Raw genomic sequence first — 71,349 nt, forward strand, 5'->3', positions numbered from 1 at the left:
GCCTTAAATGTTAGTTGGTATTTGTATTATGGCATAATAGAAAGGCACTGCATTCAACCATCTCAGTTACTACACGTTTATGCAGGCTGATTCTCACAGCCACGCCTGTCGTACAAGCGCGACGTAAAGCGGGTCTGCTTTATGGCACCCTGCTTCCGCCGTAAAGCGCCGTTGGCAATCCCGCGTGAGTGGGTTGACGAGACGACTTCCAGGTGAAAAACGCGATTCTTGGAGGTTGGCTGACTTGACGTCTTCCCCATGGGCAAACGCGGGAGCCGGAGCCGGAGCCGGAGCCAGAGCCAGCTGCTCAACTCCCTAACTAAAAGGCAGAAGAAGCATCTAAGGGATTTCGGCGAGGAGCATCCCTTCTATGACAGGTATGGAGAGGCGAGGCTGGGACCGGCGCTGCCGGCGTCCTTTCCCGGTGGGAGCCCGCGTGTCCCCGCGTTTGGTCCGCCGGTGCCCCGGGGGTAGTGACAGGGCAGCTCCCGCCGCGTGCCACGCTGCCCCGGCGCCGGCCTAGCTCGCCCGGGGATCCTGGCGGCTTCCCGCCTGAGGTGGGGTTCTTCGCCGGTCTTCCTACCCTTTGTTGAGCCTGTAGTTTTATGCTAGACGGCACGCCTCCTGTGTGGCGACTGGGCAGAGATTTTATAAGCTTGTGTTCGTTTTCTATGTTTTTAAAGAATTGCTTGGGGGCTTCCCTGGTGGTGCAGTGGTTAAGAATCCGCCTGCCAACGGAGGGGACAGGGGTTCGAGCCCTGGTTCGGGGAGATCCCACATGCCGCGGTGCAAGTAAGCCCGTGCGCCACAACTATTGAGCCTGCACTCCAGAGCCCGCGAGCCACAACTACTGAGCCAGGGTGGTGCAACTACTGATGCCCACGAGCCTAGAGCCCCTGCTCCGCAACAAGAGAAGCCACCTGTCGCCGCAACTAGAGAAAGCCCGGGCGCAGCAACGAAGACCCATAGCAGGCAAAAATAAATAAATAAGTTAAAAAAAATAAAAAAAGAATTGCTTGGGACCCTCGACATCGCCTATCTATTCAATGACCATGAGGAAACTAATGTTTGGGTAGTTGTGGGTTCCTCTCTAAGTGTCCAGACTCTCAGTTATGATCTTAGTGCTCATCCCCCCCCTTTGGGCTACTTTATCAACAATTAGAGGGATAGTCTACTTAAGAAATTTGCTAGAAAAGGTGAACCCCGAGGGCTTTTATTTGCCAAAATTTCCCGTCTTTTGGATGAGAGCCTGTTACTGTGTGACTGTAGTATTTGTCATGTGGTCTTGTTAGACTTTTTCATTCGTCTCTTATTATCTATTTGGCATATCCTTCCAAAACCTGTCCAAATGCATATGGAGTTTTTACTTGACAATAGATATAATGTATTTATAACGGTATAGTCTGCCATGTTCATTTAAAGTTGTATCATTAGACTTTTCCTAATTGCTACCTACTGTAGTTAAAGTTTAACATTGCCTGTTTCTTCTCAGGGTTTCCAGAAAGGAAGCAAAACCACAGACTTGTCAACTGGTAATGCTTTATACCTTCTTTATGATAGTAGATTCTGGACTGTTACTTTTAAGATTATATATGGTAGTAAAGTTTGGCTACATTTCCACTCTCTTTGATTTTAGATGTAAGCTATACTTTAGTAATATTGCTTAGTTTTAAGTGCAGATGTCTGTTAAAATGCCATTGTGATAACTAATATAGTATAGAGTATGAAACTGTCCTGAGAGATTAGCCTGTTAGAACCTGTTAAGGAGGCTTACCAGAGGGCTCTTGGTGAATCCTAAGAGGGAATGTCATGTTTGCTTAACATAAAGTAGAGTGCAAAATCATCAAAGGTCTTATTTCATTACCACAGACTCAGAAATAAAGTACACTTTTTTGTTGTAAGTTTTCCTGTTGCTCCTTTAAAGGTGCCAAATGTCTGACACATAGGTTAGATCACCTTATAACCTAAAGCTCCATGTGTTTAGTTTGCTGTCTTCCCATGTGGAACATGAGCAGTTCAAAGAAGAGGAAGCGCTTCTAGAATCATAGCTAGATTAGCTGTTTGAAACAAATTTGGTGCTCGGTCTGGTTGAATAGATAGGACTGCATATTTGCAGAAAAGCTAGTTTTTATCTAGAAAAGTCTGAACTTGGTTCCACTGTGGACCTGATGATAGTCGTGGGGTAGCAACAAGAACAGTATAATTTTTGTTTTTAAAATCCCCATTTTCCTTTTAGTCAGAGAGTTTATAGATACTTCAAGTTCTGAAAGTGAAGCATAGAGTGAACCAGAACAAGTTTCTGGTTACAACAGACTACTTGCCACATTAAAGGATGTCTCCAAGGAAGATGAGGAGGAGGAAGAGGAAGAAGACAGTGTTCTAGATGAGACAGAAATGAATCTTGAAGATGGCGAGAGTGACGTCATTGTGGAGGAAGAGCTGGCAGTGGAGTCCACTGACATGCAGAAGAGTGAGTGTCTCTGATGTGGGTTTATCATCTTTGCAGGGACCACAGACAGATTGCCCCAGGGGCAGGGTGCCTTGTACCACAGAGCTGGGTGAAAGCACATGGATTCAAAGCAGAGATTCTTAACATTGTTGGGCTCTGTGATATCTTCAAGAATCTGATGAAAACACAGGACCCTGTGGCCATAAAAATGCAGAAATGACATTTTTGCTTATGATTTCCAGGATTTCATCAATCCTACTTCAAATTCCCCTGATTGAGAGGAAAGGGAACATAATTCTGTTTTTGTAATGGTCTCAATTTATGAAAGAGATGATTGTTCCTGCCTTAGAGGAACCAAGTTGAATGGAAGATAGACATAAAATATACAAAACTTTTCAAGCATCCAATCTGAATGGAACCGATAAATATAAGGTGTTAAAGAGATGCAAAGTGGTCACATGCTGCCAGGGTAGATGAGGGGAGGCTTCAGAGAAGAGCTGGGACTGAAAGCTTAAAGGAACTCTGTCTCACTCAGACGTCTAGGTGACTATTTTTTAAAAAATTATTATTAATTAATTTATTTTTGGCTGCATTGTGTCTTTGTTGCAGTGCGCCGGCTTCTCACTGTGGTGGCTTCTCTTGTTGTGGAGCATGGGCTCTAGGCACGTGGGCTTCGGTAGTTGTGGCACACGGGCTCAGTAGTTGTGGCTCACGGGCTCTAGAGCACAGGCTCTGTAGTTGTGGCGCACGGGCATAGTTGCTCGGCGGCATGTGGGATCTTCCCAGACTAGGGCTTGAAACCACGTCCCCTGCATTAGCAGGCGAATTCTTAACCACTGTGCCACCAGGGAAGTCCCCATAGGTGACTTTTTAATTTAACTTTAAAATCAACTTTATTGAAGTATGAATTACATTCAACGAGGTGTACCCGTTTTAAGCATGTAATTTGATAAGTCTTGACAAATGTGTATATCTCTATTGTCGTCGCCAAAGTCAAGATACACTTCCAATACCTGCAAAAAGTTCCTTCTTGTCCTTTTGCCGTCAGTTTCCCAGGCCTGGCATCAGGCAACCACTGACATGCTTTCTTTCACTATGTATTAGTGTTTCCTATTCTAGAAATTCATATGAATGGAAGCATACAACAAGTACCCTTTTGCACGTGGCTTCTTTGGCTCCTCATGTTGTTGTGACTCATCCGTGTAGCTCATATTAGTAATTCATTTCTTTTTATTACTGGAATAGTAGTCCATTGTCTGAATATATCTGGGTAACTTTTTATATTCTATTATCTTAATGCCTACTTGCCTTACTGTATTTTTTTCTATACTTTGAGGTGTCACACACCATTCTTAGTATTTTCATTCATCACTTGGACTGGGATAAAAAAATCGTCGCCTCAGACTTAGGGATTGTTTTAATTTTGTTGGTTTTCCAGTTTTCTTTCATGTTTTAGGTTTTTAAAAATGAAAAGTTTGGCTTTTTAAATTATAAAAGTAATATATATTTACTGTAAAAATTTAAGAGGGTAATATAGTTAACGTATATCTCCTCCACCGTGGGATGAACACCTTTAACATTTTATAGAACCTTCCAGACTACTTTTTTATGGATATATGAGTGAATATATGTTTGTGTGTATGTGCATAATGGCCTCATACATTTCTGTAAGTTACTTTTTTCTTTAATAATATAACGTGTGTAACTGTGGGTTACTGCCGCTAGAACCCTGGTGTCCAAACTCCCAGGCCAAATCTCCTTCTACTACATTACACTACCATGGGGAGGTTTAAAAAAGAAAGGGAAAGTATGAAGGGTGATTTTTCCATAAATTAAATCAACTTGAAAAGGCACATTTGGAGAGTCAGAGAGTACTGATATTGTTAGAAAGAAGAAAGGTTTAAAAGCTGGTTAAATCTCATTCAAAAAAAAATCCATATGTACCACATTGTAAAAAAGAGAAGGAAGACGGCATTCATGATTACTGGGCTGGCAGGGTAGGGGACAGTTGCATGCTGGGGGTGGCTCTCGTACTGGCTCTTCCACTCTTCACACTTGTGCTCGGCCAGGGCCAGGGACCGCTGAGGGAGATCAGAGGAGAGGGTGGTGCCTTGGGGATTCCAGGGGGTTGTGCAGCTGGCTCCCTTGCCACCCAGACTGCCCCAGGGTTCCCAGCCCCAAGGATTATGGAGCATCCCCACACCTGTTTGCTCTGCAGTTGCTGTTGTGCACGCATTTTCTCCTCCAGCACTTTCTGCAGTGTCTCCTTGGCCTTCTGCTCATAGCTGTTTTTCTGGTCTTCCATCTGTAATAGCAACTTATTCATTCCCCAAGAAGTGTATATCTGTAAATCTGAGGCAATTCAACAAATACACATTGACCAACTGTGTGCTAAAGCCTGAGCAGGGATACAGAAATGAAAAGAAATTGGTCCTTGCCCACAGGGCAGAGATGTCAGTAATCTGGTGGACCTTCTTCCAGGCTGGAGGCAGGCAGGGAGAGTCCCTCAGGTGATGTGAGAGGTGAGTGGGGATAAAAAACTGCCCTGGGCATGCTGGGCCTTCTCCCCTAGGCCTTCCACAGGCATTTGAACTCCGACATTTCCAAAGGGAAATCATCTTTCTAAACCTGCTCCTATCTCAGTGGCCAGCATCACCCCCCACCCAGTCTCCCAAACCCTAAACCAGGGAATCATCCTTGATTTCTCTCTCACCTTCTTCAAGGAATCAGTTCCTCATCAAGCTCTGTCAAGTCAGCGTCTTTAAGGGCTCCTTCGTTACCTGTATCCTCTATCCCTACCGCCACCTCCTTAGTTCAGACCCTAGTGACACTATTATATGGATTATATAGAGACTATGTGTTATCTTCATGCCTTGCCTCCCTTCAAACCCTTTTCAGTCCTGCAGCTAGAGGGTTCTTTCTAAAACTTAAATCTGATCCCATCACAACCTGCTTAAATCTCTCAGTGGTTCTCAGTGTTCTAAGAATCAGGTCCAAACTCCTTGGCATGGTTCCTACTTACAAGCCCAGACTTTCATCTCATGCTGCCTCCACGCAAGCTGAACTGCTTGTAGGTCCCCTAAGCACTGTGCTTTTCAGCCTCTGCCTTTGCCCATAAAGCTTCTTCTGCTTGGAGTATCGTGACCCACGCTTCTCACCTGGTTAACTTCTACCCATGTTCAAGATTCAGCCCTAGAATCATAAATTCTGATAAACTTGGCCAACCATACCTACCCCCCGACTCTTTATGGATTAGGCAGTTTTACTGGTGTTCACATAGTATCTGTATTTCTGATCTGTGGACTCATCTGTCTCCTTTAAGGGATTGTAAACTCCTTTGGGGCAGGGAGCATTTTTAAAAAAATAAAATTATTTTTGTAGGCTTGGGGATCTGAACAATAGTCAGTAAAGTCAAGTTTTAAAAATGAATACATTTGTATTTTTAGAATTTCTCCTGGCTTCAAGGTCAAAAAGACAAAGACACAAGAGCAGCTTTGCAAATTCCCTGGGGGTCTTGCCTTTCCAGTGCTTTTCATCTTTACGCCCTGTGATTTTTGGGAAAGCAGGAGCCTCTTACTGTCGCTTCTGGGTTACCCAACTGGGTAAGAGATAGTCTAGATAATGCAGATTTAGAGTTCAATATCAAATCATTTCCATTTAGCTTTGGAGTCATCTGAAAATTTGGATTTAAAGGTTGAGTGGGTCTTATGTTCTTGGAATTGTCATTAGAAACCAGACACAGGAGTTACTGGTTGAGATCATACATGGTTATGTCCAGGTTATTGGACTTAACCATGCTGGTCACTGACCAGCTTTATCCCCCATTGAAAATGAGTAGACTGGCATTCTGGATTATATGTCAGTCTCTTATGAGCTTGGTTGGCATTACTGAAAAAATAAAAGTTGTGGATCCGCAAACCCATAGACTGTATAGGCTATGTTCCGCTGCAGAATTCTAACTACACGGCCACCTTATCTTCCTAACATCAAGTGGGAGCAGTCTGGCCGGTCCATCTCGTTCTCTTGATCTTGAGTCCTCTGCAAAAGACATCCCCCTTTTCTGCACCAGCACATACGTCACAGCCCTGAAGAAAGAGTAGACATCTGAGATAGGTTAACAGTGGGGGAGGGCTGATATCCCGTGAACAGACACATAAATGCCTGTTAGACCTGGAAATTGAAAACCAGAGAGGCGGGGCCACACTGGTTTTGGCCCAGGCCACCAGCCACTGGTGTTCCCAGCAAAATGTTCCCAATGTGGGAGTTTGAGGAAGCAGGGAAAGGCAAGTGGTGTGAGTTTATTAGGACTTGAGGCCCTCAGCCTCGCACTGAGGCCAGCTGAACCCCCAGAGCGTGCTTCCTGCCCTCCTATGGGCTGCTACTCCTAAAGGTACTTGGTTTCAACAGTTATTTGTGCATCAGGTTAAAGACTGAAGGGAGAGGGAACTGCAAGCCTAAATTCTTCATATCATACGCCACCTCCCTTTCTCTTCTTATTATATAAGCAATTCATGTGAAAAACAAATAAGGCAAGCAAAACAAAACAAAATTACCTGAAATCTTGCTATCCAAAAGTTGCCATTAGTATTTTGGTGTATACGTGTTCCAGATTTTTCTTTATTTTCAACCCTTCATTAAGGCCATTGTAGTCTTGACAGATGATGCTGGCACAAGCACTTGAGATGAGGCTCCTCTTTTTAAAATACTGTATTTGCATTTGGCTGAATTTGTCTCAGGCCCGGCCTTGCCTGGTCCCCAGCGTGGTGTTTTCTGCTGCAGTCTCTGTAAATTGGAGTTGGGGTGATGGGGCGGTCAGGCAGGGCTGTGTGTATCTGTGTCTGTACGAGGGAGGAGGGGCACACTTTCCAGTGTTTCTGGGCAACAAGCAGGCACTCACTGCAGTTTCCTATCCCTCAGGCCTGGGCTGTGGAGACAGGGGAAGTACCAGGAAGGGGTGGACGACCCCGACCCAGCTAAATGGAAGGCCCAGCTCCACTGTGCGCTCAACAAGAGCAGGGAATTCAACCTGATGTACAACGGCACCAAGGAGGTGCCCATGAACCCAGTGAAGATATATCAAGTGTGTGACATCCCCCAGCCCCAGGGCTCTATCATTAACCCAGGTGAGGCCCCAGCTGCTGGGGAGAAGGTGGACAGTGTGCCAGGTTCCCGGCTGGACCCTTAAAGCGATAGTCGACTTGAAAGTCGCCTCGCTTACAAAGTTGAAGACTGGTAAACAAAGCAAGAAATGCTGTCCCTAGAAAGAACCCAGAGAACAAAAGATACAAACTCAGCACAGTCTTCCTGCCCACCCAGTGGAACAGTAAAGCATTAGAAAGAAGAGGGGGTATTGAGTTCTATAAAAAATAACTTCTCTTGGGACTCAACACTGAGAAGAGAGGCCAGGTAGTTTAGAAGACGGAGGGCTTAAAACTTAGAAGGTCTGAGTTATAAACCTCGGTCTTTCCATTTCACTACTTGCGGGACATTGAATCAAGTCATTCAACGTTTTGAGCCTCAGCTTCTTCCACTATAAAATCTGGGTTCTCATCTTTCCTGCGTATTTCAAAGGCTGTTCTAAGAATCAATTGCCATGACATTATGAAGGCTATTAAGTTCTCTTTATAAATGATGGGTAAGTGATCATTTAATTTGTATGGTATTTTTCCTAGGAGAATACCACCTGATCCCTATATTTACTCAATGTTGAGCCAGTTCCGACTAAGAGCCAGATAATTTAGACTTGACCTCCAGTGAATCTAGTGAGGCTCTGCCATGAGGGAAGGGTCTGTCTTCACAGTAAGCTTACAAAGGAGAGAAGCTGTGCTCCTTGGGTCCTTAGAAGGGATGCGAATGTGTAGAAAGGGGTTTAGAGTAGGAATTAAAAGATTTCTAGGAGAGGGGAGTAGGGTCTGCAGCTCCTGGATAGGGGAGGGGATGAGAGCTTGCACTGGGGCTCCGTAGGAGGAGCTGGGAGTGGGGTGAACACCCTTGGTTCCCACTCTTTGGCATTGAGGGTGCACACTGAACCCAAGGAACCTCTGTGCTGGCAGTGCCTAGCTTGAACAGTGGGTCAGCTGCAGGGGTGACAGTGCAACGTGAGCGCCTCACTTTTGACCTTTGTGTGTGTGTGTGTGTGTGTGTGTTTCTCGGGTAGGATCCACTGGATCTGCTCCTTGGGATGAGAAAGATAATGGTGTGGATGAAGAAGATGAGGAAGGTGAGCTGGACCAGTCACAGCACCACGTTCCCATCCAGGACACCTTCCCCTTCCTGAACATCAGTGGTGAGTGGGTTGGGGGGTGGGACCGAGGCATGGAGAGGATGTACGGGGCTTTGATTTTGCAACCGTTGACACCATATCCACCATTGCACTGGGAGCAGCGACCAGGCCCTGGGGCCAGGCTGCCAGTCGGTTAGCAAGTAGGAGTCATAGGCAAAGGCACTCCGTAGGCATAGTTATCCCAGTGGGGTGGCTTCTAGGCAGAGAGAGCATCTTCTGAATCTTACGTGATAATTCAGAGAAATTAAAAAATGAAATTCATTCTCAATCCCGCATACAAATACACAAGCTGTTACAAATTTTGCTGATTTCCTTCAGGCCAAGTGCAGGGATCCTTTTCGTGAGTTGTAGGCAAACTCTTCTGCTATTTCCCTCGGTACAAATTTTCTGTCACTGCCTTAACAGCCTCTGCTAAGGCCGTATCGTGGGAAACTTGTGGCTCTACAGCTCTTAATACTAGGCTCTGATACAATTTCTCTACTAGAGACTTTTATCTTTTTTAAATTTATTTATTTATTTATTTATTTATTGTGGTACGCGGGCCTCTCACTGTTGTGGCCTCTCCCATTGCGGAGCACAGGCTCCGGACGCGCAGGCTCGGTGGCCATGGCTCACGGGCCCAGCCGCTCCGCGGCACGTGGGATCCTCCCGGACCGGGGCACGAACCCATGTCCCCTGCCTCGGCAGGCGGACTCTCAACCACTGCGCCACCAGGGAAGCCCTATCTTTTTTTTAAATTGACTCTTTGAATTCAGCTTCCCAGGAAAGATGAGTTTAGAGATTGGAGGGTCCCTGTGAGACAGAGCAGGTGCTGCACCTCCCATTGCACGTTCTGAGGACGCTCAACCACAAGGTGAACTGCTCTTCCACAGCATCTTCCCTTGAACTTTTCACTGACGTGCTCCTAGTCATATGACTTGCATTCAGTTGAGTAGCTTTTCACTGCTTTTCTAAGTTCCATCTGGCTGCTAGGGTCAAATGAGATACTTTTGCCACCTAGGAAATTTAGTATATCCAGTTGATTCCTGTAGGATTTTGGAGTGCCCTTCCCTAGGTGATGCCCCTTCTTTTGAGAATCAGGAAATGACTCTTATCTGTCTACTTGCCCTCCTTCACTTACCCTGTCGTTTATAACCTTGCAACCAAGTGATGAGTAAAGACAGCGATCATAGAGCTCTCTCAGGTTAATACTGCCACAGCTACATTCCCACTTGGTGCAATTTTAAGATTTGGACATTTGGAAATGTGAGATCCTTTCCCAAATCTTTGGCTCACTCATTCTGTTATTCTCACCCCTTAAAAGGATGCAACCCATTTCCAGGATCATGATTTCCCTTTTTTTTTTTTTTCATGTTTTTTTAAAGCTAATATTGTGTGTCCTTACGTTATGGGCCACCTTGGATCCTTTCTGGAAACATGTGAACGTATATTAAAAATAAAAAAGTAAAATGTGGCCCTACAGCCACACCGGGATTTCATTGCCCTGAGAGAGGAGTTGGGACGCATCAGTGACTTCCACGAAGCCTATACTTTCAAATAGGCTCCGGGCCAGCCAGTTTCCGGCTTCAGCAAGGAGAATGTTCCAGTGGTAACCAACAAGGAGAACCTAGCGACGCCGGTCTCGACTCCATTCCTGGAGCCGACCCTGGCGAGCGACGGCTCTGCGGTCACTTTCGGGAAAACCCAAGAGGATCCCAAACCATTTTGCGTGGGCAGTGCCCCACCGAGTGTGGACGTCACCCCCACCGACACCAAAGACGGAGCTGACGAGGCAGGATCAACCGATGGCAAAGTTCTGAACCCGAAGCCATCTAAGCTGGCAAAGAGAATCGCCAACTCCGCTGGTTACGTGGGTGACCGGTTCAAGTGTGTCGCTACCGGACTGTACGCAGACTCCAGTCAGCTCGGCCGGGAGCAGCGGGCATTGCAGGTGAGCCCCCCCACACACCCGAATTTCAGGAGCTTGACCAGTTGTCAGGTTTTTTTAATGTGTGAAGAGGAGGGGGCCGGGGGTATGATAGGGCAGGACACCGGGCTGATTTGGTTAATGAAGCTTAGGATAATTTAAATGTTTGAAATGTGTCCAGTAAGGGGACGTAAGTGGATACTTTAAGTTATTCTGTAGATTTTAAGCGAACTCCACTCGAATGCTGATAACGGAAGTTTCAATTATTGCGAAGGATGTCTAAAAGACTGCATGACATTTACCTATCAGTCGCTTTGATTTCTCTGCCGTTACTGTACGTTAACAAATATACCTAAAAGCGCTGCTTAGGATGCCTTACGTGATACTTGGTGAAGGTGTGTAGCGGCCGCATGTCTGTGAGATTCGTGCAATTTTTTTTCCACCCAAAAAACAAACAAACAAACAAAACAAAAACACAAACCTTGCTTAAAGGGATAGAGTATGTATTTAACTTGCTAGTGAATGATAGATGTTGTATAGGAATTTCCTTAAGATATTTTACTTTTAATTAGAAGACAAATAAAGCCAAATTGTTTTGCAATGTTAAGAAAAAAATTGGTTTATGCTTATAAAAATGGATGAAGTTATCTAAATGATCCATTGAGTGCCCATTTTAATTACATAGATGGAAGGATTACAAGAGGACAGTATTTTATGTCTACCCGCTGCTTACTGTGAGGTCAGTTCTTCAAATTTTTATTACTAGAATCTTCCATAAACCTTTTGAGTTAAATTTCATTTCCAAATATACAAAGGGAAGTTTGTGGGCCATGGTCGTCTTTATTCACTGTGCATTTGTTTTCTTTTCTGTTGTGTTTTTGTTTCGCTTTCTTTGTGTCGTGTTTTTGTTTTGTTTTATTTACCTTCGAAAGAGAATGTCTGTCTGTATGCCACAGTGTATGTATGGCTATATATACACACCACATATATGTCTACATACGTATGGCTTTACGAATAAAGAGTGTGTGACTAGTTACACATAGACACTCTTACATTTTTATCGTTCAATTTTAAAATATCTCAGTTGTATCATAAATTGTGGTTGGTTTTGGGCAAACTTTTCTTTGAAGATACTTTCCTTTAAGGTAAGGGCAGTGAAATAGCTTTGGTGGTAAGGAGTGTCTTTTTTCCATCTCCGTTCTCTTTGTAGCGTGCAGTGATGCGCTTCTCAGAGTTGGAGATGAAAGAGCGAGAAGGTGGCCACCCCACGACCAAAGACTCCGAGGTGCGCAAATTCAGCCCCGCTGACTGGGAAAGGCTGAAAGGAAGTCAGGACAAAAAGCCAAAGTCGGTCGCCCCGGAGGAGGCCATTGCCGACCAGAACGACAGTGAGAGATGTAAGTGAACCCAGGCGGCTCGCGTGTGGTACCACGTCAGTGGGAACGGGGCGGTTCCGCTCCCAGTGCCGAGGGAGGTGAGAGGAAACAGTACGCTTCCGACGGCCCAGCGTCTGGGTGCTGGCTGTTCGGAGAACGGGCTGCTCTGGCCACCCTTCCCAGCTGTGGATTGCAAGGCTGGTTGTCCTTTTGAGCGTTGCGGCATCCAGGAGTGAAGCACCTATGAAATGTTGTTTCCTGGCACGCGTCTCCTTTTTCCGGAGCAATGCTAGTCCTGTAGTTAGTAATAGTCTGATACAGTAGAGCAGAGGAATGGCAGTGCAGGACCTCCGGCGTAGCAGGTATGTGTTCTGTTGTGTAGCAGGTACGGACACGGGTTTTTGGTAGCAGTGGAATGGCACTTGCAGCCAGAGCCAGACCCTCCAGAGTGACAGTCTCCTGTGGGAGGGAGTGGAGAGTACTCGGACTCTCCCTCCAGAGGCAGAGGTTTCGTTCAAGTGCGATGAGGGCTGATGAAGGCCCCAGAGAGCTGAGCATCATTGTGTTCTGTGGAGGCTCGTTTGCAGTCATGAGGAGCTGACACCACGCTCACAGGCCGTGGGATCAGCGAGGCCGTTCTTCCCACCAGACGGGTGTGTTCTGGTCTGGAGGCCGAACTGGAGAGAAAGCTCGTGTTGGCCTCGAGTCACACTCTGCGGTCCCATCGGCTGCTCCCCCACTGGGGTTGACTTCGGGCTTGGCCCTCGAGACTTCCTGGGCGAATGAGATGCGTTGGCAGCAAGTGGAGGTCTTTCTCCCGCTTTCTTCAGTGTGCGTGCTTGTGGCCTGTGGCCTGCAGCCTGCTCCGGACCCCAGAAACCTCACCGGTGATGGTGAGTGAGGGCACCTCGGTGAACGCCGAGGACAGGGTGGGCATGAAATCCTCCTGAGACGGGACAGTCGGGGGTGGTGGGCACGTTTGGGAGGCCCAGGCCCTTGGACCCGGTCGTAGGGTCGGCGTTCGCCCGCACGCTTAGGTCGTGGGTGCCTGATGCAGTTCGGGAGAATTGTGGTCAGCAGCAGCGTGTGCTTCTCTCTGCTGCTTGGAGCACTGCCCTCCCCCAGCTCATCTTTGGGGTCAGACAAATGCCTGTGGCCACGGTTCTGGGTAAGCCACACTGGGACCGGTGTGTCCCACGTGGCTCCCGTAGAAGGGGATTTCTGGGGCTAGTCAGTGGTGGCCTTACCCGAGGGATGGGGCTCTTGATGTGCCTGGAGTAGACGATTCCGAGCTCCTCCCCCTCGGGATTGGAATGAAAAACGGAGGGTCCAGGCCACCCTGGAGTGAAGCAGTAAGAAGGCCTCCCTCCTTGCCTGTGCTCACAGCTGACACGCAGCCCTTACCCTCCTGAGTGGCCTCATAACTCAGCTCCTGGGGAAGTTTCTCCGAGAGATGTGATAAAAGTGGGCAAGGCCAAGTTCACGGGGCTGCACTTTTCTGAGGATGGGATCTGCCTCTTCTGGGTGGACGGTGAGGGAAGCTGGAGGAAGGGAGCGGGCAGTTAACCGGCCTCGAGTCTTCTCGCCCTTTTCTCCCGCAACGTGGCCAAACCCAGGGTGGCCGCTGCCCTTCACGTCTCAGTGGCCTCACCCGCCCTTCTTCCCAGAGACGTTTGTGTGCGTCCTTCCCAGTCTTTCCTGCTGAGCGTGGAGACGAGAACTCGGTGTGGCTGATGGGGAGCAGGGCCTGAGCCCCAGATGATTCCGAAAGCCCCCTCCCCCCACCGCCTGCCTTCAATCTCAGACCGACCGACGGGTCTCTTCCTGGAGCACCCGGGACATGGCCCAGTGAGCCATGAATGGCCACCATGGGAGGGCAGGAGAAGGGTTGGGGAAGGTGAGGGGCTCCGTTTGAAAGGTTGGGGCAACGGAGGTGGGTTCCCCACCCACCCTCTGTCTTGTAGAGACGTGGGGTTTGTAAATAGCGGGTCAGGAAAGGTCACCTGAAGGGGCCACTGTTCTTACTGCGGTCTCCACGTCCAAGGCCCAGCAGGTGTTCACTCCATTCAGCTGGATATGAATGGGCCTTCTTGTTCTTGGGCCATCATGTCTTGAGCTGATATGGGCTCAGGTCCTTCTCATGGGTGTAGGTGTGGTCGAGAGCCGAGCTGTGAGCACATGGGAGCTGGGGCGGGGATTTGGGGCGGGCAGGGGTCCCAGAGAGGGTCCAGGATGCCTTCAAGATGCCTTCCCCCTTCTGAGGCAGCCCCTACCCATGGAGGGCCCAGGAGCTTCCAAGGTGGTGGGTGCTGTTTGCGTGGCCCTGGTTGTCCTGGTGCGGGTGCATCTTGTTGCTAGGGGCTTGTTTAAAAAAAGGAATTAACTTGAAAACACAGTGGCCGAGATACTCATTTATTCTTTATGATCACATGGGTGGCTGAGTGAAATTTTTATTTTGGAAGTTCACCAAATGAGTTGGGAGGTTCCTCAGACTTGGAAGTTCATCACTAGGAACCCTCAGTGGCATTTGAAGATGGGGCGGGGCAAGGAGGCACTGGTCCCTTCCTTCTCAAACTTGGAGTAACCATCTCCCTTGCCAACCACTTGGCTGGGACAGGCCTAGGACTTGCTCAGTGGCAGTGCCTGGCCAGGAGCTGGAGGAAGCCTCAGTCGAGGGGCTTCATGAAACTTCTTTGCTCAGGGAACTTCTCTTCCAGCTGAGCACTTGCACGTTTGTAAACTACTTTGGAACAGAGATCCCCTGCACTCCTTGTGTAGCGGGTGTAACTTTGAACAAGGTTAGCCCTGACTGGAGGTGCTATTATAGTTAAGCTACAGAGAAGGGGATTTTAATCCTGGGGAGCCTTCCAGCAGGTCAGAACCCTCTCACCTTGTTTAGGCCTCACTGGGCATGGCTCAACAGTGGTGAGGGTGCTTTGCTGCCACAGTGACTTGTAAATGTTGCTGTGGTGATGCTTCTGTGAGGTGATGCTATGGTACAATCATAATGAATTTGGGATATATGTGCTGTGAGTCATAGGACCATGCTGCAGGGACCACGTTCACATCTTGCTTAGACTGGGTGACCAAGGGCACGTGGCTTCCCACTTTTAGAAGGGCCAAAAGTAGCAATGATGGCAAAGCCTGATGGTTAGGATCCCCGTGTATCTATTTATCTCCCCATCTCCTTTGCCCTCAAGGGTCATCCTCGTGTGGGTCATGGTTAGAACAGTCTTTGAGAAGCTCTAAGTGACACGGAGCCTCTACCCTATGGCTGGTGGCCATGGGCATCTTGGGCAGTCGGGGTGGGTGTCCTTCAGGGTTATTACTGGCCTGGGTAAGGTCACACTAGCGTAAGGTCTTGGGGGGCCTTAGCTGAGGGGAATTGAGATCTTTGCCCTAAAAGGCTCCGGGGTTGGGGGAAGGGTAGATGGACCTAGTTTGGAAAAAGAAACTTTCAAATTGGACATGGGGGTTCTTAAGGTAGCCCTTCCATTCCTCCATGGATCCCCTCCCACGGAGCTTTTAGGGAAGGCTGATTGGACCAGATTGGACCAGAGAAGTCCAATGGTGTAACCAGCAGGGCTCACCTCTTAAAATTTCCTACATTTCAGGCCTGAGATTCAGGCTGGTCTGAAAGTCTTGGCATCTTTTGGTTAAAGGGATTTTTCCAGCCTTTCTCTGTGCTGAGCCCGGCCCGTGATTATGAAGCCCACCCTGGAGGGAGGCTAGCAGTAACATTCCCACTTTACAAGTGAAGGGGGCCGAGTTGTAAAGCGGCGCCATTCCTGCCCGAGTGTTTAAGAGGGTCACAGAGCAGCCCGAGTGAGAGTTGGAGCACGCCGTCTTCACCGGGCCTGCGGTAGCCTGGGCTGCGTCACCCGTAAGCACAGGCCATGAGTTTGGGGTTTCTCCTGCTGCCATGGCAGGAGACCCTCGCGGTTGGGGTGATTCCACCATTCCGGCAAGAGTAGATGGGGATCTCTCCCACCTTGGGATACCCTTGGAGAAAAGCTAAGTGTGTTCCACCCTTGAGAACACAGGTCAGGCTAGCCCAGGCCAGGGTGAGGTTCATCCCCACAACTGGCTGCCATTAAATGCTGGGAATGCCCCCAAGAGAGGCTGATCAGGGGACCAGCCGGCTGGGCAGAAGTGGGAGTGATACTTGAAGTGGTCTAGGGAGAGGAGGAGGAATGCGAGCAGCATGTGAGGGGTGTGTCCATGATTTCATCTAGAAAAACGGGCTGTGGGAGCTTAGCTCAGGTGTTAACAAAATACGAAACTCATACGCCCACCCCCACCCCCGGCCGGTGATGGACACAGGGTCATCTTCGGGGAACTCTTTAACAGCACAGTGATCATTATGGAATTATTTGTGTGTTAGAAACAATGTGACTAGCAAAGCAGTTGAACTGTTTCTTTGGCTAGAGCAAAAGTGAGGAGTGATGTTAGGCTGGGGTGATTGGAGGAAAAGCCCCAAGTGGATGCTAGATTGAGCAGAGGGGGCAGGAGCAACACAGGCGGAGCTGAGGTGTGAGCAGTTCAGCCCTGCCCGCCGCACCCCCCCACCCCACCCCCACGAAGGGGGTTGGAGTCTTGTCTTTGAAATGTCCTTAGATGCTTGTTGCCTGGGAAGGAAGGCGTGGAGACGTGCCAGGTGGGTGACTGGTGTCACTGAAGGCCTTCTTCCTAGACAGGAACTAGGAGCAGCCGCTCGATGGCAGTGAAATGCTTTTCCCCCCACGGGTGTGGAAGGAGGACAGACGGACTTGTAGCAATCTGGTTGAGTTCTTTGAAATTGCCCTTGACCCTTGTGTGTGCACCAGGAAGCCTTTCCTTTCCCTTTGCCAGGCTCCTCTTGCCTTGGTCTCCCCAGCTTCCCAGCCTCCCACCATTCTTTCCGTACCCTTTTTCTTCACCCTCGCCCCTGCTGACCCAAGTGAACATTGGTGCTATGTCTGTGTAGATGGCAGTTGGGGGCTATTTGGTCTCTTGATGACATCAGCCTTTTTTGTTGACTAGCAGCTGTTTCCATAGTCATTTGTAGCTCTGCCCTGATTGGTTGGATCTTACTGTGAGGTCACTCACCCCCCCTTTAAAAGTAAGCCACCTTGGAGAGTTAAGCAGTTAGGGAGTGATCTCACATGCCTATAGAGGGATGGGGTAGATGCCTCACCTTGACCCTTGAAGGATGGATTGTGAGTGGGCTACGCGCCTCATTTTCTGCTTTCTTTGCTGGTTGTGTTCAGCTGTCCTTCCTTTGGGACGTCTTTCTGAGGGTTTTGTGCTTCCGGCGTGTGAGGCCCCTGGTCTCCAAAGGGGGGTGGTCTGTTGGTAGCAGATTGCCTTGGGCATGGGGGTCCTGCCTGCTCCTGGTGACCTTTGTTCCCTCTTTCCGGGTTGTCTCCCCTCCCCTAGGGGAGTGTTATGATGGAAGCAAACCTGACCCCTTCGAAGCCCCAGAAGACAGTGATCTTCCTGAGGACATGGACACGGAGCCCCCCAGAGAGTCCCCCGCCGACCAGGCGGCCCCGGACGCGTCACGCAGCCCCACCCTCCGGCTGAACAGAAAGCGCAAGGTGTCTGGCAATAGGAACCACACTGAGACCACTGTGCTCCCCGAGGACTCTGCTGAAAGCCAAGCGGAAACGGGTCTGCAAAGGTGAGCTCGATGTCGCTTCAGGCCCGCAGGGCACCCTTCGGAAGTCCTGGAGCGGAGCAGTGGAAAGTTCCAGTCCCACCCTGGAGCCCTGGGGGGAGCCACTCACACCTTCCCACCCCCCACCCCCCCAAAGCGAGGTGCCGGGGCTGGAGCCCAAAGGTGGCCAAAGGCAAATAGGCCCCCTCCCGAGACTTGGTGACAAGTTCCAGCCAACACAGTGACCACACCCCTCCCCTCCCCCACCCCTGTTAGTGATGTGTAAGACAGTTTGTTCGCCCCCCCGCCTCGCCCTGGGTGGCTTCTTCTTTAATTTGTAGTTATTTCTCCATTAGCTGACTGGCCTGAGAGGGAAATGACAAACAGTTCCTCTAACCACTTAGAAGAGCCACATTATAGTGAGCTGCCCAACCTGAGGTGTGCATTGAATTAACAGGGCTCCATCCCAGAAAGCAGCGCCGCTTGCTGCACCTTAGAGAACGTCGGGAGCAGAGAGCAAACCTGGCCGGCAGGGCAGGAAGGAAGTGACCCAGGCGGTTCAGCCTGCGGTCACCCCCCAGGGCAATAGCATCTCCGAAGAGAAACCTGGCAGGAAAAGGGCAGAGGCCAAAAGCAACAGCAGCTGGTTGGAGGAGTCCCTTAAATGTAGTGACAATGAACAAGGTACGCACGGGGCGGGGGGCGCTCCTGGAGGTTGGATCACCCGCCCTCTGTGGGAAACGGCCCTGGAGGGGACCTGAGGGCCATCCAAGTTGACAAGAGTAGCGTGTGGCGAGCGGGGAGTTTTCTTCATGAGGTCCTTTCAGCCTGCACACTTCCTTATGGAATGGACAGTGAGGCGGGAGCTCAATTTCCTGGGCTGCTCCTCGTCACCCAGCCCGCGGCTGGGCAGGAAGGGAAGTCTTGGGTGACCCCGGGCGCTTGTCAGTGCCCTCATTCCAGCCTCAGGCTGTCCGCAGTCGCCCTGTCCCGAGCACCCAGGCCCCCCACGGGTGGGGCCGGGAGCGCACGAAGGGCTGGCTTCTGCCCTCTCTTGCGGCCCTTTGAAGCGACTTGCCATTTGGCGTTTCGTGGGTTAGCCTATTTGCCGGTTGAATGTGGGATTATTAAAATATTAGTGCTTTGAAAACATAATTGGTATATCTTTAAAAACTGAAGCTGCTCCAACGATCAGTGCTAACAATGGGCTTTTCTTTCCTCACCGGCTACAACTGTGTAACGCCCGCTTCTTCTCCCCTGACAGATGTGCTGTGCATGGACGAAGAAATGGATCGGCAGCCTTCGCCCCTGCCGCAGCAATACACCGACAACAGCGAGAAACCATCCAGGAAGCGACCGTGCAAAACCAAGCATTTGATCCCTCAGGAGCCCAGGCGGGGCTTGCCGCTGCCAGGGGACTCCTAGGTGGACAATGCGGATGGCAAGGTACCTCTTGCCCCTGGCTCTCCCCCGCCCCCCGGGCCCATGCAGGCACATCCCGCCTGCCTACTTCTCTGCTTCTGGGGACAAAGTTTTCCTTTTCCTGAACCCCTCCCCCCAAAACGTCCCTGCCCCTTCCTAGGGGACGTGTCTCCTGGGTGGTGGTGAAGTTTCCAGCTAGTAAAAATGCAACCCCTTCCTCGCGCCCCGCCTCCCCCAGACTGAGAGGAGGAAAAGTGCTTTCCTCCACTCAGGTTTGTAACTCAGGGAGGAGGCGAACCAGGCGGGTGGAGGAAGGACAGCCTGAAATGTGTGCGCTGCCTGGTTTCGTGATAGGTGACCGTCCGGAGATTTTGAAAGCGGCCTGAGCCCAGTTCCGACTATGATCCTTCGCCGGCCAAGCAGGACCAGAAGCCCTTGGACTGTTGGCAGCAATTGTTACCAGCTTCCCAGGCCTCGCAGCTGACATGGTCAAGCTCCCCTCCAGAGACCACCCAGTCCCGCCCGATGCCACCGGAAGCGCGGAGACTTATTGTCAATAAGAACGCGGGCGAGACCCTCCTACAGCAGGCCTCCCGGCTTGACTATGAGGTGAGCATCCTTGTGGGTGCCCCGGATCAGGATCCGCCGGCTGCTGCTCCTTGGGTGGGGGACACACTGGCTGGGGATGGGGGGCGGGTCTCAGAGCCCAGCCCCCTCCACGTGGCGGGCTGGGCTGGGTGTTCCAGCAGGGTGTTTGCGTTGGCTCCCGCTCACACTGCGGGCTCTTTGGTGGCTTGTTCAGTCGTGGTGTGAAAAGAAAGGCAGGCCTCTCTGATGTTCCGTTCCCGTTCAGGCAGGTAGGCTGCTTCGGCCAGTCTGGCTCACTTATCTCTGATATAAAATCTGACCTAACCCAGGGCTTGGCGACCAGGGGAATTTTAATGAGCCCTTTTGGATTCTGAATAGCAAGAAGGAGAGTAGTTATTAGCTCTACTAACTTGTGCTGTTTGGGGCAGAGTGATGCCCCTGTGGGGTAGCGGGTGGGAAGTGTCTGTGCAGAGTAGGGGTGGGAGTGGGGCAGACCTGAGCAGTCTCTTTCTGAGAGGGCACGGGAGCCGAGGGCTGATGGGCGGGGAGCAGGGGTTGAGCCTTGCACAAAACTCCCTGTCCACACTGCTGTATCCCAACCCAGCACGGCTGATGACAGTGATGGCCTCTATTGCTAGAGCAACATAGAAAGATAGCTGATATCTGCCTAAGCCCGTGTGATCTGTAGTAACTCCTTTCACCCTTTTAACATCTTCACTTGGGAGTAACGCGTACTAGCCCACTCTCGGATGAGGAAACTGAGCCTCAGAGGGGTTAGCTGATACCCGTACAGGTAGCAATCCAGCAGTGCTCCACAGCCCACCACGCTCCTCAGCAAGACTGGCTCACACTGGAATTGCCCTTTTGACAGTTCAAAACCTCTGTGAGACAGATGACTCTCTCTGCCCTGTGCAGTTCCCCCACCATACTTGTCAGTAGCAATTGTGATGTAATAGCCCACAGGGCAAAGGCATTTTTCTGTGCTGGCATCAGCCCTCTGGGAGTTGAATGGTGACAGTAAAACGCGGTGCAGCAGGCTGAGCGTGGAGGTGTGGCTGAGCACTGGGGTGGCAGGACCCAGGCTGGCCCGGAGCCCTGGCGCCCACACCCTCAGCCAGCTCTGTGCCCCTGTCCCCCGTCTCCCGTCGTGTCCCCCCACCCCGGTCCATAGTGCCGTGAGCCCTTGGAAGTGTGCCTGCCTTGGCCCTAAGGCATGCCTGTGGGTGGGTAGTTGGAAGCACTAGGGCTATGCTTAGTTTGGGGTGTTTTTTTGTTGTTGTTGTGGGTTGAATGTGCTGTTGTTTATATCTGCACGTCTCTTGGAGACCTCTCCATTAGCTAGAGAGCACTTTGTGGTAGTTAGCGCAGTTACTTGCAGGTGAAGTCCAAGGACCACCCAGTTGGTTTCCCAAGAGCTGAGAGCGGGCGCCTAGGAGGACAGAGCAGTTGTTGCACATAGTGTGGAGCTAGACCCCCCGTGGTTGAGAAGATAGTCTCCTTGCTTCCAGCAAACGCTGGAGGTGCGGGGGAGACCCCTAACCCCAACTTTTGGGTTAGGGTTGAGAAAGTAGACTCCCGCTTCCAGCAAATGCTGGAGATGGGGGGGCGGGGTGCTGCTGCACCCGCCGTGGAGGGCGGGGCTCCGAGCCCCACCTGTGAGCTTGGCATCATTTCCAGCAGCCTCCCTTTGGGACCAGAGACGTCAAAAGACCCTCGTTGGTCCTCTAAGACAGTTTCCATTTTGGTTTGGTGGCTCTGAGGCCTGGACCAAGGGGCACTTGATCCATCCTTTTTTAGGCTACCTGGCCTTTGATTGCACAGGAAGCCTTGGGAATGTTTACGGTGGGATTTGTTTTTTTCTTCAAATGTAAATTTCAATATGTAGATTCCACACATCACCAGTGTTGATGCTGAACATTGTGACAAGTAGATGAACGCTTTCAACTTTGAATCCAACTTTCTGGGATTTCTCTGGGCAGAATTTTAAATGTTGGGATGATGGCCCAGTTGGGAGATGTGGCAGCTTCAACCTTTTCAAATTGAAGGACAGTTTGCTTAAGCAGATAAGGGTGTGGTTTGGGAGGGTTTTCCTGAAGTTTTGTCTTCAGCATTCTTGGTTATTTTCTTCTGCTTAGCCAAAGATACCATGTGCAGTATAAAGGCTGTCTGATCTTTATGTCATGATAATCTGGTTCTGGAAGTTTAGAAACACACTCTGGCTTCAGATCCGCGTTAAATAGATCACTTGTGTGGCCAAAGACCTCAAACCTTTCCCTCCTGGGAAAAAGGCTTCTATTTCTTAGGCTAAAACGCCAGTGTGCAACCACATGCTTGTGCCTTTAGCGGTGATGGTTAAATTTTCTATGAATTGAATGTCATGTTTTTTAAAAAGTTAATGAGGCATTTAATTAACTCACAACGTCGGGCTTATGGCCTTTATGGTTACATTTTCCGGGTAATGGCATTCGGCTTATAGCTGCTGAACAGAGAGCTGTCCGACAAAAGCAGTTTGACTTTGCTCGGGAATGGCTGGGCTGCCCTTCAGACACTCCCGTTTATTTCTAGCGGAGAAAATAGACCAAGGAATTTGTTGCGTCGACAGACTCGCCCCGCTTCTTCACCTTTCAGTTAGAGAAAGTGTTGGTGGCGATGGTTGCCATCCATTTAGAGGCCATCACCCTCCTAGCTAGGAGAGTGTAGTTAGCCCATTTGACCCCCAACAGAGAAGGCCTGTGGGATGCTCGTCACAGCTGGATTGCATCCCTCTAACTGGGGCCCTCTTGGGCCTTTTGAATCTTCCCAGCTGACCAGGTACCAAAGACCTGAGTTATAGGTCTAGTACTTCATGTTGAACTTGGGGTTTAGTATCTCTGGGCCTCAGTTTCCAAGTGTTGAATGAGGATAGTACTACCTTCCTTTCCTGCTATCTCCTGGGTTCCTGTGGGTGACAGAAGATGTCCTCATCTGGGGAAATGAGAAGCACTGTGTAAATAGTGGGATCAACGTGGTTGAGTTAGGACAGCCCGTGGCAAAAAGTCTGACCTGGCCGTGGGGCTACTGCTGCCTTTGCTGCCATCTTCCAGGAGAAGAGAGTTGACTTACCCATCAGCTTGGACAGCCTTTCATTTCTAGGTACCCTTGAATCTGCCCTAGTAGTGATGAAGGTTTCCAGGTGAAGGCCATGATTGTCACAGCAAATAAACCCTGCGTTGAGTAAATTGATGTGTGCACAGCAGTTGGTGGCGTTCAGACCTGATCCCAGAGCCACGTGACAGGGCCTCTCCCTGGCTGGGGCACACAACTCCTTAGCTTGCAGCCGTCCACTCAAGTCTGGCTAGTGAGGGCCTGCTAAAAGAGCAGCAGCTTCATGCGGTATCCTGGATACCAGGGCTCGGGGCAGGTGGCCTGGGAGCCCAGAGGATTGTGGGCTTTCTGGCAGGTTGGGATGTAAACGGAGAAACGCATTCGTGGGCGTGCCTTTTCTCTTCCTCCTCTTGTTTTGGAAGGGAGCTGCTGCAGTGACCTGAAGTAACAGGGCACCGATGGCCAGGTTTACCAGCATGCCCCATTAGGTTCACGTGGTAAGCAAATGGAACATTCTAGTTTGCTCCCAAGTGAGTGGTCACCTTTGATTGGCGTGTCCTCCAAAGGGCATAAAAGGTTTTACAGAACCCATCTCGCACTTATGGGCGGCTAGAATGACCCCCGTTTTAGGTTTAACAGATGAGTTACCTGAGAGATGTCACAGGGAGGCCTGTTCTGACCCCATCCCATCCCCCCTTACCCAGCAGACCATGTGTTGGGCCACATGCACGTTCTGCCTACTCCCAGCTCTCAGAACCTGACAGCTCTCTGCTGGGCACGACTTACCCAGTATAAACAGTATAACGTGTTTTCTGGTGGCAAATGCTTTCGATGTGTCTGAAAACTTTCTTAAGGTAATAAAACATTGAATAAGTTCCTGCTCTGCTTACTGGGAGTGGTTCATATTAATATTTTAACAAGCCAAAGAAATAAGGTTAATAACAGTGATTCTAATGCACAGTGTTGACACAGAACATCTCCGGGGGCGGGGGTGAACATTTTATTTGATTCTTGAAATGTGGAGGTTGCAGCCTGTGGTGTATCAGGTTTCTGTCATTAACTTGGGGCAGAATCAGTCTAAAATTTTCATATTTACTCGAGAGGGTGGAGTGAGGCAAAATAGAGGGTGGGGTTATTGGAGGCATTTTGTGTCATTCCTCGAGAATGGAGGGAGAGAGCTTCTCTTTAACTCTACTTAACATACAGACAAGAGCATCTGAGGCCCAGGTTCTGATTTGGGGTCTTAACAGGGGGCGCGAGGATGTAGCTGACCTGGGTGTCCCTGCTTCTCTAAGCTGGGGAATGTTCTCTGGCTGATTGAAGCTCTCTTTAAGTGTTGGTCATCCATACTTTTATCTAAACTTGTGTTATCGTCCACTGCCACTGACTGAACAGACCCATCAAGTGAGAATGGTCTGTGCTTGGCAATGTGTCATCTAAGATGTTAGCAGCCGTGACACCTCTGTACTGGTCACGTCGGCCCCTGGGCTGAGGGCTTTCATCGCTATCCGAATGCGTCCTCTCAGCCGCCCTGTGGAAGCTTGGAGAAGTTCAAGGGTAACTTGCCCATGGCCAGGCCACTGGTGCAGCAGAGCCTTAGACAACACTGTCTGCATCTCCAAGCCCTTCTCACACACTCTCATGCCCCACCAGGATGCCTGCCACCTCCCCGCGCCATGGTGGGCTTTTGGCCCCAAGGATGTATGCCTTTGAAAGTGGGCACGGCCAAGCTATGGGGATGTCACCCTTACAAGTTTCACTGTATGGTTGTCTGATGGTATCTCCTCTCCTCTCCTCTCCTCTCCCCGTAGGAAGTGGTCTTGTACTGCCTGGAGAACAAGATTTGTGATGTGAACCACCGCGACAACACGGGTTACTGTGCCCTGCACGAGGCTTGTGCAAGAGGTTGGCTCAACATCGTACGACACCTCCTTGAATATGGTGCCGATGTCAACTGCAGTGCCCAGGATGGAACCGGGTCAGTGGCGGTCTTGCTCTTGGCGTGGCCCTGCTGGGGCATAGGCAGTGGTTCTCAGGGTGTGCGGGGAACCCCAGAAGGAAAGATGGAGAGTGAGTGCCATGTAAGCACACTGGTGGCGGAGTCCTCTAGAATGGAATCGGACAGATCTTTCTGGCAAATTTACATAGAACTTTAAAACTCTGTGACACTCTTATGGACAGAAGTCCCTGAAAATGTTGAGCCTGCATGAATAATCAGGGGTGTTCTCTTTTAAGACCCTGGACTCTCCACCAGCGTCTGTTGAATCTCAATCTTGAACATATATGTGAGTTGAAAGTTGCAGGAGTACAGACAGGTCCAGTGGCAACTGGCTTGATAGGACCTGCCGTGTCCACCCACATCCCCGGGCCTGACCCCCACTCTGTCCTTGACCTCGGTTTATTGGCCAGAGGCCCAGGTGTGAGTCAGCCCAAGCATCTTCCTGGTTGGACCTGGGATGCCACCACGAGGCAGGGCACTGGGGCTTTCCTGACAGTCATAAAATGAGCAAAACCGTAAGGTATTTGGTGGTTCATGGTTTCCAAATAGCATCCTTTCTGGATGGGACTGCGGACAGTGTTCCTGACCCCAGTGGACACGGACAGGAGTACTCTGTATCCTCCTGAGAACTCGCCCTGCCTGTCGACTGCTTCTGGGCGAGAGGGTTGATCACTCATCTCCAAATTGGTTTCAGGAGAGGTTCCACTTTGCCCCTAGTTTCTTTTACAAACTGCACTTTTTGGGTTTTGTTTGTAATGGTATAACAATGGCTTGTCGTATCTGCTTCCGTGATGCTGGGGTTCTTCCCCCCACCCCGCCGTATGTTACCTTCATACAGTCTGTCACTATTTAAGTTCATTGGAAACGTTTTCATCGTGGCCTGAGTTCCTCCTTGGGCCATGCATTAAGAGAGATTTGCATTGAAGAATGAGGCCTGAGATGGTCCCTTCACCTGTCCCGTAAAGGGTTATGTGTTGAAATAACAGAGTAATTTGTCGCAGCGACCGTACACTCACCTCCTCGGTGAAATAGCGCGCCTATGAGGCTTGGCCGCACACGCTCGATTTTGCCCCGTGTCCTTAGAAGCAAGCGTCGCGTGCACAGGTGTAATCCTCCGCACCTCTCCTAGGCCTCTCCACGATGCTGTCAAGAATGATCATCTCGAAATTGTCCGCTTGCTCCTCTCCTACGGTGCTGATGCTACCCTGGCTACGTACTCAGGTAGAACCATCAAGAAAGTGAACCACAGCGAACTTCTGGAGAAGTTCTTAACAGGTACGGCAGAGGTCAAGACACGGTCTTGTTCAAGCATCTAGACGGTGACTTCACAGCCTTTCACCTGGGTTCCCCCTACCCCCACCCCCCGTTTACTCTAAGTGACCCTTTACTGGGAAAAGCAGCCCAACGTTAGTCTGTCAAAGAAGAGATACATACTTTGAGTTTTGCAAGGTGGGGGGCTGGAAAACTCTTAGCTAGCCAGGCTAGCTTTTGTTTGGCAGGCTGGGGCGGTGAGGCGGGCAGTCCCTCAGGAAGGCGGGTGGACGCGTGGGGAGGTTTCAGTCAGATACCTGGAGGCGTGTGCAGTGGGACTTGTCAGGAGGTGACACCAGCCCCAGCGTGAGATGTTCCCGAACTCCAGCAGCATTTGCCTCTTACCAGCAGGTGTTATCTTGTTTCTTTTTCTCTCTCTCTCTCTCCCCCTCTCTCTGCAGACTGTTTAAATAACCTGCAGGCTCCTGACGACGGTAGCCCCGGTTGCTCTTCGGAGTTCTCTGGCAGCTGTGTGTGTGGTGAGCAGCCTTGTTCGTTCAGCTGGGCTTGTGGGGGTGGGGGTGGGGGTGATGCTGTGAGCAGGACTTGGCTTGGGAAAGAATTTTTCCAGGGTCCTTTTTGGCGAACAGCTGGAATCTTGCTGCAGCTTACTGACCTCTCTCTTGTTTGCCGCCCCCCCCCGGTTAGAACCAGATGATGAAAGTGGTTACGATGTTTTAGCAAATCCCCCACGACCGGAGGACCAGGATGACAGCAACGAGGCCTATGGTGACCTATTGGAGTTTGAATTTTCCGAAGACCCCGTTTTGTCGTGTTATAACATCCAGGTGTCCGTCGCTCAGGGGTGAGCGTGGCCAGCATGTGGTCGAGAGCCAGCCCAGCTGTTCTGTGGGGTGGCAGGAGTTAGAAATCCCCTTCAGCAGATGAGGGTGGCTGGGTTGGGGGGTGAGTGAATCCCTCACCAAGTGTCCACCGACCTCACATAATGCAGTGGAACTTTTCCAGAAAAGTTTGTGGGGTGGGAGGGCTCCCCAGCCAACTGCCCTCATTGGAACACACCCCTAGAGCCCAAAGGACACGGGAGTCAGCGACTGCAGTTGCACAGTTTCAGTCAGTAAACTCTTGGGGAAGGGATCCACCCCAAACGGCTACCATAGGGGCCGTCCAAGGCGCGTGAGGTCCACGGGACGATACTGATGTGTACCGTCTTCTCGTATAAGATTAGAGAAAGCCGTATGTGGCACCTGGGATCTTATGTGTCTTCAGATTTGCTTAGATCGAGTCTTGTCCCCACAGTCGGGCCACTGTGCCCCATGACCAACCCTTTGGAGTGAACACATCAGGAGACCTTGCTCTGCTGTGTGTTGACCCTGGTGCTTAAGGAGTAGCATCCTCCTTGGACTCTGAGGCTGGGAACGTGTCTGCCTTTGTGGTGACATTCTATTCGGGATAGAGATGATAAAGCGTGGCAGGGTATCAGGAAGGATTGTACCACCTCCCTTCTCGAAAGAGCCTCACTCCCGGCAGCATTGAGGGGCGGGTTGGAGGTGTGGGAGAGGCAAGGAAAGCCAGGTGACCTCGAGTGTTTCTCATGCTCTCTCCATGAGGGCCGGAGGAGAGGAGAGGTCAAAGAGGTGTTTGCCATCTCCCTTGGGTTGGCATACAGACTGGTTTTCCCCAGTGACTAGAACGGGGTGCACTTACTTGGAGAGGGGTGACCTGAGTTGTGGCCAGAGCCAAGGCAGCACTGGGGTGGCCTGCAACGAGGCTCGTTCAGGGGCGCTGCTCCTGCTTTTGTCTAAGTTGGCTGGTCTGCCCTAGGTGGTCTCTTAACACATGCACATGAGTCCAGAGTTCCCCCGCTAGAAGTAGATCTTCCGGGCTTCCCTGGTGGCACAGTGGTTAAGAATCCGCCTGCCAGTTCAGGGGACACAGGTTCGAGCCCTGGTCCGGGAAGATCCCACATGCCACGGAGCAACTAAGCCCGTGCGCCACAGCTACTGAGCCTGCACTCTAGAGCCCGTGAGCCACAACTAGAGAAAGCCCGTGCGCAACAACAGGCCTAACACAGCCAAAAATAAATAAATAAATAAAATTAAAGAAAAAAAGAAGAAGTAGATCTTCTGAGGACAGTGAGAAGTGGGGTGGGGGTGGGGTAATCAAAGTGGAAGTAGCAGGCCCTTTCACCGCCAGGAGACGGGTAGTTCATAGTTGGGAGCGCCTCTCATTTTGCCGGAAACTCAAACCACTGTCCTTTCTCTGGTGTAGGCGTCGTAACTGGCTGTTGCTCTCAGACCTGCTCAAGAAACTGCAAATGTCCTCCTGCATATTCCGCTGCAATTTCCCAAATGTGGAAATTGTCACCATCACAGAGGCCGAGTTCTGCCGGCAAGTGTCAGCAAGTCTCTTATTCTGTTGCCCCAAAGACCTGGAGTCCTTTAATCCGGAAAGTAAGGAGCTCTTAGATCTGGTGGAGTTCACGAACGAGCTTCAGACTCTCCTGGGCTCATCCGTGGAGTGGATCCTCCCCAGAGACCTGGACTCAGACCACGACTGGTGAGCTCGCCAGGGCCCGCCGTGTACAGTGTTTCATGGTGTTAATCCTTGTGCATATGTGTCCTAATACGACTATTTCTGTAAAGAAAGGACACTATGAGACACGACTCCAGTCAGAAGGACTTCAAAACATGTTTTTTTCTTTTTAAAATTTTAAGTCAGTTTTTATGAAGTTGTTAATAAAGTTTCTTTACTTTTCAGTGTACACATGCTTTGGAATATGTTTGTTTTTACTCGGAACAATTGTTTCTTTTCTTTTTTAAGGAGAAAAAAAAAAGGCAAAGGAGCTCCACACTTTGACTTAATTTCATACAAAGCTCCGACGACAGAGGCCATAACTGTTGAGAGTTGCTTTTGGGGCAAATTAAACCAGTAAAATTTTAAACTCTTCCTCCATATTAAAGGGATTGAATAAATTGGCCACTTTGGTGCACCTGTGTCCTGCGAATTGTCCAATTGGAGATGGAGGTTTAGAAAGTGAGTTTCAGTCTTGTTTAAGTCTCTTCCCATCAGACTGGTCTCGTGATTTCCTACACACCATGTTACTTCCTGTCTACCTTTCCTTGGTGTTGTTCATGCCTGGATTGTCTCCTGTACCTGCTCAAACCTTGGTCCATTCTCATTTGTACCATGGAAGTTTGTCATGCTGGATACTGTCAGAACTAATTTTACTTAAGTTTGTGTTAAGGTGCAAAGCACACGTTTTGTATATTTTCTGTTTTTTGTGTTTGTGTATATTTTATGGTTTCGCTTCAAGAAATATTATGGGAAGGGAAATAGCAAGATGTAAAGAGCAAAAAAGTCATCATTCTCTTTCAATTGTTAGAACATCTATCTGAAATCATAATTATGATGCACTGTGGTATGTGTTAAAATAGGAAATACATGTAACGTCCCGTAGGAGCAGCAAACTCAGTGGTGTTGGTGAGGGTGTGTCATGGAAGTAATCACAAAGCAGGTGACTGTTGGTTGGGGTCCTGCAACATTAGTGTGCCTTCCCTGTGTCCAGTAGTGGTCTGGAGGGGTCAGGAAGCCTGCCTTTGACTTTGAGGGAACCAGAGGGTTTGAGGTCCTCTCTCTTCTATTGCTCTAGTACACTGCATAGCAGCAGTATACTGGGTTTATAGTTGACGTTTAAATCGCTGATTGATCATTAAGATTGGGATGTATCTTTGGAAATGAAAATAGGAAGAGTCGTATGCTTTTTATTTTATTTTTTTTCCTATATCTGAAAAGGTATGTAGTACTTTGCTGAGTGGTTGGCAATAAAGTTTGCAGTATTCAGTGTATTCAGTTTTAGTATCTAAGTAGAATTAAACTGTTGCTGTAAACTGGAATAGCACTTTGTTACTGACAAGTTTTAGAATGCATCTGTTCGTCAATTACCTGTTTGGGAAGATTGTAGTTAATGATTTTGAGAATGTGGCTATAAACTTCCAACTGACTCAAGAAAAGCAAATAAGTCAAGATTGACAAATGTATAGGCTCTTCATCTTATTGTGTGTGTGGGTTTTTTTTTTCCTTTTAGTTATTTGTCAAGGTATAAAGAATTCTATCACACTTAAGACAAGTTAAGTAAACTTCACGGGGTGTATTCTGTCATGGCATGGAGCCGATCCCATGGCCTAGATCTTAAAGGTGATTTTATGTTTAAACTTTCATGAAAACATATGTGATTGAAACACATTAATATATTGATACAGAGGGCAGTTAATTTTTGTCTTTTTTTTGTGTGTGTGTGGTACTGTTGTGGCCTCTCCCATTGCGGAGCACAGGCTCTGGACGCACAGGCTCAGCGGCCATGGCTCACGGGCCTAGCCGCTCCGCGGCATGTGGGATCTTCCCGGACCGGGGCACGAACCCATGTCCCCTGCATTGGCAGGCGGACTCTCAACCACTGCGCCACCAGGGAAGCCCTAATTTTTGTCTTTTGATACATGTGAGCGCAGCTTTCATTTTGCTGAAAGAATGTGACCAGTTTTCAGTTTGGGATTCTACCATTTAGTAAAGATAGTCCACTTAATTTTAGAAATAGATTTAATATATAATACCTAATAATACTTCTATGAATGTTTTTTTACTGAAAACTTTTATTGTAATACTCTGAAGAAACTATGCCATTCTAGTCTTCAAGACTTAAATGAATCAAGTGTTTATTAGCTGTTGTAGTTTTTAAACTAATAAAAGTCAGTACATCAGCAATTTGTAAATACAGTTTTTAAAATAATGCCTTAACAACTTTACAGTGGTTATAATGACTGTATTTAGGCCTAAAGTTAGTTAATAATTTGACATGAAGGCTTTTTAATAGTTTGATGGTGCAGATAAGGGATAGGTAAACTCTGGCTGGTGGGCCAGATCCAGCCCGTCGCCTGGCTTTGTAAAGGAAGTTTTTCTGGAACATAGTCGCACCTGTTGTTTACATGGTAGTTATGGCTCCTTTCACCCTACACCAGTGGGGCAGAGTAGTTGCAACAGAAACTGTATAGCCCACAAATCTGGAAATGTTTAAATTTAGATTTTAAAAATTGAAAAATTCTTTGAGCCTATACAGGGCAAGTCCATTGACCCCTGAGGTAGAAAACAGTCAGGAACTTGGGTGCAGAAGCCAAATGGCCTAGGTTCAAATCCCCTTTCTCCCATTTCATAGCTAGTGACCATGGGCAAATCACTTAACCTCTATGCCTCCTTATGAGGTTTAAATGCACTTATTTGTATAAATAGTGCCTGGCACATACTAAGCGCTGTGTAAGTGATTGCTGTTGTTTCTGCTTGGAGCTTTAATAAGTTATTGTTAATAGAAAAATGACACTAATGATTTTCCTTTTAGAGTAACAAAGGCACTTTGAGTCTTTTACTTTTTCAGGAATGTAATAAGACTTTTTTCATTGACAGTCAGTGTTCCCTGTTACCAAAATTTACTTTATGAATATAAAGAATTGAATGTCTTCAAGACAGTACTTTTGCTTAAATGTCAAACCATTATTTTCCCAAGGCACATCAAACTGGCTCTGCATAGTCCAGGCCTCTAAAGCTTGTGTGCACACCCTAGGTAGCATGTGAGGTACATTTTGTAAATATAGTTTTTTAAATAATGCTTGAGACTTCCCTGGCGGTCCAGCAGTTAACACTATGTGCTCCCAATGTAGGGGGCTTGGGTTCGATCCCTGCTCAAGGAACTAGATCCCACGTTCCTGCCATAACTAAGAGCCCACATGCCACAACTAAAAGATCTGGCATGCTGCAACTAAAGACCGGCACAGCCAAACAAACAAATAAATAAATAAATCTTTATAAAAAATAAGTAAAATAAAATAATGCCTTAGGAGTTAGGAAAAGAAAATATTAGAACATTTTTACCTTTGTATTATTTTTAAAAATCTGTGTAGTTTATCATGTACATAAATTCTATGTATGGAACTTTGTGTATATAATTTGTTAATAAATAAGATGCATATTAAAAAGTTTTCTTATGGTTTGCCCAGTCAGGTGTTTGGAGGCCATTGGAGGACAGGATGATGAAATATAGGGCCTCAGCAAAGATAGAATTTAGAACCAATTCCCTGACTTAGAAGATAAGGAAAATAATTCATAGACTGTAATTGAGTTGTCCAACTTTGCATAAGTGTTCAGAAACAGGAAATGCAGTGGCTAGAATCTAATCACTGACCAAGCAGAATCTGGGTCACTGGACTCGTAAACCAGAAGTGACTGTTGAATTTCTCAGGTTGATGCTCCTGGCATATATGCTTGATCTGTGTGTGTGTGTAAATCTCTGACAGAATAAGCCATACTCAGGCACACCCTGTTTCCTTATTCAAGCATCTTAATTTCATCCCATTAAATCTTTGAAGTATCCGACTACCAGAAGGCATGAAGAAACCTGGGCTGAGAGTCTTCATTCCAGGAGACCTGATCTTGACTGCATGGCTGGTTTGAGGCGCATCACTCTGAACTGCAACCCGCTCATTGGTGACCTGGGTGGAAGTGCTTTGGCAGAATCTCTTAGTGAGGATTTATGGCTTAGAGGGGAATTCTAAAATTGAAAATATTGAATTTTTAATATGAAACATGCTTAGCTTTTGGCATACTATTGTGATAGGATTTTTTAAAGCCTCATTTTACTGATAGCTTTTATTTTGCTTTTCAACTTTCTCTCAGAGTTGCATATATCCTTTACAGAAAATACAGAGTAACAAGAGAACCTATAATTTTAATACCCAGATATAATCACTGTTCATTTTGGCGTATATACTTTCAGTCTTTTTTTTCCTACAAATATATATGTACACTTAGGGATTCCAAAAATAGAATTGTAGTATACTTGCTATTTCACATTCCTGCTTTTTTCACTTAATGATGTATTATGTAGTATTGCGTCGTATTGATGTCCCATAGTTTAATCAATTCTTTGCAGTTCTATTTAGACAGTTTGCTTTTCCCTGTCAGAAACAATGTGAATACGTTGTATATACATCTCTGTGTCCATCGGGATTACTTCTGTAGAATAAGGTACTACAAGTGGAATGACTAAGTGTGACCTATTTTTAAGACATTTGATACACATGGCCAAATTACCACCCAGAAAGGCTATGCCAATTTGTAGTCCACCCCAACAGTAGATGGGAAGCCTGCCTCTCACAAACACTGGCCTGTAGCACTTGTAAAAAAATGTAAAACTACAAAAATGAGTACCTCTCCATTTTCTATGCAAGTGGGATTACTCCAAATTTTATAACTTTTTTCAATTAATTTAGTATGAGCATTTTAGCAAATCAGTAAATTTGTATCTCCTACATCATTTTTTCTGATTGTTCAGTATTCCATTATATGAATATGCCACAGTGCACATAGCTTATCCATTCTTGTATATAAGCTTTGTCCAGTTTTTCAGTTACAAATAGTACTCTGATATATATCCTTACCTATATCTCTGACTATTTCTTCTGGTTAAATTCTCAGAAAGAGAGTTTTTGGATCCAAAGGGTATAGACATTATTTAAAGGCTTTTCTTACAGAATCTTGGCTTCATCTGATAGGAGAATAACCACATTTTGTTTTATTTTGTATTCATTTGATTGACTGGTGAGGTTTACTGGCTGTTTGTATTAATTTGGCTATTTGGTTAATTATACCCTGTGTCCATTCTTCTGTAGTGAGAGTTTGTAAGGGTTGTATCATATCCTGTCAGATCCGTATGTCTGACTTGCTATTTCTGTGTGTCATGGGGGTGTTGAAAGACTCCAGTTATTTTAATGTGATGGTCCACACAACACTTAAACAAAAGACTCATGATAGTTTCCTTTCATGTAATATTTTTTAATCCCTGTGCTTTAGTGATGATCCCTTTGGTTTAAATGAGTAGGTTGTTCAGCCCCAGAACTACTAGAATTCATGATCAGTTTTTCTGGGTTTTGTCTGACCTTTTACTGCAAGGGTTCTTGACCATCCTACTTTCATGATAGGTTTTTAGTATGTATTCTCTATTCACACATTGTTGAAAGTTTTTATTATTTGTATCCTCTTAGATTTGTCTTTTTTTCCTCTAAAACTAACAGTTATTACATTTCTTCTATTTTGTTTTCCCCTTTGAACTAGTTTCAAGTGTGATTTGGAGCTGAAGATCATGATCAAAAGAATGCAGTGCATTTCTGAGCTTCACCAGGTTTTGCTTGTGAGGTTTACATGCCCCTGCCGCCCTTGCTAATTATGAACTGAGATTCATTTTGTGATGCTTTTTGCTCATAGGTTATATACAGTTATTCTTCAGTTCTGTAATTGTAAAATCTGTTGTCTGATCTATTGGTACTAAAGCCAGGGTTATCATTGCACATCCAAGAAGAGGTTTTTAAATTGGATTATGCATTATGTGTGTGCGTATATGTCTCTGTTTTTTTCCATACCCAAAATTACAAACCTGCCATGACTTGTCTTGTGCAGGACTCTTCCACACGTGAGAAAATGAGAGTTGTCTATATGTTAAATCTGTAGAGTTAGCAAGTGACCTTTTGTCTTTCATCGAAAGCACTTGACCTGCAGCAGTGCGGCCTCACCAGTGAAGGAGCAAAGGCTCTACTAAAGGCCCTTGAAACCAACAGAACTCTGCTCATTCTGGATATAAGAAAAAATCTGCTGGTTGGTATGTGGTCACTTTTTTTAAATTGATAAACACATAGCAAAACAAAAAGAATTTGTTCAGGTATTGACAGTTTTTTAAAACTTAATGTGTTTAACTTTCCTCATCATATCCAGTTGGCCCTTGAACAACGTGGGTTTAGGGGTGTCGACCCCTACGCAGTTGAAGATCTGGGTATAAGTTTATAGTCAGTGGTTCCACATCTGTGGATTCAACCAACCTTGGATCATGTAGGACGATAGTACCTATTTATTGAAAACTATGCGTGTGTCAGTGGACCCGTGAGGTTCAAACCCATGTTGTTCAAGCTTCAACTGTACTTTTCTAGTGTTGCACTTCCCTTATGTTTTTAGCAGCTACTGTACTAATTAAAGTGAATTATACTTGTCAATTTTTCTTATCTCTACTCTGAATAGAGGTGAACCTAGATACTAAGGCTGCTTCCACCAAGACCATTCTTTCTTTCATTTGCAACCTCTGAATTCTTGCCAGGAGTACTTTATTCATTTGTCAGATTCACAAGTAATTTTGTAATCATCTTCTGTGTGCCAGATACGGGTTTAGGGACTAGGGATAAAGCAGTGAACCAGACAGACAAAAGTCTTGCCCTCACGGAGCTTACATTCTAGTGAAGGAGATCAGATAGAAATGAGTAAACAGATAAGTCATATAACTTTAGAGAGTAGGAAGTGCAAAAGTATCTTAATGTAAGGAGAGTGAGGGAGAGCAGGTAGGACTCCATTGGATAGGTTTGTTAGGGGACAGCTTCACTGGAGAAGTGGCATTTGAACGGAGACCTGAATGAAGAGAGGAGCAAGCCATGGAAGATGTGGAGTAAGCACATTCCAGGACAAGGAGGCAATGAGTATGTAGGCATGTAGGTGGGTGGAGTATTTAAGGAAAAGCAAGGAGGCCAATCTGGGCAGAGTACCGAGTGAAGAAGAGTGTGGTAGGACATGAGGTCAAGGAGCTAGCCAGGGGTCTGCTCTTGTAAAGTCTTGAAGGCCAGAGTAAAGATGTGGATTATTCTAAATGAGTAGAGGGGTTTGAACTGGAAAAAGGCATGATCCAAATCGTATCTGAATAAGGTGACCTGGTATAGAGAAGGGACTTGGGAGGATAAAGAAGAGGAACAGGGGTCTTCCCTGGTGGCGCAGTGGTTGAGAATCCGCCTGCCGATGCAGGGGACGCGGGTTCGTGCCCCGGTCCGGGAAGATCCCACATGCCGCGGAGCGACTGGGCCCGTGAGCCTTGGCCGCTGAGCCTGCGCGTCCGGAGCCTGTGCTCCGCAACGGGAGAGGCCACAACAGTGAGAGGCCCGTGTACCGCAAAAAAAAAAAAAAAAAAAAGAAGAGGAACAGGGAGACCAGTTAGGAGACTATCACAGTGCTCCAAATAAGAGATGTTTATGGCCTAGGTTAGGTTGGAAGTTTGCAGCAAGTGAAAAGTGGTTGAATTCAGGTTGTGTTTTGAGGGTGTAGCTATCAAGACCTGCAGATAGATGTGAGGTATGAAGGAAATAGTAACACGGAGACAAGTCGTTGATGATTATGTGTGCAACTGGGTAGTATCCCTTAGAAGAAGGGGGCTGATGGGAGGAGCAGCTTTTGAGGGAATATCAGGACTTGGTTTGTTATCTTGGATGCCCTGGTTTGATATCTTAGATGCTCTTTAGGTATCTAAGCGTCTGGATGGTGCTCAGACTGTACTTTGTATCCAAAGGTATCCAAAGCCACTTTAGATGCAAAATGTTTCAAGTTGACCTTTGCTGCTGCCAAAATAGTAGCCACTGTGGGCAGTCTGCAAGATGGCATCTTAGGTTTCTGAGGAAGAAATTAGAATACACAAAGGGGGAAATAAGTGTATAATTATATAATGTAGATTTCATATTTAAATGTATGGGAAAAGCAATAATTAGTTGGCTTTTGGTTTTAAATGGAAATAGCCACTCATTGGAAAATAATTACTCTAATTTCAATTCATTTTACTTTAGGTCATTCTGTGATGAAAACAGTTACCAAACAAGTTCTCCAGATGGAAGGAATGCCAAGTCAGAGGTATATAACATGTTTCAGTTCTCTCGGAAGAATTTCTCTTTAATGGCTTGGTTTTCTTTCTTTCTTTTTTTTTTTTTTTTTTTTTTTTTTTTTTGCGGTACGCGGGCCTCTCACTGTTGTGGCCTCTCCCGTTGCGGAGCACAGGCTCCGGACGCACAGGCCCAGCGGCCATGGCCCACGGGCCCAGCCGCTCCGCGGCATATGGGATCCTCCCAGACCGGGGCACGAACCCGCATCCCCTGCATCGGCAGGCGGACTCTCAACCACTGCGCCACCAGGGAGGCCCTTCTTTCTTTCTTAAAAGAAAATTATCAAGGTACTTTCTGCCATCTTAAAACTAAGATTTGAGTCAAATCAAATGGCTTTTCTGTTTTTGAAAATGTTGTGTGATGCTTTAATTTAGGTTCCCAGATATGCAGATTGAAAACCTTTTAACTTTTTATTTTCTGTAACATATTATCGTTAGTCACAAATAGTCTTTTTTTTTTGGTGATAAGAATGAATAGCAGGAGCAGCATTTGTGAAACCAAATCTAATGAAACTGACTCTTTTTTGTGAGTAAATTTGAATTTTGAAACAGCAAAACATAAGGTTTAATAAAAAGCATATTGTTTATGTTTATGATCTGCCAATTTCCCAGAAAGAGTTTTGTGGTGACTTTAGTTATATACCAGATACATTAAAATCACCAGTGGACAACACATCTTTTATTCAGGTGCCCTCTGAAAGTTTTAAAACTTTGTTGACTTCATATCACTGAACGGTCCACTTTAAAATGGTTAAAATTATAAATTTTCTGTTTTGTGTCGTTTACCACAAATTTAAAAAAATGTGTTGTTTGAAGATTTTTGGGTTTTATTTTTATTTTTTTTAATTTTCTCTTCCTGCTGTCTATACACATAATTCCACATAGCTTCAATATAATTTGCCATTCTTTTCATACTAAATTTAAATTCTGTGATTCATAGTTATACTTTCTAACATTGCATTCACAAGGTTTCATTGAGTTGGTCAAGTTTTTAAATTGGTGAAAAATTGGAAATAACCTCAAACTATTGTAAACATCTTCATAAATACAGCTTTTTTTTTCTAATTAAAGTTGTATGTTTTTGATTCTCTATTCATCAACTTGCTTGGACAATAGTGTATTAAATAAGTTGTTAAGAGTGTTTATGAAGTCAAAAAAAGCTTATGATCGTCTGCCCATTGTTATTTCAAGAGAGTGATATTTTAATAATCAAATAGTACATTCAAAGAAGTTAAGATTTGTGATATCACACTAATATTATTATTAAAAATTTATATCATATGTAAAGCATTCTTAAAATAGCTACATTGACTTTTGCTATGATATTAGAAATGGATAGATATATAAATAAAACATGTATATGTAAAACATATTAGGAATTCTGTAAAATTAGTACAGAATAATAGGGCATCATGGAATGAGAACAGTTAAACATTTTTTTTTAGTTAGCATGATTAAACAAAGTGGAAATGTAACTGAAGTATACAAGCTCATTGAGCTCTTTTAAGAGTAATTTTATTTCCTGGGCTTTTTTTTGTATTTGCCTCAGTTATTTGGAGACATAGAGGTAAGCCAAATCAGTATCTGGGTATATACCTAGATCCAGGTGAGTGTAGGGGTGAAATAATGGTGTGAATTGTGTCACATTTATATTGTACTTATGTATGCCTAATAAAAGATGGGAACTTTTATTAGAAATTTTTTAATCTCCTAACAAGAAAAGTGTAATTTAAAAAAATTTTAATACATATATATATATATATTTGTGTGTGTGTGTGTGTGTGTGTGTGTGTGTGTGTGTGGTACGCGGGCCTCTCACTGTTGTGGCCTCTCCCGTTGCGGAGCACAGGCTCCGGACGCGCAGGCTCAGCGGCCATGGCTCACGGGCCCAGTTGCTCCACGGCATGTGGGATCTTCCCGGACCGGGGCACGAACCTGTGTCCCCTGCATAGGCAGGTGGACTCTCAACCACTGCGCCACCACGGAAGCCCTCCTATATATTTTTAAGAGGCATGTAAATCACACAGGATCGTGTGGTGATTATCAATAAGCTACACTCTATGAAATATTTGTCCTGTATTACCGCATACACTCCATTTTACCCTGCATCCTAATGCTGCTAAAATATAGTAGAAAGCAGCAGCATAGGACAGGGAGATCAGCTTGGTGCTTTGCGATGACCTAGAGGGGTGGGATAGGGAGGGTGGGACGGAGGCTCAAGAGGGTGGGATATGGGGAAATGGGTATGCATATGGCTGATTCGCTTTGTTGTGTAACAGAAACTAACACAGAATTGTGAAGCAATTATACTCCAATCAAGATCTATTAAAATAAATAAATAAAATAACATAAAATACAGTAGCTTTGAAGGATAAATATAACCATTTTAACCTATGATGTTTGTTTTCAGTAAATTCAAATTAAATATTTAAATGTGAATTTTAATATATGGCTTGTTCTAAGTAAAATATTAACACGTAGGTCTAGTTTTTGCAACCAAATGTTTCCTATAAAGATACTTGCCTCTTTACTACTGAAATATAGGGTAAGTCTCCACATTTCACTCTTTCATCCAGTGGGTTTCATTTGTTTTTTTGTGTGTTTTCTATATGAAATCAAAGGAGCAGTGAAGGTTGACAGGCTTATAGGAGGGTAAAATTGACTCACCTACCCCCCAGCAACTTGCAGCCTTATAACTTGTATTGTTTTTACATAGAAAAATTCATCTTAAATTTAACTTTTGGTCTACTTCTGAAGATTCTGTTTGGCAGAAGTCATGGGTGTATCTGTGTTTCTGTGTCCTTGAGATTCAGAAATGCCAAAGGTGTTCTAAGATTCAGGAAACTTGAGTGTTTCTGCATGATACATAAAATGTATCATACTTTGGGATTTTTTTTAAACTTTATTTTTGCATTTCTGCACATCTCAATACTTTTGTTTTAGTTAAAATAACTTGTTACTGTAGAGAACTTATATTTTTTTAAAATGCTGGCTTTTGTAAAACCTTTGTACAAAACCGATCCTCTTTTTAATGGGCTTGGCATCATTGTCAAGTGCCTTTTTGATTCCTTTCGACGTGTGCACGTGTGACAGTTGCTCTGTAGACCTTTGGTGCATCTTGATTCCTTGTTTTCATGCTTTGTCAAACGTAGTCTTGGCCGCAAAGAAGCCTGTAAGTAATGGAAGGAAACACTCTGCTGGTAAAGAATGTTACCCTCCTGAAGCGCTACCACCTGGAGTGTCTGGTTTCCGGCCATTGTGTCCTGCAGAAAGTGCAAAAAGCAACAGGTAACCTGTTTGCATTCCCTGTCTTTTTCAGTCATTTAGAATTCTTTATTTTGGAACTTGTATTATGTGGGTGGTCTCTGGTGCTTTGTGTAGAGGAAAAAAGGTAACTCACACATGGCTTCTGCCTAATGAGCGCTCTAAGGAAGAAAAATTAAAAGTAATTGGGAGTTTCAAGTTGTTTCTGAAGTGTCACAACAGAGGTAACTCCGTGGGAGTCTTGAGGAGACTAAAATGATCACCAATTGTGCATGTGAGAAAAGTTTCATTAAAGGCAGGTGTAGTTGAGCGAAGCCCTACAGCACAGAAGTAGGAATTTGGATACGTACGAATGGGAAAAAAGACATTTTAGGCATGGGAAATAGTTTAATGCAGAATGGATGGAAAATATGCATTAGACCTATTCTAAATCAACTGGCTTATTAACTCAGTAAATCAGATTTAGTGAGTCAAACTAGCATTACCTTATTTCTTATCCAGGGGATAGCTGTTCATAGTAATTTTTGTCACAGAACAGTAAAATGGTTGAATTATAGCTTTAGGCTTGCTAAGTGAAATAGATGGCTCTAGATGATCTTCAGGTGACTTACTTGGTAGTAATCAGGAAATTGGGGATTAACAATTGCTTAAGAAAACAAAGAGAATTGATTTTAAATAGTACTTGAAGTAGTTACTGTGTAAAATATCTGTTCAGTTGCTCATGTTAAATGGATGTTTCTAATCCCCACTGGACAACCGACTACTTTTTTGCAAATGGTAATGTGAATTGCTGTTGCATAAACTATAGTGTTGAATCCCCAGTGTTTGCACTTGAGTTTCACAGCTCTGTGGTTTCCTATCTTCTTGCTGAGACACTTAATCGCAGGTCCATCCTTGTCACACAGGGTGGTAAATTAGAGAACGATTAATATCACCATTTAAAGAAGAGAGACTGAAATCTCAACCATCCTGAACACAGGAGCTGAAGGGGCCTCTCAGCAGTTCAGAGAGTTATTACCAAGCCAGTAGGCTGAATTCTGTTCTGTTTTCTCCGTAGCAGAGCCCTCCAGGTCCTTGTTTTGAGCTTATTTATTTTTATACACAATTCTATATGGATACTGTTCATACTACTAAATAGTTGTATTAACTGGGTTTAACTGGTGATGTATTTACATGAAGATCTAACTTCGTTTTGTTGCTATCTTTTTAGGGGCTTTCCATTCATCAAAGCTCGTGATGTATGTAATCAGTTGGTGGTGTGTAGCTATCATATTTATGATATATAGGGCTTGAATTCGGAAAGGTGGATGGTCATTCTTGCTTTTTAAACTGACAGAGCCTTACAAGAAGCATTTCCCTCTCTGAAATAAATCCATGTAAAACATGTTTGGTCGCTCTCCCAATGCAACTGTGTAGTTGTGTGGATTTGGCACACAACGGGCAGCCTTGTGGTGATGTCTGTAAACAAGGAATCCTGTTTTCCAGTCTGCAAATCAGCTGTTACCCAGTGAGACGAACTTGACTGCCATTTCTGACCCCTCACATGGAGCTGTCATACTCAAGAATGTTCACGTTTTCAAGAAACGTTGTTTGCGGGCTATATGTACAAATTCCTGATCTGAAAGCCAATATAAAGCAACATCTCCCAAACCTCTGCTCTCTCACCAAGGCCGCACAAAATCTCTCGCATATGGCCTCATGGCAAGCTAATACTATCAGTATCAGATTCTCCTTCCCAGTGGTCTTGGGAGACTGCATAGTTGCTCTGTGAAAGGCACCACTGCTGAGGTTGAGAGAAGATCATTTTGGGTGTCTGTCCTGGCCTTGCATTCCCAGAGAGAGGGGTGTGCACCTCGTTCTCCTGTTAGGGTTTTCCTATGCTGCAGGGTTTGCTGCTTGTTGTCAAAATGATGTCCTAGTGACTTGTCTTCTGCGTGGTTATATAATCCCAGCACAGTTCTTTATGATCTGTAGACTTTTATGGGGTTGTGGCCAGGTCAGTTTTTAAATGTTTGGAAATGTCCTATTGAACATTGCAGTGGCAGTGAAGCTTGCTGGGAGAATTGTTGCCCTAGTTTTGGCTTAAGGGTGGTGAGAAGATGAAATTTTTGATGGGTCAGTTTTAGTTGTGTATGTGTATGTGATTTATTTTTTTAAATTCTAATGTCTGTTATTCACAGCTTAGATATGTTGACTTCCTGATTATTCATCAGTCCCTTTACTGATGTATTTTCCTCTGAAAAACTACATTTTCTTCCAGACTGTTTTTGTCTGATGGTGAAGAATAAATTTTTCATTGGCAGTATAAAGTTGATCTGAGAAAAAATGTTTACCTTGGATCTTCACTTGGCTTCTGTGAAAGAAACTTAGTAAAATAATATGGGCAATTCCCATTACTAATCCTAACCACGTACAACAGAGGTCTGTACAGTAACATAGCAAAAATAAGTTACTGTACTTTTACTTAGTCATTGCCTGTTTTACACTAAAGAGCAGTGAGAGACATTTATAAAGAATGATACCTCAGATCACTTTTGTTAAATGTCCTCTAATATTTGGATATTTGGTATCTGGCTTGTGTTGTCTTTTATACAATCTTGTCTTCTTTCTTTGCACTTTAGTGTAACAACTCTGTGGTTTCCTATCTTCTTCTTGTGACACTCAGGTCCATCAGAATTTCCTGTGACTGTGACAGTAGGGAGTCCTTCCAACTCAGAAATCTAAGAGGTCGACGACTCCTCAGAACGTGTTCAGGAGGAGCCAGAGAAAATCCATTTGAAACAAGAAGCATTGCAGGTACAAAGTTATCACTTTAAAGCTATAGAGAAGATTATTTTTCAAACGGAAGGCTGATTGCAACACAGCACAGCTTGTGTGAGGGTTCTGTTGTCTCCTCCCACCTGCATTGTATCCCCTTGAATGGTTCCTTAAGCTTAGACCAAGGTGAATGGTGGACATTTGAACTCTAAGAAACTAAAATCAAAACATGTCGTTAGTAATATATTTTCCTTTCCTTAGAACCTTAGTATATTAGATTTAGGGAGAACCTTAGTGATCATAAGATAAGGAAATTGAGTTCTGAATGAATACAGTCAGCTGATTCAGTGCTCTTGTTTTACAGATGAGAAAATGGACAGTTCTAGTTGAACTCTCTTTTTATAAGAGGAAAATATGGCCTCATTTTAAATAAAAGTAAAGTTGAAAAACGTTTCGATGTTGATATTCTCCTTTCCTAAAATCAAAAATATCAAGAAGCTTCATTCTATTACCAAATAAACCTGACCTCTAATGTCATTCCATACTTTTGTTTGTATGGACAGAAAAGAAAAATTGATTTTCATAAGAAATTTTTGCACCTCAAAATTAATATATTTATTTTATTTCAACTTTAATGCAGAGCTGAACATTTCTAGTAAATAAAGGAACACCATTTGGGGGGGACCTTGTCTTTGTGCTACAAAGTCCATGTTTAATTTTTTTAAATTATTTAATATGATTTTCTCTTCATATGAAACATGACACTTGACAGGTTTCAGAACTAATTATCCCGTTATTGTAGGACTATGGGAATTACTCTTTGATTTTCAAAAGAGTTAGGTTTTTATTTTTTAATTAAAATTAATGATAATATAGAGAAATTTTAAGAAAAGAACTTAGAAAATTATGAAACGTTAGAGTATGAGAAATCTATAGTTCATGTAGAGTTACTCCCTTTCGTTTTATAAATGAGCACCTACAATTTGTAGAACGTAAGTGGTTTATTAGTAAATGGCAGAGTATGACAAGACCCTAGAGCATCTAACCCGCATTCCTTGTCTTTTAGTTGTGGTGTATTCATTTCCTTCACGAATAGCCCACGAGATTGTATTTGTAAAAGCAGTAATAGACACTGGGGAAGTCCAAGAAGTTTAAACACTGGGACCACGGAATAGCAGATTCAGAATGCACTGAGAACCCTTTTAGCTCTTCTCTGTTTTGACAAGACACTACAATGATGGTATCAAAGTGTTTAAGTATATATGCCCACAAAAATCAAGAGATTTCAACATAGTTTTGAAAGACAGAAGACAAGTGGAAGAGTGTGAAACTGAAGCAGTAGAACAGAGGAAAAGCATCACCTAGAATATGCACAGGGACCACGTGCAACTGAGGAGGATTCTGACCCCACCTGCAGAAGTAGCTCCGCGCTTTGATGCGCATGTAGGAGAGAGTGTGGAGTTAGTTAAAAGTGTGACTGAGATAGGGGAGCTCATTGAAGGGTTGTGTTTGGAGGAGTGGACTCCCAGCCCCGCCCTCACCCTCCTGAAATGAGATGATTTCATTTTGAAAACAGTGAAACTGGCGAGAACTGGGGCAGCTAGTGTGAGTTTTTACACCCTAGAAAATTGTGTTTGGGGGAGATCCTATTACTGTTACTGCCCGCTCCTTCCTGCATAAGAAGCCAATCAATCGTTGACTTCAGGGAGCTTCCTGCGCTCATTCTTAAATAGAAAATAAGTGTCATTTGCCTGTTAGTTGAGTAAAGCTTACAACATGAGAGAGGGGGAAAAAGAGTGAAAGCATATCCTAGTAGGACCAGGGACAATTTAGGGAACAGAATAATTTAAGAAAAAACCCTAATTAGTATCCTGAGAGAGGTTTAAAAAGAGCTAGCAACTATAAAAGAAGACTAGGGTATTAATGAAAAGGAGAATGGTCAGAAAGCAACAGAGGTCTCCTGGAAATGAAAATATGGGTGCTGAAATAAATTCAGTAGGAATTTAAAAAATTTCTCAATATATAAAAAAGCAAGACACAATGGAAAATGTGATAGAAATATGTTAGAGAGGCTGCATCTGGGAGATCCCACATGTTACTATTAGAAACTCCAGGCCCAGAAAAAAATAGAGGGAAGCTGTCAAAGGGCAACAAAATTCCCCACAGCTGAAAGTAGACATCAGGCCTCAGATTGAAAATAGTTACGCAAGATGAGCAAGAATAGACTCATACCTAGGCACCCTTCATTGTGAAACTTTCAAATACTTAAAAAATAAATTAAAATAGAATAAAATACTGAGAGGATACATCCATTCCAGAGAGAAAAATACTGGTCACCTAAAAAAAAAGGTTACAATCTGACTTTATCATACTTGTCATGAGCACCATGGATCCTGGAAGGCATTAGAAAGATACCTCCAAAGTTTTTCAGGCACATAATTTTCACCCTAGGGGTTTGTATCCAGCCGAACTATCAGTCATACGTGGAAGCTGAAGAAGATATTTTGTACCCAAAGAAATTTGAAAAATTGACCTCCTGTGCTACACCTTAAGCTATTTATAGACATAATCCAGCAAAATGAGGCAATAAACCAAGAAGGAAGGTAATAGGGGATTCAGTGCAGATTGCAGCTAGTCTAGAGTGGAGAGGCTTCTATTGATTGTGTGATTGAGAGCTTAGAAACACCTTGAGGCATATTGTACTTACTAGGTGTTAGGCACTGTTGGAAGGGAGGAGGGAGAGGAAGAGGAGAAGGAACTTGAACTCCAGAGGAGAAAAGGCTATACGGACATAAACCTGAAGCACACTGAACTATGGTTGATTTTTAACCTACTATTGGTGAGGAAGGGAAGAATCCACTTCAACTTGACACTATAGATGTCCCCCTTTTCAGTGACACACAGGGGTAATGACCACCTGTCTAATTGGTTGTCCAAACCGGAACTTGTCCAAACTCCTTACACTTCAATAGTGTAAGGAGGCACTCTAATGCTGTAACATCAGGACAACAGGTATAAACTGGAACAGCCCAAGGCGGCTTGGGGTATGTGGTCACCCTGCACAAGGGCAGTGACACTGGCACAGTATGGAACGAGGTGTAGTCTATACACAGAGACACAGTACATCTGCAGTGGGCAATATTAATTTCATTGTAATAATGGCAATACTGTCTTGGTTTGCAGCTTTTATTGTCAACATGCATGTAATCACAAATAACTAAAGTAAACTATACTTAGTATGTATTAGTATTAACTTGGTATGTACTGAAATGTATTGTGTACTAGTATGTACTTAGTATATATTAGGCTCTAAGTGTTTTTGCATATATTAACTCATTTAATCCTCTGAATAGCCTTATGAGGTTGGTGCTAATATCATTCCCACTTTTGAGAACAGGAAGCTAAGACAGGGAAGGAACTTGCCCAGGCTGTACCTAATTTAAGGTTGGATCGAGGCTTTGAGTTCAGGCTCTCCGCCTGTTCTCTTAAACCTTACTCTGTACTGACTCTCAAATAACAGAAGACTTAACTGCACATAGAATATAAATTTCAACTTTGACAACGTAAAAGCTAGGTTTGGAAGATAGACAGGAGGTAGAAAAAAGGGAAGATGGTATGAATGTCCTCATTTTACAAAGCGTGACGTTGAGAGAGTTTCTGGTTGATCAACAATGTAGGTTTTTAAGTATATGACTACAAGTCAGAGATCATGAGCAGTGGAATAACTCATGATGACATAACTTAGCAGTGTGGACATAGGAAAGAGTGTAAAGGAACTAAACCCTTACTTATTAGTAAGTTAGAAAGTGAACAGATAATGCCTCCAATTTAGTGAGAAAATAGTCATGGAAGAGTATTACTTGGAAATGGAGAAGAATTCAAAATAACAATAGTTGGACTTCCCTGGTGGCACAGTGGTTAAGAAACTGCCTGCCAAGGCAGGGGACATGGGTTCGAGCCCTGGTCCGGAAAGATCCCACATGCCACGGAGCAGCGAAGCCCGTGCTCCACAACTATGGACCTGGCGCTCTAGAGCCTGTGAACCACAACTACTGAGCGCACGTGCCACAAGTACTGAAGCCCGTGCGCCTAGATCCTGTGCTCCCTAACAAGAGAAGCAACCTCAATGAAGAGTAGCCCCCGCTCGCCGCAACTAGAGAAAGCCTGCATGCAACAACGAAGACTCAACACAGCCACAAATAAGTAAATAATAAAATAATAAAAATAATAATAAAAATAACAATAGTTGATGTAAACCTCATAAAAAAGGAAATCCATACAGCCAGTAAACACAGAAAAGTGTACGACTTCATTAAGTAATAAGTGAAAAGTGAGTCAAAACCAAGGAAACTACATGTCAATCATATTGACAAATACATAAATAAAAAGTCTGGTAGTATCAGGTATTGTAGACCTGAAGTACTATGGGAATCTTCTACCCTGTTTATACTGGAGTATAAATCGACACAACTACTTTGGAAAGCATTTAGCCCTCTCCATCACCTGAAGGTATATAAATAGCCTGTGAGCCAGCAGCCCTCACCCCCGCCCTGTGTAAATGCACCAGAATAACGGGTACAGCAGGATTCCTGTCCATGATTTGCATTAGCACAAACTGAAAACAAACCAAATGTCCATTAAGAGTCAAAAATTAAAGATGATACAAATAGATGGAGAGATATACCATGTTCTTGGATTAGAAGGATCAACACTGTGAAAATGACTCTACTACCCAAAGCTATCTACAGATTCAGTGCAATCCCTATCCACCTACCACTGGCATTTTTCACAGAACTAGAACAAAAAATTTCACAATTTGTATGGAAACACAAAAGACCCCGAATAGCCGAATCAATCTTGAGAACGAAAAATGGAGCTGGAGGAATCAGGCTCCCTGACTTCAGACTATACTACAAAGCTACAGTAATCAAGACACTATTGTACTGGCACAAAAACAGAAAGATAGATCAATGGAACAGAATAGAAAGCCCAGAGATAAACCAACACACATACGGTCACCTTATCTTTGATAAAGGGGGCAGGAATGTATAGTGGAGAAAGGACAGTCTCTTCAATAAGTGGTGCTGGGAAAACTGGACAGGTACATGCATGTAAAAGTATGAGATTAGATCACTCCCTAACACCATACACAAAAATAAGCTCAAAATGGATTAAAGACCTAAATGTAAGGCCAGAAACTATCGAACTCTTAGAGGAAAACATAGGCAGAACACTCTATGACATAAATCACAGCAAGATCCTTTTAGACCCACCTCCTAGAGAAATGGAAATCAAAACGAAAATAAACAAATGGGACCTAATGAAACTTCAAAGCTTTTGCACAGCAAAGGAAACCATAAATAAGACCAAAAGACAACCCTCAGAATGGGAGAAAATATTTGCAAATGAAGCAACTGACAGAGGATTAATCTACAAAATTTACAAGCAGCTCATGGAGCTCAATACCAAAAAAACAAACAACCCAATCCAAAAATGAGCAGAAGACCTAAATAGACATTTCTCCACAGAAGATATACAGACTGCCAACAAACACATGAAAGAATGCTCCACATCTTTAATCATTAGAGAAATGCAAATCAAAACTACAATGAGATATCATCTGACACCAGTCAGAATGGCCATCATCAAAAAATCTAGAAACAATAAATGCTGGAGAGGGTGTGGAGAAAAGGGAACACTCTTGCACTGCTGGTGGGAATGTGAATTGGTACAGCCACTATGGAGAGCAGTATGGAGGTTCCTTAAAAAACTACAAATAGAACTACCATATGACCCAGCAATCCCACTATTGGGCATGTACCATAAACCATAATTCAAAATCCATAAATTCAAAAAGAGTCATGTACCAAAATGTTCATTGCAGCTCTATTTACAATAGCCAGGAGATGGAAACAACCTAAGTTTCCATCATCAGATGAATGGATAAAGAAGGTGTGACACATATATACAATGGAATATTACTCAGCCATAAAAAGAAACGAAATTGAATTATTTGTAGTGAGGCGGATGGACCTAGAGTCTGTCATGCAGAGTGAAGTAAGTCAGAAAGAGAAAGACAAATACCGTATGCTAACACATATATATGGAATCTAAGAAAAAAAATGTCATGAAGAACCTAGGGGTAAGACAGGAATAAAGACACAGACGACCTAGAGAATGGACTTGAGGATATGGGGAGGGGGAAGGGTAAGCTGTGACAAGGTGAGAGAGTGGCATGGACATGTATACATTACCAAACGTAAAATAGATAGCTAGTGGGAAGCAGCTGCGTAGCACAGGGAGATCAGCTTGGTGCTTTGGGACCACCTAGAGGGGTGGGATAGGGAGGGTGGGAGGGAGGGAGACACAAGAGGGAAGAGATATGGGAACATATGTATATGTATAACTGATTCACTTTGTTATAAAGCAGAAACTAACACCAAATTGTAAAGCAATTATACTCCAATAAAGATGTAAAAATAAAAAGTGTAGGCTGTTTTTATTATTGGATGCAAGCTAGTGATGCTGTAAAAGCTTTCAGCAAGTATGTGTTTCTTTCTTATATAAAGCACTGCCATTAAGGCTGCCCTAATATTTTTTAGATTACATTTACCTATAGATTACTTACAGGTTCAAATCTACAGTGGAAATAACTTTTTTTTTTTTTTACTAGTTTTGGAATGATGTTTTTAAACCAGTTCCTTAGAAGACTCCTATGTGACCCACACTGGTAAAATATACCTTCAGGTGCCTCCTCTGTCTGTAGGCAACAGCAGTGTAAAATATGTAAACAAATGAGTGTCCTTGTTTGCTAAAATTTAATCTGTTGATCATGTTGTATTATTGCTCTTCCCCAAATTCTCTCTCTCCATCAGGTAACATTCCTTATTATTAGGAAGAGGAAGTTCCTTAACATGTTATTTCGACAGCATAATTTACCCAGATGATGGTCATTATGATGATGCTTCATTTGTTTTTGATTTATTTTACTTTTTTTGATGATGCTTTAGATTCATTTAGAGTCCACCATTCAGAGAGGAATAGCTGGCCTACATTATTTCTCATACTTATTAAAAATTGCTGCATTCCCATTTGTGAGTTTGTTGAACGACTGGGTAGCATACCTCTTTATAAAGCTAAAATGGAGAGTAATAAATGAAAACACTCCCAAGCTATACTATTGATTTAATTGTTTATTAAAATAACCTCATATTGGACTTGTATTTTCCTCTTAGAAAATTGGCAAAGTGCTAATATATTTAGTTTAACTGGACCAAGTACATGTCTTATTTAGCTTTGATTCCCCAGCACAAACTCATTTATTAAGAATAAATGCTTGGGACTTCCCTGGTGGTGCTGTGGTTAAGAATCCACCTGCCAGTGCAGGGACACGGGTTTGAGCCCTGGTCTGGAAAGATCCCACATGCCGCGAAGCTGCTAAGCCTGGGCGCCACACTACTGAGCCTGCGCTCTAGAGCCCGTGAGTCACAATTACTGAAGTTCACACACCTTAGAGCCCGTGCACCGCAACTACTGAGCCCACATGCTGCAACTAATGAAGCCCATGCCCTCTAGGGCCCATGTGCTGCAACTACTGAAGCCCACATGCATAGAGCCCCTGCTCTGCAACGAGAAGCCACCACAATGAGAAGCCTGCACAGTGCAACGAAGAGTAGCCCCTGCTCGCCACCACTAGAGAAAGCCCATGCGCAACAATGAAGACCCAACGCAGCCAATAAATAAATAAAATAAAATAAAATAGAATAAACAGTCGAGAATATTGGACTTTATTTTAAAAAAAAGAGTAAATGCCTGTTGAATCGAATTAATCAGCCAAACAGTAGACAAATGAAAGTTGTGGTTAATAAGATGGGCCAGACTGAAATAGTATTCTTGTTGAGAAGCTTGCTTTAATCACCTTCTTATTTTCCAGCCTTATATAATCGTGTATTAATGTGATAGAATATTTCTCATATTGAGAAAATAATAGTTTTGTATTACGCTGAATCTGCCTGGGAATAAAATAGACACCTTATCAAATTCAGTGGAGGTGTCATGAGAATTGATACCTAAGGGTTGTTGTGGGAACACATTTAAATTTTAAAAATATACAAGATTTTTGATATTGCCTCATGCCCACTATATTGTTTGGGAATAATGCAGTTTCAATTTATAGAATTGCAGCATGTATTTTAGGGCTGTAGAGAAACTTGATAAGTCCTGCATTGAACCTAAAGAGGAATGCATTGCCATAAGGTGCTCATTCAAAAATCAAATAATGATGTGAATAATGTTGATCATCTCTACTGGAGGAAAAACATGCTACACATTAAACACATTACTTATTATATATTTATTTAACAATCTTGGACTTCATTAATACAATGTTTTGTAGTATGTATGCCTTATTTCTTTTCTTATAGTTAAATGTCTGAATTCTGAGAAATTTCAGCATGCTTTGGTGAGAGGAACAGTCATCTTATTTTCAAAAAGATGCAGGCACAGACTGTTTTTGACCAAAAGGTGTATTACTGACCAAAATTCAGCCATCTAGTCTGGAAAATAAATGAAGAATTCTGCTGCTGGTGAGATGAATACATAGGTAGAGGGAGGTGAAGAATATAAACTACTTAGCAGCCTTAAACTTTCTCTTGACTTTGATATAAGTGCTGGAGAAACATCAATGTTATCATTCCCAGAGACCATTCATTTAGAAATGTAAATTAGAACAGATGGAAAAATACAGTGTTGGGAGTTACCTATCAGGAAACAAAATGGATGTGTGTGATACCTACCCACTGTCATGGTGAGGGCCCTGCATTACACTTACTGTCTAAAGCTTACTGTGCTGAAACCTTCACAGCAAAGGTTCCCGTTCCTCATAATGACCTCTAAGTGAAAGTGAATGAGGTTTAGCTACCAGGTATGTGCTTCTGGAACAACACACGAAGGGCCCTATTTTTTTTTTTTTTACTTTATTTTTATATTATTTTATTTTTTGGCTGCGTTGGGACTTTGTTGCTGCATGCGGGCTTTCTCCAGTTGCGGCAAGTGGGGGCTGTTCTTCATTGTGGTGCATGGGCTTTTCATTTTGCTGGCTTCTCTTGTTGCGGAGCATGGGCTCTAGGTGCACAGGCTTCAGTAGTTGTGGCTTGTGGGCTCTAGAGCACAGGCTCAGTAGTGTGGCACATGGGCTTAGTTGCTCTGCGGCATGTGGGATCTTCCCAGACCAAGGATCAAACCCATGTCCCCTGCGTTGGCAGATGGATTCTTAACCGCTGCGCCACCAGAGAAGCCCACAGTGGGACCTTTTAACGTTGTTTCCAAAGCTATTTTCTTTGGAATACTGTTCTGTGAGATTTGGTAGAAAAAGAATCCCATGATCAGAATGTTTGGGAAACACTGAATATTTTATCCCCACGTTATACATTCAAAATGTATATTTTTTACATCAGAGATAAAATTCCTAGAATAAACAAAAACTGAAAAAACAAAACAAAAAATCCTGCTAATTCGATTAATACAAGTTTTCCACTGAACACTTGTGAATGTTTTTGAGGCACTGGCTGATACTGAACACAGTCTTGGGAAGGTTGATCTAAGGAATTAAAATTCTGTAAATTATGAGGAAAACACTTTTAGGTGAGAAGAGATGCATATGGTAGCAGGCTTCAGTATTCTGTATTTCCATTCGGGAAATTGTTCTTATTTGATCCCTTCCACCCTTGATCCTTTTTCCTTTCAGTGGACTCTGTAGTAGGGATAAAGGGAAAAATGTCATTTACTACCTTAGAAGAGCTATTTACTCTAGTGTAAATACAGTGGAGGCTGGTAAAAGTGTGTTGATAATAGGACATATTAGCTTAGGTTCTCTTGGTAGCAAATAACAAAAACTAAATCAAAGTTGGATATGTGAAACCCAAGGGCAGAAATACAGCCAGGCTCAGGAAAGGTCTAGGAAGCAGCTATATCATTTCCAGTAATGTGATCGCCGAACTGCTTTTCAACAAAGGGCGTCTTCCTAATGAACTTCAAAATGAGCTCTGCTGCTTGTTGGAGTTAAAAAATATATATATATATATATATATATATATATATATATATATATGTTTATACATATATATATGTATACACACACACACACACACAAGCATGCATATATACATATGATACAAAGAAAGAAAACATATATAAGTGGATGTTTTGTTATTACAACATGCATGCCAGGCATTGGTGACCATGGGAGGTCACCTCCGTGTTTCTGAGCAAGACAGCCTAACACTCATTTTTCCATTATCACTGTTGCCCAGAGTGAACTTGTCAAAGAGATACTCCACCATTCAGACTTCCAAACCCCTCCACCCCCCATCTTGCTACTCATACTTAACCATTAGTATTTGCATAATTAATGCACATAAACATGTCAGGTGAAACTGAAGACACCCTTTATTTTAATTCCTGCCCAATCCCATTCCCTTCACTTGTTCCCCAGAGGCAACTGCAATCATGATTTTCAGGCTATGGTTCTATACTTTCACTATGCACATGCACCCACATTCACCAGGTACCCCTACCTCACCCCACGCCACCCCAGTCTACCCCCATATACCTACATTATTTATAAGGGGAAGACTGATTTTGTGTTTTCCAGGGCCCCATGGAACACCTTCTCCCTCCCACTATGGAGATCCTGAGCTGCATCTGGTTGGGGTATGGCTGTGTTCAGAAACTCCTGGATACCTGTTTTAAAACTTAAAAAATGAGAGATTTGCCCACATGAATCAACCAGAGACCTTTATTTATTTATGAACCAATAACTTTATTGGAAGAAATGGAAAAACTGGAAGAAAAAAACTTAAGTGATAAAGTCCAGGAAAAGAGAGTCCTGCCCTTGTTGCCAAAAAAAAAACAGAACCAAAACTTAAGTGAACTTCTTCTGCAAGGGCACTCTTGCCGTCTGCATGGCAGGCATGGTGACCAGGGCTCTGGTCACCCCGTGGCTCTGGGGAAGTCCAGTCCAGGCTCAGTTCTTCTTGTCGCTGTCGCCCAGGGTGAGCTTGTCAAAGAGTTACCCTGCCAGCTCGACGTCTGGGGCCCCCATCATGCTCAGGGTGGTGACATGACCCTCCAGCTGTCTGATGAGCGCCACCTACTGGCTGAGGTAGTGAGTTGCCAGGAAGTGGAGCAGGTGGGGGTCGCACTTGTCGGTGGCCAGCTGGTGCAGTGGAGCCGGCTCCGGGTCGACCACTTGCTTCTCCAGGAACAAGGCGCACTTCATGGCCTTGAGGCTGCTCTTGCACTCGTCACTGACTGGCTTCCTGATGTCTTGGAAGTTGAGGCGGCCCCCCGCGCTGGTTCTGCAGGCGCTTCGGGCCCTGGGCCCACAGTGGCGCAGGAAGAACCGGCTGAAGTGCTTCAAGGCCACGTCGTCGCGGTGGAGGTAAAAGGCCGCGGCCAGGCCCACGAAAGAGGCGTGGAGCTCCAGGGTGAAATGACTGTTGACGGCGGCCTCGCAGTCGGCGTGGTAGCTCTGGCGCACCTGCGAGGGCGGCGCGGGCAGCATGGTGGGTGTGAAGGCCAAGGTGAAGGCGAAGCCGCGGGGCCTGCGGTACCTGTCTCGGAGTCCCTTTCACGTGATTTAGCAATTTCCTTCGTCTTGGGTAAGTGCAGACTTCTCTTTTGTTTGTCAGAAAACAAAAGGCTTAGGTGTATTCTTAGAGAAAGAGCTTAACTGTGTGGATGTATTTATCCCCTCCAGCCTCATTTGTCCTTTCACTGCCACTCAGCAAGCATTTTTTGTAACGCCTCAATTATGTTGTGTGGAATGAGCCACAGTGGTAGGAAATACCATTGATCTCAAATTATCTTTCATTCATTCATTCAGTAAATATTTATTGATTACTTAATATGGCCCAGGCACTGGTATGGGATTTGGGCATATATTAGTAACAGAGAGACAAAGTCTGTTCCCATGAGGTTTGTATTCTAGTGGAGAAGCAGACCAAAACAAAACAAAACAAAAAACTACTGTTTTTCTCCCTTTCTTGTCTCCAGTAAATACGTATAAGATATTACACATGTATATGATATTAAAAAGTCAATATTTTCTTAGAAGTTAAGGATGTTATAGTGTAAGACATAAGACCAATCTAGGTATTTATAATTAATTAATTCAACAGCCATTTCTAGACAGTATTCCAAATATGTGTAAAAATATTTTGTGTTTGACTCTGGAGATACACAGAAGAATCAGACATGGTCTCTGTTCTCAAGGTACAAGAAAGAGTGATGGACTGTTTTAAGTGCTCTCAATGGTTTTAAAGTTTTTGGATAAAATAGCTGTTTTCACTTACAGTTTTATTACCATGACTTTGACTAATGTACTTTTTTGGGGGGTCCCTTTATTTCTCTTTGAAAGCTCATGCTGTGCTATAATCATTGTTTATGAAGGAAGCAAAGGATCAAATATCAACTGTCACTTTGTACACTTATCTAAGCAATTTTAGAGGCATTTAATTGTTGAGTCTGTAAAGAAATAGAATAATAACAATGTCTATTTGATAAGTTGATGTTAATGATAGGATCATACATTAGAGATGGAAAAGAACTACATGATCAGTTTCTCAGTGAGATAAAATTGTATTCTATGTTTGCTTAACACCAGTGTTTAGTCTTAATATAATTGCAATCTTTCAAAAATTTCCTTGGAATAGTCCATTGTAGGCTTCACTGGAAGAATCTATTTAAATAGAAGAAATCTTGATTTTGTAGGACATTTTCTCCTTATGTCCCAAGATCATTTAATAATTAATTTATCTGGACAACTTTACTCTTCAAATATTAAAATAATACTATTGAATGGTTCTATGTATACTAAGGGGTGATAATGGTGTTTCTCAGATTTTTTATCCCTCATCATTACTCCCTAGGTTAGAAGATAATGTTAAAATACATGTTATAACTAAGAGAAACCTAAGGTTTAAAATCTAACTTTTTTAAGGGAAATCAATAAACTAGCATGAACTGGAACCTCAAATTTCCATGAAGGAAATATACATATATCTAAACAAAAACATTGCATCCAGTTTTTCTTTAATGAGGAATGTAAAGCTAAATACAAACACAGAATGAAAAAACTTCAGAGCAGATGATGTTTTTAGAAAAATTTTAAATTTTATTTTTTAAATGTATTTATTTTATTTTTAAATTTTTGGCTGCATTGGGTCTTTGTTGGATGTGGGCTTTCTCTAGTTGCAACGAGTGGGGGCTACTCTTTGTTGCAGTGCATGGGCGTCTCATTGCGATGGCCTCTCTTGTTACGGAGCATGGGCTCTAGGTGCTTGGGCTTCAGTAGTTGTGACATGCCGGCTCAGTAGTTGTGGCACATGGGCTTAGCTGCTCCGTGTCATGTGGGATCTTCCCGGACCAGGGCTCAAACGGATGTTCCCTGCATTGGCAGGTGGTTTCTTAAGCACTGTGCCACCAGGGAAGCCCCCGAAATTAAAAAAATTTGATAATCAAATTTTATAGTTTATAACTTGGTCTGTGCTAAGATAATGTCTTTTAAAATATCACTATAGGACTATAAGATGAAGGTTTCTTTGAAATGTTTGTGGTCAGTGTTGGTATTATGTTAGGATTCTCCAGAAAAACAGAACCAATAGAAGATATATTTGTATATTATATAAAATAAGGAATTAGCTCACGTGATTATGGAGGCTGACAAGTCTCAAAATCTGCAGTTGCCGTACTTGAGACCAGGAGAGTCCATGGTGTAGGTCCAGTCCAAAGGCCAGGAGGCTCAAGACCCAGGAAATTCAAGTTGAAGGCAGGAAAAAACAATGTCCCTGCTCCAAGGCAGTCAGGCAAGAGGAGTTCCTGCTTACTCAGAGGAAGGTCAGCATTTTTATTTTATTCAGGCCTTCAAATGATTGTATGAGGCTCATCGACTTTAAGGAAAGCAATCTGCTTTACTTAGTCTACTATTTCAAATGTTAACCTCATGGAAAAACACCCTTTCAGGCACAAACGATAACATTTGACTAAATATCTGGGTACCCCGTTTGAAGTTGACATATAAAAATTAGCTATCACAGTATTACTCATGATAAATGCAGAGTCAACAAATAAAAATTCTCATGCTATAATCTGCAAAAACTGTTTTGACTTTCAGTTCCCTTCATTAATTTACAAATGTTACAGAACTAATAGTTACACAACTGATATTAGACAATAAGTTCTGACTCCGTGTCAATGATTAGCTCTCATTCATTCATTCAGCATATTTCTATTGAGCACCTATTATATGACAGGTATTTTATAGGTACTAACATAAAAACTTGTTCTATAAGCTCCTCATATTTGTATTTCTTTTGTAGCTAAGTGCTAGTAAATGTTACATATAATTCCTTCTTTGAAAATTAATAGATGAAGTAGGATCAATGGTATAATCTTAAGGAAGTAGACCATAAGTAGCAGCAGTTGGTGGCTTATCTCACTCTCTGTGTTTTGTGTGTGTGTGTGTGTGTGTATACATATGTATAAATCAATCATTTAATGAGAGGTAGTGAAAAGTGATACATCAATATTCTATATCTCTGGCCTGTTCACTCTGCATTACCTCATTATTACAGATACTGGATTAGATTTGATTATTATTACCCATATTTTACAGGTAAAGAAATTGTGAATTAAAGTATGTAACATGATCAAACACAGAGCTTATAAATAGCAGAGTGACACTCTGAATTGGATTCCTCTCTAGGTAGTTTGGGAAGTTTGGCTGGACCATGAGCTCCATTAGAACAAAGACTGTTCAACTTGTGATGCTAAATTTCACATAGTAGGGGCTCAAAAATATAAATTAAAATATTGAGTGGCCTATTAAAAGTTTTAGTCTCGGGCTTCCCTGGTGGCGCAGTGGTTGAGAGTCCGCCTGCCGATGCAGGGGACACGGGTTCGTGCCCCGGTTCGGGAGGATCCCGCATGCTGTGGAGCGGCTGGGCCCGTGAGCCATGGCCGCTGAGCCTGGCGTCCGGAGCCTGTGCTCCACAAGGGGAGAGGCCACAACAGTGAGAGGCCCACATACAGCCAAAAAAAAAAAAAAAAAAAAAGTTTTAGTCTCATTATTTCTCCAAATTAAAAAAATGAGTGGGAGTAGATGTTGAATATATATTTAAACTCTATTTCCTTTAGAAGGAAAAAAAATCAAAGACACCCAATGGTGATAAATTACTATTATAATTTTAGTTTAATATGCATAAACATAAAACCAGGCATAGAAATTGGTATGCTTTTATAACTGTAAACCAGACAATTTGTAAATATATGCAAATACAACTATAAAACTATTAAAATTAAGGAGTTCCAGTTATGCACCCGATTATGCTTTTTGTCTTAAACACAGTCCCTTGTCACTGAGAACACACTAGTTGACGAGATGCAGGTTCCCTTTCGAGTGCGCCGTGTCTGTGTCCCGACATCCATGAAAGATCTCAGTGCTCTACCGCCCTTCTGTACTGAAGACATGACATACTTTAGCTCATATGATGATTCATAATGTACTTTTGCTTTCAGGTAGTGGAAGTCATCATTCAAATAGTGTCTGTCCATGTTCTTTTTTATTAGTTTGTGAAAAGTAATTCTGATGCAGTTTGTTGATTTCATGAAATACCATTAAAAGCCTCAGTAACTTCAATAACTGAAGAGGCTGTTCAAACTGGGAATTGAGGGGGAAGAGAACTACGGACAGAATTTTAAGGGATAACACTCTTCCCTTTGAGTTTCATTCTATTAAACTATTTTTCACCTCCCAGTCATCACTTTAAAAGGAAATTTTAGTGTTTGCAGCTGGTAAAAATGTGACTATAAGGGTGGACATGCGACAGTTGTCCTTTTTACACTAGAACATGCCAGCCTAGCAGCAGTCACACTCAGTGTGATTCAAAACACACACGCGGGGCTTCCCTGGTGGCGCAGTGGTTGAGAGTCTGCCTGCCGATGCAGGGGACGCGGGTTCGTGCCCCGGTCCAGGAAGATCCCACATGCCGCGGAGCGGCTGGGCCCGTGAGCCATGGCCGCTGAGCCTGTGCGTCCGGAGCCTGTGCTCCGCAACGGGAGAGGCCACAAGCGTACCGCAAAAAAAAAAAAAAAAAAAAAAAAAAAAACACACACGCAGGCATGGACAGTGAGTTTGTGCTGCTGCATTGAGCTATAGACAGATCCAGATAATTTTGAAAATGCTTCCAGGAATTTTTCATTTGGATGTAAACACAAGAACAGATCCATGGAATTCACAAATACAGGTAGAGAACACTGAGTTAGAATGGCATGGACACACCATATGTCTAGTCAATAACTATCTAGGACCTAATATATTCCAGCTTTGTGCTAAATGCTGAATGATTGCAACAGGCGTTGACTTTAATCTCATGGGCCCTAGAGTCGGTTTCAGTTCACTATGTTCACTGACAGAATGTATATGTGATGGATGTAAAATTAGATGCTAATGAGTTGGTAATAGAATATGTATATATATATTGAAATATTCATATATATTCAATAATATTTTGTTTGAAATCTTTACTACTATTGTCACAGATACAGAAATTGCTACAGACGTTCTCATACCTTTTCCTACATAGCAATTAGGTTTAGGGAAAATAATTTTGGTGGAATGGTGTTAGTCAACCTACAAATCCAGAATGTCTTGGTTGAAGGTGTAGATACTTTGTTTCACTAAAATCAAGTGTAAGTTTTTCCAAACAAGTTAGGAAAAAAATGCAAAATCCTTATAAAATGTTCCTTATGATTCCATACCTTACTATACTATTAACCCAATGTGTTAATAAGCTTGTATTTAATGTAATCATTATTCTTCATAATTTGACATGAGTAATATGCTCTCACATTTTAATTTTCTAATTTTTTTTTTTTTTGCGGGACGCGGGCCTCTCACTGTTGTGGCCTCTCCCGCTGCGGAGCAGAGGCTCCGGATGCACAGGCCCAGCAGCCATGGCTCACGGGCCCAACCGCTCTGCGGCATGCGGGATCCTCCCGGACTGGGGCACGAACCCGTGTCCCCCGCAACGGCAGGCGGACTCTCAACCACTGCGCCACGAGGGAAGCCCTAATTTTCTAAACTTTTTAACCATATTCTCAATGACTTATTTGCTGATTTCCTTTTTTATAAAAATATGATACCTCAACCAACCACTGTTAAACTCAGCAAAAAGCACAGTTTCCAAAGTAAATGTTTTGTAAAGTGTTTCCTGTGTATTACTCACATTTATTACTTTTCCTCTGACCTTTTTATATTTCAGTTCATACATGAAAAATAAACAATGTCCTTTTGACTTATTTTCTTGAAGTCTTTTGCCATTTTTCAAATATATCTGAGTAGTTAAGGTCAGTTAAACCTATTTAAAGTTTCAAATTTCTAGGAAATATCTGATATTTAGTAACTTTCTGCCCAAATGATTTTAAATCTCATTTATTATAAAGTGAATTAAAAGATTGGCATACGTTCTTTAAATAGAAAGATTATCAACCTGCTTTTTCTAATGTAGATGGTGCTCTTAAGTTCTGATTTCATACATGACAAGCAACCCAGGATTAAAGGCTCATTAATAATCTGCCAAATACTGTCAGCTGTATGACTCAATGCTCCATTAGTAATGTAATCCCTTGATTTTCTTCTGCCAGAAAAGTGATTCTTTGAAACCATTGGCAGTAATATGAATTTATACATTATATGTGTGTGTGTGTGTGTGTGTGTGTGTATCTCTTGGAAGAGAGACTGAACGCCAAGACAAAACCTTGCATTCCTTTACAGGACGTGCAATGCAGATCTATTGTGGAGTAACTGCTGGATCTGGGAAGGAAGGTGAGGCTAAAGGCAGCCCATTAGAAAGGGAAGAGGCTGTTGGAACTGAGAGTTGAGGGGAAGAGAACTACTGACAATTTTAAGGGATAACACTCTTGCCTTTGAGTGTCTGTGTGGTAGAGTCCATGGCCTAGAGTAGAAGGGGGAAGCTGTACTAGAGCAGCTTCTGGTGGCGGGAATATTATTTTCTTATACATGCAGCTATTGAAACATTGCTTAACATTCCTCAGATCTTAACTGTCAAGGACAAAAAACAGTAATGATAACTGGAAATGTCAGTTCCACATCCACAATAATCTATTTACAATTGCTTCCCTCTTTCACGAGTTCTCTATCAATTATCCACGCTTTTATCCCCCCCCCAAATCATCACTTTTTCCTTAATCACATGTATTCCTCAGTTATGCTGTAGAGAACTGCAATTTTCCCTTCGTGGCCCTTCCCCCTTAATCCTTTTTTTTATTTTCCACATTAACAATCCCTAATTTTTAGAAAAAAGACAATAGTATATAAATGAATCAAGGTGCAGAATTCCTCAGATTATAAAAATCAATTCCTGGAGCGTTATTGATTGGTAACTATATTGATCACATCAATGTAAGTATTTTAATCAGTCTGTCTACAGAGATTGCAGCTACAAGATAAAAAAACATAATCAGTTTATTCAGTTATTACAAATGTAGGAGGGGGAAATGGAAGTAGGATTAACAAGATTTTATGCAGAACCAAGAGTCCACTTCCTTTTCTTTCCAGAGACACTATTCTATAAACCATGGTATTGCTTCTCCTAGCCAGACTATGAAGCATGTTTGGTTAGATTACATTTTGAATTATACCAGTTCCTTGGAGTAAATGTCTCTATGGGACACTTGGGTTTATAAAACTCTGTTTCATAGCTGGATGATGTAGAGCATCCCTCAGACTATCTTGTTGCAAAAGAATGCTGTTGGGTCAAATGAACAAGAGAAAACAGGTAATAATATAATATTAGAACTCTCTACAAAATAGCACCTCAATTCACATTTTGCGCTACGTTCAGTGACATCTTAGAAAACCATTCTGTGTGTATGTATGTATGGAGTGCACAGATTCGTACGTACATATTGGGCTTTGATCACTAATGTTAATGTTCGCTAAAATTTGTACCTTAATGTGGATTGTAGTATGAATATATATGTAGTAAATTATTATAAAGAGATATGATTATTAATATAAAATAGTATTCTGTATTTTATAATTAGGGTTAGAGTGGTATAATTTAAAAATAATAATAATATTGAATATTTTTGCCTACCCTTCCAATATTGGACGTTAGTTAGGTAAAGTAGACATTAGTGGAAACATGCATCTTAGCTGATTGTGTATGTATATACTCTGTCAATTTTTAATTCTTTAAAAAATACAAATGTTGTATTAGAAGCCATGGAGTGTTAGAAGTCAGCGGTAGTGAAAAACTGAGGTTATTGATTATTTTGTGTTTTCATATCCACAATATGAAGTGATTTTGGAAGTTTTTTGCTAGCTACTAGAAAATAAGCTAAGATTTATGTTAGCTCTTTGAATGCATCTACCGAAGTTCCATCACTAGGAAAGTGAGGTCACCCTTCTTTGATTAAATCATCAAACATAACATAGTACCATTTACATGTCCTCAAAGTTTTATTACAACACAATTAATAGCCAAGATTTTAGCTATTTACAAGGTCTTCTAACTATATACCAGATAGTTTGATGTGTACATGGCATGAACTACCTTATAAAATAGAGCTGCCTCTTTTTATTTTCTAAATATTATAATCTATCTATATTAGTGAACTGGAGCTGTGGATCAGATGATAAGCTATGCATAACTGTGTGCACTGAGTGATTGGAATGCCACTTGTTATCTTTTTTCTGGAAATGTCTATATAAGAAAATAAAAGGTACTTTATAGAAATATGAAAAACATAGCAGCCTGATACTGTTCATTCTTACCCTTTTTGGGAATTTGAATAAGTAATTTATTCTCCCTTAACCTCAAGTTCTCTATTTAAAAAAGTGACCTTGGACTAGATCCTGTTGCAGATACTGTGGTCAAATGATTTTATGCCCAGGGATTTCAGCCGTTGGCTGTGAATCAAAATCAGTTGAGGAAATTCTGATTCAGCAAGTTCGGGGTTGAACTCTGGCATATGTACAGTTGACCCTTGAACAACTTTGGGGTTAAGGGTGTGGACCCTCACACAGTCGAAAATTCAAGTATGACCTTACAATCGGCCTTCCGTATCTATGGTTGAACATCTTCATATTCAGTCAACCCCAGACTGAGTAGTACTGTAGATTAAGTGAACCCACCCGGTTCAAGTCCGTGTGGTTCAAGGATCAACTGTACTTTTAAGAAGTGCCACAAGTGATTCTGATACTCAGCCAGGATATGGAATATTGATTCTATGCTATTTGATGCAAAGAACAAAATGGGAATCTCTCAGTCTATATATTGATTATAACTTATCTAAATATCATACCTTACTAAGAAAAAATATCATTGGGTGTAGCAATGGTAAAATAGCTGCAGTGTATTTCATTATAAGAGAAGATGGTTACAGTGTTACTGGTAGAAAAATGATCAGAGTAGTGTATTAGTTAGGGTTCTCCAGAGAAACAGACCTAATAGGATATTTATATTATATTGGATTGGATTGGATATATAATAGGTTATTGTATTTTATATAATAGGGTAAACTATCGTATTGCGGTTGACCCTTGGACAATATGGGTTTGAACTGTGTGGGTCCACTTATACACGGATGTTTTTCAGTAAATACTGCAGTGCTACACGATTCGTGGTTGGTTGAATCTGCAGACGCAGAACCGGATTATGCAGTTTTTAACTGCACTCTAACCCCCATGTTGTCCAAGGATCAAATGTATATATGTGGGGAGGGGAGATTTCTTTTAAGGAATTGTCTATTGGCTTTGGTTTATGTGATTTTGGGGCTTGGCAAGTCAGAAATCTGCAGGGTAAGTCAGCAGGTTGGAAATTAAGGTAAACGTTCATGTTGCAGTCTTGAGTCCCAAAGCTAGAAACTCAGAATTTCTCTATTGCAGTCTGGAGGCATAGTTCTTTATTCATGGGAGGACTTCAGTCTTCATTCTGAAGGCCTTCAACTGATTGGATGACGTCCAGCACACTATGGAGGAATCATCTGCTTTTCTCAAAGTCTCCTGATTTACAAGTTAATCACATGTAAAATACACCTTCACAGCAGCTTCTAGACCAAAGAACCAGGCACCATAGACTAAGTTTACATGTAAAATTAACCATCATAAATGGTAAACATGAGTGAGGGCTAGCTGATGCAGGCAGAAGAATGCCGAAGTGGGTTCATTCAGAGGGAATGTGATTGGGTATCAGAGGAGGGCTGGCATATGCTGTGTGGGTGGAGGAGGCAGCAAGGTTGTGGACTACTTGAATCTGTTGGGGCTCAAAACTGGTGCCCTGAGCCAGCATGAATTCTACCACAGTAAATGTGGTAGGCAACTGAGGGTGGGCAGAGACACACAGGATGTCATACTTGAGACCAATTAGGCTTCATTTAACCAGTGAGTTTCATCACGTTGATTTTCATAGTTTATTCTCATTCCCTTGTTCATCTGTTCATTATAGAACACTCCAGTCAGAGCCTTTCAACTTGCTTGAGCATTTGTTTATTAGCTTAGTGGTGTTGGTTTTGGTTGTCAGTACAGCACTATTCATTTTTGGAGTAGTATCACTTCATACTAAGGCAGTTGTTGCCTATTGATTGAACAGGCCCGTTGTAATTTCTCTGCACTCCATAGCAATATCACTTTTCTTCAACCCAGGAAGGGTTGATTGAATAAGCAAGTTGCTTCCACTTTTAGTCTTTGAGCTGCCACTTGGATACTTACCATACTTTGAATCCACTTGCCAAACTATCATGACCCTGTTATCCTGTGTGCCCACCAGTTATATACATATTATCTTTCCTTACTATCTTGCATATGCTGAATTTTGACTTTCTTCAAATTTGGTTACCTTGGATAATACCATTACTACTTTGGTTTTTAAAGCCTTTAAAAGTCTTTTGGGACTATAAAAGGCACAGGGCTCTAGAAATGGAATCCTCAGATTTTGGTGTGCATAAGATTCACCTATAGCTATATGAAATGCAGGTGCTTGGCTCCATTTCTAGAAAATTCTGATACAATTTATATGGAGAGAGGGGGTTTTGCAAATCTGCATTTTACAGGAGCTACAGTTTCTACTATGCTTAATAGCTATTCTGTGTTGATTCATCATAATGCAACGCAACTATGCACTTAAACAAAAACTAAACCTTTTTTTGAGAATATTAGATTCATCAAACAGTTGCAGAGATAGTACAGAGAGTTCTCATATACTCTTCACGCATCTTACTCTAATGTTACTATTTTACGTAGTACATATGTTAAAACTAAAAAGACAGCGGTGCATTACTTTTAGCTAAACTCCAGACTTTATTCAGATTTATCGATTTTTTTTTTACAATTATGTCTTTTTTCTGTTCTCGGACCTAATCAAGTATATCACATTGAATTTAGTTATCATCTCTCTTCTATGGTCTCTGACAGGTTCCCAGCCTTTCCTTGTTTCCCATGACCTTTATAATTTTGAGAAGTACTGGCCAGCCTTTTGTAGAATGGCCCTGAATTTGGCTTTGTTTGCTGTTTTTCTCATGATTAGACAGACCAGGGTTTTGGGGGTTTTGGGGAAGATTACCATAGAGGTGAAATGTCTTTCTCATCACCTTGTGTCAGTAATGACTTACTGGTGATGTTAACCTTGGTCACTTGGTTAAGGTGAGGTCTGCCAGATTTCTTCACTGTGAAGTTACTATTGTTCCCTTTCCATAATCTATTTTTTGGAATCCAGCCAATACTCCTAAGAGGGAGTTTAAGCCCCATCTCCTGGAGGGAAGAGTATTTACATATGTTATTTGAAATTCTTTGTAAGAAAGATTTGTACCTTTTTCCCCATTTATCTATGTATTCAGTTATTTCTATCAGTATGGACTCATGAATATTTATTTTATATTTCTCTATAACTTTAAAGTTTAATTAATTTTATGACTCAAATTGTTCCAGCTTAGGCCATCAGGTGCTCCTTCAGTTGGGTTCTTGTGTCCCTTTGATCTGCCTCTATCCTTTTGATTTTTGAGTGCTGCCTTATTTCCTGGCCCTACATAATGCTCCAGGCTCATCTTGTGTTTTCATTGCCCCAGGCCTAGAATTAGTCATTTCTCCAAGGATGTCTGGTTTTTGTTATTTTGGAGAACCATGTTTAGAAACTAAGGCCTGGATGCTAGATGTGTTTGTTGCTACTTGGTGTCATTGTTTCTAGTCTGTCCGCAGAGTTATGGAATATATGCATGTATATTAACCAATGTATACACATATCTATAATCCTTTCTATAGGTGTCTATCTCTATACCTATTAAACTAAACGTGAGTTCATACTAATGTCTGACTCTAATCCAGTATCACATGGTTCATTCTAGCTTTTGCCTCTTGCTTATTTGTAACTTCTTTTACTAACAGTGAGAAACCTGACTCAAATTATTTACCATTTATTTACTTATTTGTTCTACACTAGTGTAAATGTGTTTTCATATTTCTTAACTGTATTCCTGTGAGAAACAAACTTACCAACTAAAATGGTGTTTATGTACAGTTATTTTTGCACCTAGTCTTAGATTTACCAATCAGAACATCATTTTCCAAAGTCACTTATGTCAGTTCCTTTTTCTCCACCCCCTTCAGTGCCGTTTTATCATATATTGGGAATACAGTTAAATTTATTTGTCACAGTATGCATTACATCCAGGATACTCTGATTAAAAATTGCATACATTAAAGTTCACCCTTTGATGTACTATTCTACGTGTTTTGACAGATGCGTAGTCATGTATCTTATGCCTAGTACCATACAGTACAGTTTCATCAACCTAAAATATTCTCTGTGAGTGGCCTTTGTAGTCATTCACTCCCAACCTCTGACAAATGCTGATTTGTCTTCCATCCCTATAATTTGTCTTTTCCAGAATGTTGAATAAACGGCATCATACAATATGTAGACTTTTGAATTTGGCATCTTTGACTTAGCAACATGCATTTAGGATTCATCCATGTTGTTCTGTGCATCTATAGTTTCTTCCCTTTTATCCCCTGAAGTATCCATCATCTCGAATACCAAGTTTGTTTATCCATTCACCTGTTGAAGGATAATATGATATGATTATTTCCCGTTTGGGACAATTATAAAAAAAGCTGCTATAACCATTTGGGTATAGGCCTTTGTGTGAATATAGGTTTTCAATTAGCTGGGGAATATGATTGCCTGATCCTATTGTAAAACTATGCTTAGCTCTGTAGGAAACTGTCAAACTGTCTTCCCAAATAACTGTATCATTTTATATTCTCACTAGCAATGAATGTATGTTCTTGTTGCACTTCAACAGCATTTGGTATTGTCAGTTATCGGATTTTAGCTCTTCTAATAGGTGTGTAGTTATATCTCATTGTGGTTTTATTTGTATCTCCCTAATGACATATGATGTTGAGCATCTTTTCATATGCTTATTTGCCATCTGTATATCTTCTTTGGTAAAAATATGTGTATATGTATTTTTCTTTCTTTTGTTCTTATAGATTGTGTGTGTGTGTGTGTGTGTGTGTATACACACACATATAAAGTTAGGTTGCTTGTTTTCTCATTGTTGAGTTTTAAGAGTTCTTTATATATCCTAGATATGAGTCCTTTATACAATATATTATTTTGGAAAGTAAAAAAAATGAAATGGATACAAGGTACAAATAAAAGTTTTAATCAACAGTCATATGAAAAATTTTGAAGCTGCCCAGTTGAACTTTAGGATATTTTAGAGAAGTGAATACTCATTAGCTTGCTAGTTACAGTATTATTAAAGGGAATGGTTGAAACATTGGCTCTTATATAAGTTCCTCAGAATTTTTCTAAGTAAGGAAGCTAAAATTATACCCTTATGAAAATTCTCTTACTATATAAATAAACATGAAATCTACTAAATGTCTTGAGACTTTAAAGCATATTCCTATAAATAAATGAAAATATTTGTGAGATATAAGAAGATCTCTATGACTTTTGCTTCCCCTTTATGCGTTGAATATAGTTTACTTCTGTTTTCTAATTATAATTATACTGTATGAAATAGCAATATTATACTTATTATACAATACAATTATACAATATTATTATACAATACAATTATACAATATTATGCTTATTCTGAGACAGATAACATGCAAAACCATGTTACATAAATTATATTGATTTACAAATAACCCATTTGTTTGATTTCATACGAAATTTAGAAAGAATCTATATTGTGTCCAGTTTACAGAGGAAGAGCCAGAGGCAAAAGAGGCATTTATCATTCCTCATTCACAAGGAGAAACTAAGGCATACTTGTTAGTTAGGTAGAAAACATCATTCAGCTACATCTAACAAAGGAAATGATAAATATTCCCTTGACAAGTTAATAAACATGTTTAGAACAATTAATTCTGTCATGAAAAATACTGTGATAAAAGAATAATCCAAGATGAATCAAATCTTTAGAAAACAGCTTTTTCATGGGCATTGTTGTAAGCACCATAAAAGAGATAAAAATCTAACTGTTATTATTCATGGAAAAATCAAGGATTGCAATTGGATCTATAGAGTAACAAATATAAATCTGTGATGTTAATCACCTACTGCTTAAGAGGTAAATGTCTCAGTTTCCAAAGTCTTATGTATTTATTTATTTATTTTCTTTATTTTTAAAAATGTATTTATTTATTAATTTATTTTTGGCTATGTCGGGTCTTTGTTGCTGCATGCGGGTTTTCTCTAGTTGCAGCCATAATGTATTTATTTTTATTTCTTTGGAGATTTATTTTCTTCTTACAGATCATATGGTATCACCACTGTTTAAAATTCTCATATTATTCTTTCATTTAAAAATTATTTTGCGGGCTTCCCTGGTGGCGCAGTGGTTGAGAGTCCGCCTGCCGATGCAGGGGACACGGGTTCGTGCCCCGGTCTGGGAAGATCCCACATGCCGCGGAGCGGCTGGGCCCGTGAGCCATGGCCGCTGAGCCTGCGCAGCCGGAGCCTGTGCTCCGCAACGGGAGACGCCACAACAGTGAGAGGCCCATGTACAGCAAAAAAAAAAAAAAAAAAAAAAATTATTTTGCTAAAGTACTTAAAATTTTTATACAATATTAAAGGTTACTTTCCATTTACGGTTATTACAAAATGTTGGCTATATTCCCCGTATTGTACAATATATCCTTGAGCCTGTCTTACACCCAAGAGTTTGTACCTCCCACTCCCCCACCCCTATATTCCCCTTTCCCCTCATGTCTGGTAACCACTAGTTTGTTTTCTATATATGTGGGTCTGCTTGTTTCGTGTTATGTTAATTAGTTTGCTGTATTTTTAGATGATACATATAAGCAATATCATACAGTATTTATCTTTCTGTCTGATTTATTTCACTTAGCATAATGCCCTCCAAGTCCATCCGTGTTGCTGGAAATGGCAAAATGTCATTCTTTTTTATGGCTGAGTAGTATTCCATTATATATATATTTGTATATATATATTGTGTATATATATATATATATATATATATATATATATATCACATCTTCTTCATCCATTTATCTGTTGATGGACACTTAGGTTGCTTCCATACCTTGGCATTGTAAATAACACTGCTTTGAATATTGGGATGCATGTATCTTTTTGAATTAGTGTTTGTTTGTTTGTTTGGTATATACCCAGGAGTGGAATTGCTGGGTCACATGGTATCTCTGCCATTTGTTTTTTGAGAAAACTCCACTGTGTTTTCCACACCGATTTACTTTCTCAACAACAGTGTACAAGGGTTCTCTTTTCTGCACATCCTCACCAACATTTGTTATTTGTTGACTTTTTGATGATAGCCATTCTGACAGGTGTGGAGTGATATCTCACTGTGTTTTTTATTGGATGGGCCAAAAGGTTCGTTCAGTTTTTTCTGTAAGATGGCTCTAGTAGCACTTAGTTGTCTTTAACTTTCTTCAAAACAATTTTGTTAGATTGTATGTGACAGCTGTCATATCAGCATGCATATAAAGAAAGACTTATCAAAATTGGTAAATTTTTGTGTAGCCATTTTAATATTGAAGATGGAAGAAAAAAGCAACATTTTTGGCATATTATGCTTTATTATTTCAAGAAAGGTAAAAACGCAACTGAAATGCACAAAAAGATTTGTGCAATGTATGGAGAAGGTGCAGTGACTGATTGAACATGTCAGAAGTGGTTTGCGAAGTTTCGTGCTGGAGATTTCTCGCTGGATGATGCTCCATGGTCAGGTAGATCAGTTGAAGTTGATAGCAATCAAATCGAAACAGTAATTGAGAACAATCAACATTATACCACGTGGGAGATAGCCAACATACTCAAAATATCCAAATCAAGCACTGAAAATCATTTGCACCAACTTGGTTATGTGACTCACTTTGATGTTTGGGTTCCATATAAGTTAAGTGCAAAAAATCTTCTTGACCATATTTCCACCTGCGATTCTCTACTGAAACGTAATGAAAACGTTGCATTTTCAAAACACATTGTGATGGGTGATGAAAAGTGGATACTGTACAACAATGTGGAATGGAAGAGATCATGGGACAAGCGAAATGAACCACCACCAGCCACACCAAAGGCTGGTCTTCATCCAAAGAAGGTGATGTTGTGTATATGGTGGGATTGGAAGGGAGTCCTCTATTATGAGCTCCTTCCAGAAAACCAAAGGATTAAGTCCAACAAGTAGCGCTCCCAATTAGACCAACTGAAAGTGGCAGTCAACAAAAGCATCCAGAATTAGTCAACAGAAAATGCATTAATCTTCCACCAGGATAACACAAGACCACATGTTTCTTTGATGACCAGGCAAAAACTGTTACAGCTTGGCTGGGAAGTTGTGATTCATCTGCCCTATTCACCAGACATTGCACCTTTGGATTTCCGTTTATTTTGGTCTTTACAAAGTTCTCTTAATGGAAAAAATTTCAATTCCCCGGAAGACTGTAAAAGGCACCTGGAACAGTTCTTTGCTCAAAAAGATAAAATGTTATGGGAAGATGGAATCATGAATTTGCCTGAAAAATGGCAGAAGGTAGTGGAACAAATGGGTGAATATGTTGTTCAATAAAGTTCTTGGTGAAAATGAAACATGTGTCTTTTATTTTTCCTTAATAACTGAAGGCACTTTTTGGCCCACCCAATATTTGCATTTCCCTGATGATTACTGATGTTAGGCATCTTTTTATATGCCTATTGGCTATGTGCATTTCTTCTTTGGAAAAATGTCTATTCAGTTCTGCCCATTTTTTAATTGGGTTGTTTGTTTTTGATGTTGAGTTTTATAAGCTGTTTATACATGTTGGATATGAATCCTATATTGGTCATATCATTTGCAAATATTTTCTCCCATTCAATAGGTTGTCTTTTCATTTTGTTGATGGTTTCCTCTGCTGTGCAAAAGCTTTTAAGTTTAATTAGGTCCCATTTGTTTATTTTTGCTTATATTTTCTTTACTT

The 71,349-nt window shown here is 42.8% G+C and overlaps 3 protein-coding genes across 4 annotated transcripts; 2 read left to right on the forward strand and 1 right to left on the reverse strand.

Moving 5' to 3' along the window:
- Nucleotides 1–8,464: 8,464 nt before the first annotated feature.
- On the forward strand, nt 8,465–19,509 carry LOC308611342 (BCL-6 corepressor-like). The gene is made up of 6 exons (XM_081260164.1): nt 8,465–8,735; nt 10,273–10,662; nt 11,849–12,035; nt 17,433–17,676; nt 18,917–19,098; nt 19,429–19,509. The coding sequence occupies exons 3-6, from the start codon at nt 11,858–11,860 to the stop codon at nt 19,458–19,460; spliced, it is 636 nt and encodes a 211-aa protein (XP_081116290.1). The 5' UTR covers nt 8,465–8,735; nt 10,273–10,662; nt 11,849–11,857; the 3' UTR covers nt 19,461–19,509.
- A 63-nt stretch (nt 19,510–19,572) lies between these two features.
- LOC308611341 (BCL-6 corepressor-like) lies at nt 19,573–28,582 on the forward strand. Of its 2 annotated transcripts, XM_081260162.1 has the most exons (6): nt 19,573–19,683; nt 24,558–24,724; nt 25,875–26,020; nt 26,458–26,535; nt 26,705–26,861; nt 28,286–28,582. In XM_081260162.1, exons 1-6 carry the CDS (start codon nt 19,600–19,602, stop codon nt 28,575–28,577), a joined length of 924 nt encoding a protein of 307 aa, XP_081116288.1. In that variant the 5' UTR covers nt 19,573–19,599; the 3' UTR covers nt 28,578–28,582. The 2 variants fall into 2 exon arrangements, with proteins under 2 accessions (XP_081116288.1, XP_081116289.1); XM_081260163.1 differs by lacking the exon at nt 26,458–26,535.
- A 25,382-nt stretch (nt 28,583–53,964) lies between these two features.
- Nucleotides 53,965–54,378, reverse strand: LOC308611347 (ferritin heavy chain-like; the record flags this gene model as incomplete). Its single annotated transcript, XM_081260167.1, has 1 exon — nt 53,965–54,378. The coding sequence occupies one exon, from the start codon at nt 54,376–54,378 to the stop codon at nt 53,965–53,967; it is 414 nt and encodes a 137-aa protein (XP_081116293.1).
- Nucleotides 54,379–71,349: the final 16,971 nt, after the last annotated feature.

The sequence above is a fragment of the Mesoplodon bidens genome, assembly GCF_964165515.1.
Source record: "Mesoplodon bidens genome assembly, contig: HAP1_SCAFFOLD_579, whole genome shotgun sequence".
NCBI lineage: Eukaryota > Metazoa > Chordata > Mammalia > Artiodactyla > Ziphiidae > Mesoplodon > Mesoplodon bidens.

Excerpts from the sequence above, each read along its gene's own strand:
- LOC308611341 (XM_081260162.1), top strand. The coding sequence starts at position 19,600 with ATGCCACCGGAAGCGCGGAGACTTATTGTCAATAAGAACGCGGGCGAG. Across the intron at positions 26,021-26,457 it reads TCTGGAGAAGTTCTTAACAG|ACTGTTTAAATAACCTGCAG; the intron begins GTACGGCAGAGG and ends CTCTCTCTGCAG. Across the intron at positions 26,536-26,704 it reads CTCTGGCAGCTGTGTGTGTG|AACCAGATGATGAAAGTGGT; the intron begins GTGAGCAGCCTT and ends CCCCCCGGTTAG.
- LOC308611342 (XM_081260164.1), top strand. The coding sequence starts at position 11,858 with ATGCGCTTCTCAGAGTTGGAGATGAAAGAGCGAGAAGGTGGCCACCCC. Across the intron at positions 17,677-18,916 it reads GCGGAAACGGGTCTGCAAAG|ATGTGCTGTGCATGGACGAA; the intron begins GTGAGCTCGATG and ends CTCCCCTGACAG. Across the intron at positions 19,099-19,428 it reads TGGACAATGCGGATGGCAAG|GTGACCGTCCGGAGATTTTG; the intron begins GTACCTCTTGCC and ends GTTTCGTGATAG.